This window comes from Thamnophis elegans, chromosome 1 (genome assembly GCF_009769535.1).
Source record: "Thamnophis elegans isolate rThaEle1 chromosome 1, rThaEle1.pri, whole genome shotgun sequence".
Taxonomy (NCBI): Eukaryota; Metazoa; Chordata; class Lepidosauria; order Squamata; family Colubridae; genus Thamnophis; species Thamnophis elegans.
In genome coordinates this window covers 67590390-67646424 of record NC_045541.1, presented here as the reverse complement: position 1 = coordinate 67646424, position 56035 = coordinate 67590390, and the positions used below count along the sequence as shown (strand labels likewise).

At 36.9% G+C, this 56035-nt stretch overlaps 7 protein-coding genes across 19 annotated transcripts; 4 read left to right on the top strand and 3 right to left on the bottom strand.

The window, feature by feature from the left end:
* Positions 1-3892: 3892 nt before the first annotated feature.
* LOC116504959 (olfactory receptor 1013-like) lies at positions 3893-4828 on the bottom strand. Its single transcript, XM_032212221.1, has one exon. It carries the CDS (start codon positions 4826-4828, stop codon positions 3893-3895), a length of 936 nt encoding a protein of 311 aa, XP_032068112.1.
* Positions 4829-10746: 5918 nt separating this feature from the next.
* Positions 10747-18088, bottom strand: LOC116509584 (olfactory receptor 1019). Of its 4 annotated transcripts, none has more exons than XM_032218805.1 (2): positions 18064-18088; positions 10747-11657 (listed from the first exon to the last, which is right to left on the bottom strand). In XM_032218805.1, exons 1-2 carry the CDS (start codon positions 18086-18088, stop codon positions 10747-10749), a joined length of 936 nt encoding a protein of 311 aa, XP_032074696.1. The 4 variants fall into 4 exon arrangements, with proteins under 4 accessions (XP_032074696.1, XP_032074687.1, XP_032074713.1 ...); XM_032218796.1 differs by lacking the exon at positions 18064-18088 and adding an exon at positions 14086-14106 and having other exon boundaries at positions 10747-11664; XM_032218822.1 differs by lacking the exon at positions 18064-18088 and adding an exon at positions 12073-12082 and having other exon boundaries at positions 10747-11678.
* A 7348-nt stretch (positions 18089-25436) lies between these two features.
* LOC116509605 (olfactory receptor 1020-like) lies at positions 25437-32834 on the top strand. 7 transcript variants are annotated; one of them, XM_032218867.1, is made up of 2 exons: positions 25437-25448; positions 31929-32834. In XM_032218867.1, exon 2 carries the CDS (start codon positions 32037-32039, stop codon positions 32832-32834), a length of 798 nt encoding a protein of 265 aa, XP_032074758.1. In that variant the 5' UTR covers positions 25437-25448; positions 31929-32036. The 7 variants fall into 7 exon arrangements, with proteins under 7 accessions (XP_032074758.1, XP_032074773.1, XP_032074749.1 ...); XM_032218882.1 differs by lacking the exon at positions 25437-25448 and adding an exon at positions 26986-26994; XM_032218858.1 differs by lacking the exon at positions 25437-25448 and adding an exon at positions 27096-27110.
* LOC116509558 (olfactory receptor 1038-like) lies at positions 26535-37064 on the bottom strand. Of its 4 annotated transcripts, XM_032218757.1 has the most exons (3): positions 37050-37064; positions 35697-35727; positions 26535-27472 (listed from the first exon to the last, which is right to left on the bottom strand). In XM_032218757.1, the coding sequence occupies exons 1-3, from the start codon at positions 37062-37064 to the stop codon at positions 26535-26537; spliced, it is 984 nt and encodes a 327-aa protein (XP_032074648.1). The 4 variants fall into 4 exon arrangements, with proteins under 4 accessions (XP_032074648.1, XP_032074667.1, XP_032074675.1 ...); XM_032218776.1 differs by lacking the exons at positions 35697-35727; positions 37050-37064 and adding an exon at positions 34924-34953 and having other exon boundaries at positions 26535-27443; XM_032218784.1 differs by lacking the exons at positions 35697-35727; positions 37050-37064 and adding an exon at positions 31958-31981 and having other exon boundaries at positions 26535-27443.
* A 1418-nt stretch (positions 37065-38482) lies between these two features.
* Positions 38483-40485, top strand: LOC116519144 (olfactory receptor 5AS1-like). The gene is made up of 2 exons (XM_032232907.1): positions 38483-38499; positions 39579-40485. The coding sequence occupies exon 2, from the start codon at positions 39730-39732 to the stop codon at positions 40483-40485; it is 756 nt and encodes a 251-aa protein (XP_032088798.1). The 5' UTR covers positions 38483-38499; positions 39579-39729.
* Positions 40486-44176: 3691 nt separating this feature from the next.
* Positions 44177-45343, top strand: LOC116504951 (olfactory receptor 1019-like). Its single transcript, XM_032212210.1, has 3 exons — positions 44177-44188; positions 44274-45170; positions 45308-45343. The coding sequence occupies exons 1-3, from the start codon at positions 44177-44179 to the stop codon at positions 45341-45343; spliced, it is 945 nt and encodes a 314-aa protein (XP_032068101.1).
* Positions 45344-49509: 4166 nt separating this feature from the next.
* Positions 49510-50485, top strand: LOC116504943 (olfactory receptor 1019-like). Its single transcript, XM_032212199.1, has one exon. It carries the CDS (start codon positions 49532-49534, stop codon positions 50483-50485), a length of 954 nt encoding a protein of 317 aa, XP_032068090.1. The 5' UTR covers positions 49510-49531.
* The last annotated feature ends 5550 nt before the right edge of the window (positions 50486-56035 follow it).

Here is a 56035-nt window from a genome sequence, read left to right as displayed (position 1 = left end):
TATATGAAATGAGTTAGGAAATTCTTTGCATCTGGGAAGAAATACAAATACAGCAGGCTCCTTGCCTGCTTAATTTGGTCACAGCATTTCATCGGTTGCCGTTTGGTTTAAGCAAGAGATCTTATTTTTATTGGGAAACATGTGCTATTTCCTAAGTAGTTCTGCTTTTGAACAAATGGTTTCTATCAACTCCCATTAAAAGAAATGGGAACTGCATTACAACTTTACAATGTTTAATTACCAAGTCTTCTTTAAAATGTTAACTTACTTTTGAGTGGTTGAAATACATTTGAAATAATAACTATGACTCCCAAGGGTGTGCAAATGATAAGTTGCGATTTTCTTTATATGACACAGCTATTTCATCCATTGTGTTATTTATTAGTGATTATATATTCAGTACTCATTTGTATTTCCCATGGGTCGTGTAGAGCGGTGGGTGGCAGGTGCCTAGCTTCTGCTCATGGCGGGGTTCATGAAAACCTGCCCACCAACCATCTGAGAAAGTCAAGAACCCCCGCAAGATGACGGAGTCCTCTGCACGAACCTGGAAGTGATCCCTCTCTGGTGAAGCCTGTCCTGAGTCTTTTTCCGTGGGCACCACTGCGGCTGATGGAAGATTTTGTGGTCTGAAAACAGCCTCTGTGGAGCTCCTATCGCTGGGATCTCCCCACCATCCCCACCACCATCAAATGCTTACCCTGTCCCCGATACTCCCCTGATGAGCGCCCGTACCCGAAGTAGGACTCCAGCAAAGGGCCTTCCTCCTCCTTGCATGTGCTTGCAGGGAGAATGGGTGACACAAGAATGGCTTTCTATCGGAACCGGGCCTGAAACAGCTTCATGTTCCAAGGCGACGGCCCGCCTTCTTTGGACGTGGAGGGGAGATCAGATAGTCTCCTCAAAAACTTAGTCTTTTGTGTGGTCTAGAAGAGAGGACTAGGATCCTTTAGGGCAATGGTCATCAACTGGTGGGTGATGGACCACTCTGGTGAAAAAGAAAATTTTGGTGGTCCGCAGAAAAATTATTTGCATTGTTTATATTGCACTAAATACTATTTATCTTAAAAAAAAACATTTTGGTGGTTCGTGGGATTTAAAATTATGGATTTAGTGGTCCCTGAGGTCCGAAAGGTACCACTGCTTTAGGGGGTGTTTCCAGCAGCCAAACCTGTCCACTGCATGGCTGGGAAGTCAACAGAGGGTGCCATGTTAGTTGATGGAGCGCCCATTTTACCAGGCTTATTGAGCCCAGTCTACTGGGCTGAGGAGTTGAAAGTGCTTGAGTTCTCCAGAGAGACCCAAGAAGGGGAGGCGGTAGAGGCTGGAGTTGATGCAGGCGTTGCATGTCGGCCGTGGACTGCTCTGAGAGCTTGGCTGCTCTGGCTTTGACCACGGCCTGCTGCAAGGTGATCTCGGGGTGAGACAGGAGGCGGCGGCGAAGATGAATGTCTTTGACCCCCGCAGATGAATTGTTCTACGAGGTTGTCTTCTAAGTCCCCGAAATCGCATTGAATCACCGTTACGTGTAGAGACTTCAGAAATTGGCTGATGGATTCCGCCGGTTTCTGGACGCATTGGTGAAATGCGTAACGGCGGGCGATGCGAGATGGTGTAGGCGCATAATGATTCTTCAGCTTCGCCATCAGCATCTCCCAGCTTAGCTGATAAATGGGCCGCGGAGAGGCCAAGGCTCTGGCAGATGCAAACATAGCTGGACCGCAGCAACTATGCAGCTGATTTTCCTCTCGTTCTGTCCTAGGTTCTGCTTATTGGAATTGCTGCAATCCCATCCTCGTCGCCAGTTTAGTGGATCGAGGAAAGAGAAGAGACGAGAGCCAGGACTGCAAAGAACTCAGATTTATTCAATACAACTAATGTACAGCGATTCAAAAGTATCCCCCGCTTGACATCTATTTAAACAGCAGGGGGACCAATGGGTGCACTCCCGGCATCTGGTAACTGATGACGCTGCACCCTAGCCAATCAGGGCGCCTCTAGCGGCTAGCAACAGGCGATGCTGCGCCCTAGCCAATCAGGGCGCAGCCTGGTCTGTTGCTAGCCTGCAGGTCGTAACTCGAGGACTTTTCGAGTCCTCAACAAATCTGTTGAGCTCCCTGAGGCCGGTCTCATCCACTGCACCCCTGACACCCCAAATAGAGTCCGGTCTAATAGGTTCAGTCTGCTGATTCATATTTACTGGGTATTAACAAGCACATAGGTGTATTGAGCTTATTTTCCCATCCTGTTGCAAAAGTGTATTGGCTGAAATAAAAGATAGCACTAGGTAGAATTCTGCAAGAATAATTAAATTCTGCTCTGGTAGCCAAAACGACCATAACAATGCAGCATATTAATGAATGTTATAAGAAAAATAATAATAAAATGGGTAAGAAGTTATTTGAAATAATTTGTGATTGTAATTGCCATTAACCATATGGCTAACCATATTAAATTTTTCTTATGTTTATGATATAAAAGACAGTTTTCCCCACAAACATAATGTATTTTTAAGATTAATTTCAAAGTCTGAATATTCAAAATCCAATGTTCCAATGTTTGTCATTAATTTAAAACTTTCAACAGCCTTGCCTTATTTTTGCTCTTTATTTTAATTACAAATATTATAAAGATAGATATTCATTTTCAAGCAGTTAATAGGAAATCTCTGAAAGTGGTAGCAAGGGAAGTGGAATATTGATGATGAATTCTCTTCACTTCCAATTCTTATCCCATCATGAGGAGCAACCCTTAAAGAGAACAGCTTGGGCAACCTCATGTCCTCTCTTTGTCCAGAGAGGATTGACAGAGCCTGCCTATTCATGGCTCCACATTTCACTCAGCTGACATAAATTCACCTGCTTTTTAACCAAATCTATTAAAAAATAATTTAATACCGCCTTCATTTTTAAACTCTTTTAATTTCAAGCAAAGAAACATGTTGTGTTTTTCTGGCCTCCAAATCTGAATCAAAAGATCAGTGAACTATACAACTGCAGAAAGAAAAAGGATTATAAACATGTTTGTGTGTGTGTGTGTCCTGAGATTGAAAATGGAGTGATGGACAGGAAATTAGATATTCTCTTCTAAGAGCTTCTGACTGCTTATTCCCGTCTCAGAAAATAATAAAAAGAGGCAAGCTGAGAATGGGGAAGTGAATTGGTGCAGAAAAAAAATATAAATCTAATGTTCCAAAGGTGCTTTTTCAAGAGGCAGCTGGACTTTCTGGACATCCAGGAAAAAAAAAACACCTTTGGGACAACCATGATCTGGATGACTGAGATTCTCCATAAAAATATAAATCCAATGTGCTCCTGCCCTATTAATCTACTGTTGAAGTATCATGTTGTTAACATTGGTGCTGAAAAATAGTTGGAGTTTTAGTGAGAAGGTGATGGAAACGATTATTTTGCCATACTTGGATCATGCAGTAAGACTTTAGATAACTTAGATCTCTCTGAATGTTAAGATTATCCAGGCTACCTAAAGCAAAGATGGGTTGCCAATTTTTTTACTACTGGTTTGGGTGCACTCCCGCATGGGCTCCTGCCACTTGTGCACATGTGCAGAAGCATTCAGGCAAGTGAATTGCCGTTACTACCAGTTTGTCCAATCTGGGCCGAACTGGGAGTAACCCAAGTCTGAACTAAAGGATAAGAAAGAAATATGTTCAATGTGAGAACAGATTATTTGAATTTTTTTGTTATTATTTTCTGAGAAGGGAATAAGAAAAAGAAAAGAAAAACTGAAAAAAGGAAAAGAAAAGGCAATTAATGTAAAAGGAACATTTTGCAAAAGATTTTCTGAGAATAAATCTATATGTAAATGCAGCCTAAACTATATTAATATTTTCAGGGTAATAAAATACAAGCACATTTTCATTCGTATTTACTTAGGGCATCTTCCACTTCATTGTTTTCTTTTTCAGAGCTTTCTTTACCTCCTCATTCCTGAGACTATAGATGAGAGGATTGATCATAGGGATCACAACTGTATAGAAGACAGATACAACTTTGTCTCTCTTCAAAGCATAGCTGGAACTTGGGCGTGAGTAGATGAAGAGGATGGAGCCATAATACAAAGTGACAGCAGTTAAGTGAGAGGCACAGGTTGAGAAGGCCTTCAGTCTCCCTTCAGTGGAACGTATCTTCAAGATGGCTGCCAGGATGAGGACATATGAAGCAAGAATAAGTGCCAGGGGTATAATTACATTAGAGACAAGAATGAAGAACAGCACTGATTGGTAGCTCTCAGGCACATTACAAGAAAGTTTGACTAATGGAGGTAGGTCACAGAAGAAGTCATCAATTACATTTCCATTACAGAAGCTCAACGTGAAGGTTTTGATGGTTATTATTGTAGCATTGATGAAACCACTGACATATGAGAGTGTCACCAGTCCTGTGCATAGCTTTCTGGACATGTGAGTGGCATACAGCAGTGGGTTTGAAATGGCCATGTATCGGTCATAGGCCATGGCTGCAAGGAGATAGCATTCACTGTAGGCAAGGCCAGCAGAGAAGAAGAACTGAGCAGCACAACCTCCAAAGGAAATGCTCTTGTCTTCACAGATGCTATTTACCAGGATCTTTGGGGAATAGACAGAGGAATACCAGAGATCCAGGAAAGATAAGTTTCCAATGAAAAAATACATAGGTGTATGGAGGTTAGGGCTGCCATAAATAAGTGTCATTAATGTGATGTTCCCTGTGAGGCTGGCTATATATATTAATAGAAATGTTACAAATAGAATCAGTTGTAGGTTTTGGTTGTCTGTGAATCCCAAAAGGATAAAATTCATCACCGTAGTATGATTTTCTTTCTCCATGAAATATTAGGATTAACTGTTAAAAAAAATACTGCAGTTATTTCATCAGATTAGCATAAATTCTCCAAGTCCTATACTTCAGAAACTTTAACATGCAAATTGCAAAAATTAAACATTTTCCTTAAAACCACACATAAAAATGTTGGGGGAAAATACACCTACGTATGTTTGATTATGTCCTAACAATGCAATTAATATTTGGATAAGGAAAAATAGAAAACTTCAGTTTCTTCTGTTTCTGCCTAGTGGAACTTACTTTCTTCTCAAGAACTATTACATTTTTTTTCTTTTTAGGATTCTTGATGTTTGACATTTTAGTGGTAGGAACTTTGGAGGTAAAGGAACATGTCATACTAGAATTCATCTTAATGCAAGCACAGACAACCAGTCAAATTAGTGTTTTAAACTTTATCAGAATTGACCTCCACAAAGAAAGAGAGAATAGAAAGGTTTCCACGGATGGAAATTCCAGGGGGGGGGGGGAACTGTTTAGGATGGTTGGGAAACTCTGAAAAATGACATAATAAAGACTCAAAACAAAAGCAATACATCAGAATGAGTGAGTGAGTGAATGAGGGAGGGAGGGATAGAGAAGAGAGGAGAGGAGAGAAGAGGGAGAGGGAGAGGGAGAGGGAGGAGAGGGAGAGGGAGAGGGAGAGGGGGAGGGGGAGGGGGAGGGGGAGGGGGAGGGAGAGGGAGAGGGAGAGGGAGAGGGAGAGAGAGAGGGAGAGAGAGAGAGAGAGAGAGAGAGAGAGAGAGACTCTGACAAACTGAGGAACAAAAAAAGTATAAAAATGGGAAGAGGGGTGTTAGCCTGAATGTGCCAGAAAGGAGTCAGAAAGGCTAAGACACAGAATGAACTAAGACTTGTAATAAATGTCAAAAAATAACAAGTTTTTTTTTCAATATGTAAAGAACAAGAAGAACGTCAAGGAAATTTTCAGTCCATTAAGAAAAGAAGATAGCAAGAAAGTGATGGGCAGTAGGGAGAAAGCAGAACTCTTTCTTTGCACCTATCTTCATGCAAAAGGAAAAATAGTCCAACCTATCAAAAGCAGCACTGTGGAACACCTATCTGTTTTAAATGAGTTCAAACTCCTGGACCAGATGGTTTACATCCCTGGATATTTAAGGAGCAGATGTGAGATACCACTGAACATAATCTTACACAGCTCCTGAAACACGGAACATAAAGAGCTGGAAAAGATAGTTCCTATCTTCAAAAAGGGATAAAAGTGGATCCAGAAAACCTCAGACTAATCAGTTTAACATCATTACTTGGGTGTGGGGGGAAGCAGCAGATTTGTCAAGAAATAAAGTGATTATTAGAAGCCACATTGGTTTGTTGAGAACAGATTATACTAGATAAACCTTATTGCCTTCTTTGATAAAGTGAATAAATGAATGGACCCAAAAATGCTGTGGATATAAGAAACTTCAGTAAGGCATTTGTCAAAATAGACCACAGCCTACTTTTTGGTAAGACAGAACATTGTGGGATAGACTAATCTGCCACCAGATAGATTTGCAGATGGCTGACAAACCAGACTCAACGTGTACTCCTCAATGGAACTACATCTACATGGAGGGAAGCATGCAGTGCAGGGGTGGGTTTCTTGCCCCATTCCAACCGGTTTGGTTGGAACGGGGCTGGCGGCATCCTCGTGCACGCGTGCAGTGCACGCATGCGTACTAGCGTCTGCGCAATGCTCCAGCTGCTCCTGGAGGATCGCGCAGGCGCTGCATGCGTCCTGTGCATGTGTGGAAGCACAGAACTCGTCAAAACCGGATAAGGAGTGCGGGCGGGCGGCTGGGCCCTTCGCCGTTCCCGGAAGTTACTTACTTCCGGGTTCGCCGACCAACCGGTTCGCGGGAACTGCCGCAAACCGGTTGAAACCCACCCCTGATGCAGTGGGGTACCTTGAGGTTTGGTCTTGGGTCCAGTGCTCTTCAACATCTTCACAAATGACCTAGACAGGGGAATTAAAGGGGTACTTACACTATTTGGGGATGACACAAAAGGTGGGGAATTGCTAATATTTCAGAAAATAGTCTAAAGATTCAGAAGGATCTTGACTGACTTGAACTTCGGGCCCTATTCAACAAGATGCAATTCGGTGGTGAGAAAAAGTAAGGTCCTGCAATTAGGAAAAACCACGTACACAGGTACAGGATAGACAGTTCTTGGCTAAACAGTAGCACCTATGAAAGGAGCTAGATGTCCTGGTGACTTAAGTGCTGCAGCTGGGAAAAAAGTCAATACTGTTCTAGGCTCCATCAACAGAAGGATGACACCAAGATCACGAGAAATGATAGTATTGCTCTACACCACATTGATGAGGCTGCCTTTGGAATACTACAAGAAATTCAGGCCGCCATGATACAAAAAAGATACTGAAGCCTTAGAAAGTGTATAAAGAAGAACAAATATAAGGGGACTGGAAGCTAAATCATATGATGAACAGCTAAGGGAACTAGATATCTTTAGCCTAATGAAAATGGATTTAGGGATGACAAGGCTGCAATCGTCCAATACATGAAGGGCTAACATAGGGAAGAGGTATAAATTTACTCTCCATAGCATTTGAGGACAGGACAAGAAGCAATGGGGAAGCTCATCAGAAGGAGATCCAACCTGGAAATGAGGAATTTTCTGATAATGAGAATTATTAATTAATGGAACAGCTTGCCTCCAGGAGTTGTGGATGCTCTATTGTTGGATGTTTTCAAGGAAAGATTGGACAATCACTTTTCCAGGGTGGTATAAACTAAAGGTTCCCGCCATGTTTCTAGCCTGGTCCCCAACCTCTATACCAAACTGGCTCTGTACTCTGTACTCTCTGCTTAGTGTTGAACAATTTGCTAAACAGTCCATTAATTCTCATGCATGCTTCTCTTCTCTGCCATCATAAATTGCTCTTATTGAGCAATCACTTTTCAACTCCATACTGACTCAAAATATTTCTTAATCAAGGTCTATTCACTGTATTTGACGGATTTTTAAAATCAGCTAAAACCTACATTACACATACCTTTTAAACATTAATATCCTTCTCATTTGCCCCCTTTTAAACATTCTTTCTCTTATATAAAACTGCACTGTTCTTCCCAAAATTGATCATGGTCCAAATTTGTTGATGGCCATCTTTTGCACCCATATAGTCAGAATCCTGAACAATGAACAGACTAATTTCCAAATATGTTTACTTTCATTTATGCAACTTTGTTCTTTGCATTGGGGAGAAATGATAGTGTTCCTCCAGTTATCAGGAACAGGTGAAGTCTTTACTTTACATACACAATAAAGTAGTCACTCAGCCACTCCATAAGTAACCCAAAATCCATCACAGGGTATTTTCTAGTTACACCATCCTTACAGCATTTATGACTTCTTTTTTCCATCTATAGCTCTCATGTTTATATAAAGTGTTTCAGTTCCACTCTATATCTTTCCTATACAAATGTCTAAAGTACTCCTTCCAGTCTTCACTTGCTTCTATTTCACCCAAAATCGTTGTATGACTTTGTATGAAAATTGTATGACTTTGTGAAAATAATTATATTTTATATTCTTTTGATTGATGATTAGAGGTGGAGTCTTCATTTAGTCTTCTTCTCTCCCCCACTTTAAATGTCATGAAATTAATTCTGCATTTTCTCTATCTTTTTGATCTTAGCCATTACTTGCTCACTTTAAATACTTTATTTGCAATTATCTTTTTTGGGGAATAAAAGACAATATTTTTTCTTTTGTGCCCATTTCTCGTGGCAAGTATTCTGATTTGTTCCTAGGTCTGAGATGGTCTACTTTTCCTTTGTTCTCTTCATTCAGTGCTGTATATCCATTCATGTCACCCAGCAGAATAATTTTTCCTTAGACTGCATTTATTAAGAAGATTGTACAACTTCCCCACATCTCAACTTTGGTTTTCCCATTACTACTGTTTATTAGAGCAAAATATTTAATTGGTGTCAACCTGTGGATTTCTATACTCTTAAAAGATAATGGTTCCCCTCGCACATATGTGCTAGTGGTTCCCAACTCTAGGGGGTGGTGCTCATCTCAGTTTCAAACCTGAAGAGCCAGCGCTGTCCAAAGAAGTCTCTGTGGTCATGTGGCTGGCATGACTAAATGCTGAAGGTGCATGGAACGCTGTTACTTCCCACCAAAGGTGCTTCCTATTTTTCTACTTGCATTTTGTTACATGCCTTTGAACTGCTAGGTTGGCAGAAGCTGGGACAAGTAACGGGAGCTCACTCCATTTTGTGGCACTAGGGATTCTAAGCACCGAACTGCCAACCTTCTGATCAACAAGCTCAGCATCTTAGCCAGCCACCGCATCTCCCTATATATCTATACTCTTACACACTCACAGAAACCAAGATGACACAAATTCATATATTCTGGCATAAATTATAATTCTTTCATTTATACTTAAATGCATAATTTCACTTCTATCCCTGTGAATTTCAACCTTATTCCACAATATAAGTCTACTCTCCCTCAGATACATCATAGACTTATAAAATACCTATCTTCTTTTTTTAAATTGTATTTGTTAACTCATAATATTTAATATTCACTCCCCTTACAAACCTGTAGTCATATATCTGTGAAGATAGGTTTATTTTCCTTCTTTTTCCCCTGTTTAGAATCAAGCTGGATCTATCTGGAGATCAGTCTCTTCAACAAAAACCAATGTTGATTTTTGATGGTACTTCTGATATGTTGCAGCAATTCTGCTTGTAGATTCTGGAATTATATACATTCAGAACATCAAATTGTGATGCTTCCTGAACCCAGAATTAATTTGCCAAATGAAGTTCAGGAAAAAAAATTCTACATGGACACAATTGCACTAGAAATGTGGTTTGGAAAATGCTGAGGGATATTTATTTAGAAGATCATATTGTCTCTCAAGGATACCAGCCAAGGGATCTCTTTAATTGGCGATAGCTTCATAGCTATTCTGTGATTAAATGTTAGCTATGATATGAACAGACAAACCAGTAAAAATAACCTTTTTTAATTGATGAGAAAATAGACTTGAGAACCTATACCATAAACTTATTCTCTGTTAGATATTTCTTCGTAGTTTCATATATTTTTCCATTTGTATTCTCTTTATAAATTGCATTAAATGTTCTTATTGGTTGCCATTCCTCCCCCCGCCCCATAAACACTTACTCATTTGATGTAAGACCTTTGAACTGTAACAGTGAAGACTGTTACAAATAAATAACCTCTTCATGGAATAAATGTACTGCAAAGAGGAAATGTCATAGTACAGTTTTCTATATTGTAATTGTAATTGACCATATATTAATTTCAGTGGGAGGTAAGCATGACTAACTTTTCCTTAATATTGTACTTGGGTGCCAAGTGATAATGTAAATCAGGGTGTCAAACTCACATTATCAGGGTTGTGTTACAGGACTTTTTCCCCCTTCACTAAACCAGGCATCGGTGTGGCCAGCACATGACACCTCCGGCTTGAGGGCTGAGAGTTTGGCAGCCCTGATATAAATCATTATTATCTAATAGCACTGAAACAATTGTTCAACAATTGTTCAAAATTAAACTGAAAGAGGAATAAATTTATTCTTTTTCAAAGGCAAAGCATTTGGAAAAGTTGCTATTTTTATTTGGAGGTTGTTGTTTTGACTGGAGTAAAATATACATATATTTAACAGCAAAAATAACAGGAGATAGGTTTATTGTTTTCAGTCTAAAGTTACTCTTAGAAACCACATTATGAAGCCATGTTTTCTTACATCAAATGCTTGATTATCATGGTGGGAAAAAAAACCCTTATCATTTGCTTTTCAACTATAAAACTGTAGATTCCTATATACATAGAACCTTACATACAAGCACTGTGACATTTTAAATTTAGCATCTTATAACTTAGAGATGGTTATTTATGGGATAAAACTTTCTTGCTGATTACTCTTCTAAATGCTTCCTTCACATCTCTGTTTCTTAGGCTATAAATCAAGGGGTTCAGCATAGGGATGATAACAGTGTAGAACACAGAGGCCCACTTATCCTGATCTAATGAGTAGCTGGATGGCGGCCGCAAATACATAAACATCACTGTCCCATAAAAGAGTGTGACCCCAGTGAGGTGAGAAGCACAGGTAGAGAAGGCTTTGAGCCTGCCTTCAGCAGAGCGGATTCTCAAGATGGCAGCAAAGATGAAGATGTAAGAAATTAGGATGATAAGGAGGGTGCTGAATTCGATGAATCCACAAAGGCTGAAGAGGAGGATCTCACTGACATAAGTGTCAGAGCAAGACAATGCCAGGAGTGGAGGAATCTCACAGAAGAAATGATTGATGACATTAGAACCACAGTAATCTAAGCTGAAAGTCAGACTAGTGTGGGATGCCAAGCTTATAAGGCCTACTACGTAGGAACCAACAACTAACACCAAACAGACTTGTTTTGACATGATTGTGCTGTAATGGAGAGGACGACAAATGGCCACATAGCGGTCATAAGCCATGGCTGCCAAGACATAACACTCAGCATCCACAAAGCCCACAAAAAAGGCAAACTGTGTGGCACAGCTGGAGAAGGAGATGACTTTACGCCGTCTCAAGAAGTCAGCCAGCATACGTGGGGCAATGGCTGTTGAATATCCAAGGTCCACCAAAGAAAGGTGGCAAAGGAAAAAATACATGGGGCTGTGGAGGTGTTCATCAAGCAGAATCAGGAGAATCATGCCCACGTTTCCTATCACGTTTGTCAAGTAAATGGTCAGGAACACCACAAACAGCACAATTTCTAGGTACGGATTATCTGTGAACCCCAAGAAAATGAACTCTATCACCTGTGTGTGGTTTTCTCCAGCCATCTTCACAGAGGTGATGAGATGAGATTTGGAGGTGAAATAAAAAATCCAGCCCAGGAAAAGAAAAAAAAATTTAGGCTCAAGAAAATAAAAATAGCCCAAGAAGCTTTTGCGATGCTGGGCAGAAATGCCAGTAGTCTTTCATCTGAGTCTCTCTTCAGTACCTTCGGTTGATGGTATCCTCAGAAGCATCACAATTTTACTCATTCTATGCTACTGTATCAAGAAAAGAAAGCAGTTCTTTATTTGATAAAAATGGCAGAAGTATTTAAAATTTTAAAAGAACAATTAAAAATTAAGCATTTGCAATAATTAGCTTCCCTGTTATGGAAGTGAAATGTCCTTCAGTGAAAGCAAATATAGAATATTATTTTGTACAGTCTAGACTAGATTTTTCCAGTCTGGGACCTTCTATACATACGAGAGTACAATTATCAGCATTCTCAGGCCTTGTGATCAGACAGAAAACCTACAGCCTATATAGCAATAGCAATAGCCCTTATATACCGCATCTTGCCCCCAACAATCTGGGTCCTCATTTTACCCACCCAGGAAGGATGGAAGGCTGAGTCAACCTTGAGCCAGTGAGAATCAAATTGCTTGAAGTTATGTCTACATTACATGTAAATGCATATATGCAATGTCTGACTGCAGAAAAAAGACAGAGTAAAGCTAAATATACCAATGAGTCCTGCCCATGGTTCTTACTGATATGGTCAGGAATTAAGTGTAGTTTTACTCTGCTGTTACCAATGAGAACCAGCAACCAGTTGCCTTACAAGCAGCTCATTACTCTGGACAGGTGGTCAGTAGGAAAGTGCACTGCCCACTCTTCCTGCTGGCCATCTATCAGTGTGATGAACTGATTGACTGAGAACTGGTCATTGGATCCCTCCTGTGAAATGACATTTGGAAAAAGGGATCTGAAATAAAATCATTGGGAGTATGAGGGAAAGGTGTCATTTTCTCTTCCCTCCTTGCAAAACTATTTCAAAGAACTCAGTTGCTGGGAAGAAGAGTTGCCACCTCTCTCTTTATGCAGCCGATGAACTTTTCCCCTTCTTTTTTTGAAACCAGATTGAGACCAGACCAGTCCTCTCCACCATTATGGGATGCTCCATCTCAGTGCATGCTCATGGTCCTCAAGATGTCCTAATGCACCTGAAGGGTATCTGCTGGATTGAAAATATGCTCATTCGTGTTATCAAGAGATAATGGTAGTTATTGTTTGTCTGAAGGTCACCCAGATGAAATATACTCTGGAGATTGTCCTTTTTAATTCTATTTCTTATTTGATTTCAAGACAACAGCCAACTTTTTCTGTATATTCTCTGCAGTATAGAAACAATTGGATACACAAATGGGGTCAGAATAAAGATTATTTCAAATCCTATATGGAGACATTTGTTGTTTGCTGCAAGGAGGTAAGTCAATAACTATAAATGCCTATATAATGTTCAAATTATTTGTGAGAAGAGAGATGAAATCTGAAATTGGTTGAGGTTATTTGAGGAACCTGATGGACTCCATCTTGAATATCTGACTAGCCAGCAAGCTACTCTGGAAAATTACAGCTTGGAGCACAATTAGAAAGTTACAATGATCTGATCAGAAATAGCCTGATCCCTCCCTTTGTAACAGGGAGTAACAGGACATGTTTTGCAGGAAGCCGGTAATGATATTATTGTTCAATTCTGGGAAAGCAGGGGCTTTTGGAGCTTTCTGAAAGGTCAAATGATGTTGACTGGAAATTACCTGGGTTTCTGGAAACATTTGGGGAAATTCCATTTTTTGTATGCCACCAAGCAGTGTTACGATACACGCGACTGTATTGTTACATTGTACTTTGTGCACGCAACTATATTTTTGTATCCAAGTTATGACGCATTTGATACGGCATTTTGTGAATTTAAGGCACACCCATGTACCTTGTAGTTATTCGCTTTTGTTTGGGAATCCACTTGCACAAGTGAAATAAAATAGATGCTTTTTGTTGATCATAATGTCCTTGGCCATTTTTTTTGATATGCAGAAAATATATCTGGGATATTTTTCTCGCATATTAGACTTATTTTTTAAAGACTGCTTTATTATTGTTATATACAACAAAATGAAGAATAAATAAATGTTTGATCTGAAGAGGCCCAGTGCTATTGTATCTTTTTTTAAATAGCAAAGAATAACTATACTTCCAGAAAGCCACATCAATTTTAACAGCATCTGTACAAGTATAGTCTGAAATGTAATACCACAAACAGTGTATATCGTCTGTACTGTTTGCTGTTTGCTGCAAGGAGGCAAATTGCTGGGAGGCAGAGGCAGATTTCCCTCCCCCTTGTTTTCCCCCCCAAAAACTAGGTGCATCTTATACTTCGGAGCATCTTATACGCCAAAAAATACTGTAATATGTTTTAGAGTCATGAAATAGATTACTTTGATGTCACATGACTTAGTGAAGATTGATGTCACATGACTTAGTGAAAATCGTTCACAAATGCAGCTGTTCTAAGTAGATTTTCCAATTAATCCTGAATTCTATTAGTATATGAATAGTTTGTGGCACTGCCCAGATGAACTAATCTCAGTTAAGATATGCCATGTTATCCCAGTGAGGCTTCTGCTCTGTGCACTTAATTCTTTTATTCTGTCTATTCCTCAAATAGGGCCATGCATGCAGGTCAGCAAAATAATAATAATATTCTGAATTAATTGAGAAATAGTCCTAACTATTTTTTGGAAAATAGAATTTTGAAAAAAACACATTTCATTAAACTATTATCCAGTCATATTCAGAATTTCCTACAATGCATAGAGATTCTATAAGCACAGAAATTCCTCTAATGTATATAGCTGCTAAATAATTAATTTGCCTTTAGCTTAACTTGACTTACCTTACGAATCTTTTCTGCAATGTCCTGGATTTTGTGCCTTTCTTTTGCCTTTGAAAAACATAAGCAGAATTTATCAGTAGGATTGTAAATTCTTTGGGGGACTGGAAGCTGGGGTAAGGATGGACTTACTTTTTAAAACTGAATGGAGGGCAGTGAGATTCTTGACTTTCTCTTCCTTTAGCAGCAAAATTGCCTTGGGGCTCACAGCATCAGAAGTCTCTCTCCTTTGCAGTACTTTCTAGGGGTGTCCAAGTAGCATTTTTGGGAGCATGCAAGGTATGTTTTCTGTTTAAAGAAAGCTAAAGCCAAAGAATCCTTGATCACTTGTATACTTATATATATTTAATAAATCCAAAGGTACTGCTTCAAACTATCAAGGATAACATTTGTTTTTCAAAGAAGGCAGTAAAATGTATTGGATTTCCACCCACTAGTTCTGAACTAGTTAAAGGAAAGAATGGGAGGAAATGCAATAGCAATTTCATCTAGTCCTCATCTAGTGACAGAATGTGATACCAAAAAGAACTTTTTATCTAGAGTATTATGGCCAGAGAATTTGAGATTGAGGAGGTAGATTCAAAAGCTTTCTACATTAGATACAATTGATTGGGAACATACAGGCTAGGTAGTCCCTTTTTCCCATAACATATGAGATGAATCATGGCAATGGACTTCTAACTAAATAACTGTGAGTGACGTTTTCGTCTTCTCCTTTCATTTCCTCAGCTAGAAGGATCCTGTGTTGTGAATCAGTGCTTGGGAAGGGACAGAGCAAGAGAGAACTCTCTTATCATCCTTCTTATACTGGTTGCCTTCCAGATGTGCTGGTGTCACAGTTCCCATCACAATCTGAGAGATGTAGGTCTGACTCCAACACCTCTGGAAGATATCAGACAGGAAAATCTGGCCCATATTGTCCAAATGGCATTAATTTCTTCCTGACATTGCTTCCTTTTCTGAGCTAACCTTATTTTGGAGAATCTTGTTATTTTCTTTGTGAGATCTACAAGAATGGAACAGAACATTGGATTTTTTTTCTGTATTGACCTGGATCATTATAATAATTCTGATATTCTAGGTACTATGTCCAGGCTGGCACTTCTGCTAAAGCAAATACTCTGTATTAAAGCAAAGCAAAACACTGGAGTAGTAGTTTTGCATGGAAAAAAGGAAGCAAGGACTGTGTGAATGCTGTATTGTCAAGCATATGAAACACCAAAGCATGTCTATCACACTACTTTTGGAAGAAAAGAGCACTGTGGCTTTTTAGAAATTGCTTATTTATCTGCTTCTTACCCTTCTTAGCAACAGTTTTTATTCAGGAGATGTCTGATTATCATTAAAGACTAGCTTGACATCTCAGCATCTCTATTTATCTCTTTTCTTGGCTTTCATCAAGGAGAATCTTCTTATTGCATCATTTCTATATTGCCTCGGAATTTAGATTTCCCAAATTCTGGTTTTGCAATACCCACTTTGAAAGCCTCACTTTCTCTAAAACTATATCCTACCTGCCTGGAAATTATGGTAGGAATCTTCTTGCTTTATTGTGGATTAGTCAGGTACCACTTAGGATGCTCAGAGAAGATGGTCAAATAGGATGCTCAGAAGATGATCGCCCCATCCTTTGTGCTTCAATTATTCAGACTGACAAATTGGAGCTATTTATTTGTCTACCTCAGAGTCCCAGACATCTAATCCAAGTATTGCATTGCTCACAGGAAGCCATTAAAAACAATCATTTCCCAAAGGACTTCTACTTTTACCAAGTTAATTAAAGAGATTCACTTTCTCTTGAAATTTTGCCCCAGGAAAAATATTGTTACATGGGCATAAAAAAGTCATTTGAAACTGACACTATCCCACCAAATTATCCAAATCAATACCCAATACAATGCACAATCTTTCTTAGAAGACACTGTCAGGATTATTTATCTGTCAACATATATAATATATGTATGTATGTATGTATGTATGTATGTATGTATGTATGTATGTATGTATGTATGTATGTTATGGAGACAATTAAATTTAGCCAAACTAGAATACATATTTTTATTAATACTGTTTATGTTTAGATTATTTTCTTGTTGTCTTGATCCAGGACTGATTTATTTGAAAAGTAGTGTATTGACTTTAATTTTAGAAAGAAATGGTTTTTTTAGAGATGATTGTTAGATTGTTTGATTATCAATCAAAGAAAAATGGTACTGATTGGTTTTAAACAAACAGAGAACTGACCAATTGTAAGAGCAAAGACACCACTGTAAGATAGAACTCTTCAAGGAAACTGGGAATTTCAAGCAAGGTCACTGGGAAAACTGAAAGCTTATATCTTTTCTCCCTGAACCTGCTGAAGAGCAGTATTTCTCCAGGGTGATTTCCATTTCTCCTTTGCTCCATTTCTCCTTTGTTCTCTACTCTCCACTGAAAAACTGATCAGTTAACACAAGGAAAAAAAGTGGGTGGGTTTTCTGTTGAGTTCCCGAGAATTCACCAGTTTAAATTGTGAAGCTTTTCTTTTGCCATCTATTGACTTTTGCCATCAATATTCTAGCCTAGGCTAAAATGTGAAGTGAAAATCTCACTTCAGAGGAAGAATTATCTTTATCTGGAGAAGATCAAGAATTTGGATTATTTAATTATGGTTCACTTGTTACAGCATGGAATATTGACATTCAGAAGGTTGTAGGAATCTTCCCTTTTTAAAATTCTCTGTTTCAAAGAGATTGAAAGAGACAGAAGCATATCCATGGTTTTCTAATCTTTCCTCCAGGGAAGATTTGAAGCCAAAGTACAAACATATTTCAGTTTACACAAAGGATTTACATGACTGATAATCCTAACTGTGTTTTAAAATATAATTCCAGAAAGGGCTTCATACATATATTTGTACTTTATTTATGCATATATGTGTATCTTTTACTTAACATGTAGTGTAGTACGACAGGCATACTGTTATATTTCTGGAATGAATAACTATAATTTTTACCAACTGACTGACTGGTGGTGATTTCATTAACTTCTTTATATACATAATAACAGATGGATAAATGTACAATACCAATAGTAGACGTTACAAGCAGAACACAAGCAGGAGAGAACAATTAGTTTTATTTCAAAGTTCAGAACAGACAGAGTCTTAAGTTTCTGTTTCAATTCTTTGCACAGACTCAGAAGAAGATTTCAGGCTAAACCACGCCCTGGCCCCTAGCTGTTTCAGCTCCCTATTAACCGACTTTGTTGCTATGCCTATTCTTTGGCTGACCTTGTTATCATGTCTCTCCCAGTCATGAATATTCTAACAATTTTGTGTTCCTTTTCAGAGAAGATGAGCTCATGGAAGGGGTTTGTAAACAAGCAGGCTATACCTGGCCTAAGGTATTGATGCTAATGTGTGGTCTAAGGTCACCTATACTCATGCAAATAGTCACTATTAATACAATACTTAGTCTGGCTTTGCGTTTTTGCCAAAATGGCATATGACCCCTGAGACTATTTCCTACTTCCATTATTTGGTATTTCATTCTAGGCCTAAATTTGACAGTCATCAAGTCAGTTATAAATTCCTCTCAGATAAGCTAATTCATTTTGTGCTTCATCACAATCCATCAGCCACTTACCGGCAAAACTTTATAAACAGCCACATTGGGAGGGGGGATTATAAATAGTAGTGCATTGGTTTTTTTAAATCAAGTGTCTATTCCCTTTTTAAAGGAAAATGGTTAGGATTAATTAAAATATTCAAATAACTAGTATCAACACTACTGAAAGAGGCTTATTGGTAGCAGTTAGGAATGAGAAAAGGCCTTTCATGCTGGGGGCCTTCCTACTGACAGCTGGTAGCCACCCATTAAGCAAAATCCTGGATTATGGCTTGATAAAGCAGGGCTCTTCTACTATTCTTAAAATAATTCAGAGCATGATCAATATCAGTCTCTTTATTCACTCCCAACGACATGGATTGCTGTTGCTATTGTATTGGTTTGCTTGCTTCTCAAAGTGGCGCATATATTTAGAGATATTTCCTTTCTCTAAATTGGTTTGATGCAATATTCTCTACTATTCAAAAAATCCCTTGAGGAGAAAATGGTAGGATATTCTTTATGCCAACTTTCTTCTATAAGCGTTCACCCACCCCATTATTCCTGTACTTCATTTCTGCACCATTAGTTCCAACTGTCAGGAACTGTCAGGCAAATACATTATGTGAAGAGGTTGATTTAGATGTTCCTTGGAAGAAGAGAAAACGGTATCCTCTCTAACATCCGGTTCCACTCAGCAACTCAGCAACTGGGTACATATAGCCATAATGCACTTATAACCCCTGCAGTATCCCCATGGTCACATGATTTACATTCAGATGCTTGACAATTGGTTCATATTTATGACAATTGCAACGTCCTGGGTCATGTGGTCATCTTTTGTGATCTTCTGATAAGCAAAATCTGGGGAAGCCAATTCATTTAACAACCATGTTACTAATTTAACAACTGCAGTGATTCACTTAATAGATGTGGCAAGAAAAGTCATAAAATGGGCAGAACCCACATAACAAATTTCTTACTTAACAACATAAATTCTGGGTTCATTTGTGGTAAGTCGAGGACTTACCTATACTGTAATAAATTGTAAATTTTGCTTCTTAAAATACTCATCTATTTCCACTAATCCCATCCAGTCCCTTCTCTGCTCCTATCTAGTTTTCCATGAATCCTTATAAGAAGTTAAGATAGATTTGTCAACAAAAGATTTGTTTCCTGATCTTATTGAACTCCCCCAAAGATGTACAGCAATGGTTGTGTTTCAATTTTTGTATGTTGGAGATCAATAGATGTGAAGGGACTATGATTCATATGTTGTGGTCTCTTTTGTGTTGGCTTAATAAGGTAGCAAATTGGATAGAAAAATGACATAAAAATCAAACCTGTGAATGTCTTATTAAATTAGATTTTGAAAAATTGGAATTAGTGAAAAAATGAAGAACTTTGGACATATAGGCATAAGCAGCAACTAAGAAAATTGTTTTATTCCAGTAGAAAGTTCACACTGTACCTGACCTAAAATCCTGGATAGAAATATGTCTACAAAATTTACATATTTTATAACAACATTAATACTCAATTTGGTATTATAGCTATTACCAAATTGTTATTATTAAAGAATTTTATAATATATAATAATTTAATAATTATTTCAAAATAATTCCCTTTATTGTTTCTTTGCTATTTTCAAGTTTATTTTGTTTTGCCTTTTACCTTAACATTCATTACTAAATTTGATTATTGCTTTTTTCTCATTATATACTAACAAGCAATTTTATAAAAGAGTCCAAAAGAAACTAATGACATTTAATTATATAATTTAAAAAGGAACTGTGGATGTCTGTTGGGCAAATCAATGTATCTGGATGATAATGATTTACTTTTGTATAAAGATATACATTTAGACTAATGAATGCAGTTGTCATTAGTGCAAAGTTTACAGCATTCATCCAAGCTCTTTAAACACATTTTATATAATTTCTTTTCTAAGTGTGGAGAATACACTTAGGACTATTTTGACACAGGAAAAAGATAAAGTTCACAGGGAATAATTAAGAAGTATGCCACAGAGTTTTCTATGTTGCAATTAAAAATAATAAGACTGCATAAACAAAAAATAATAATCAAACCTTATTTTCTATCAGTGATATCATCTGTAGAAAATTATATGTTCATCTGTTTGCCTTCTCTGGAGTAAACATGTGTTTTTAAGCTGTCATCTTAATGAAGTCCTAAAGGGCTGCCGCAAACAATTGAACAAGTTGCTAGTTAGAAACAGCAACTTGCCTGAACATCATCCTTTCTTATTAGCAAAGAAAGACCATAACTATAACTATCCTGGCTACAGAAAAATATTCCACATTCCTTCATAACATTCTTAACTAGCACCATCTAATTTGCCAGCTCTGTAATCTTATTTAGAGACGAAATCTCCACAGATGATTAATACTCTGGTCAAAGATATATGTAATAATCACTGATTCAGTTTCCTTTTTTTGAAAAGTTTTATTGTTTTAATTAAACAAAAACACAAAAAAGAATCATCCTTCATTACATCTTATAGAAAGTGTGTCGATTGGTTACAAATACATTTCATGCGTTTCTTCCACAATCATTACATATACTTCATTCAAATTGAATAGTACATTTTAAATCAAATTTTTTAATGTATTTTACTATCACTGTACCACAATTCTCATTTAATTACCATTATTTAAACGTGTTTTTATCTGAAATCATTGGTATTTAAAAACACAACCACCTATTGGCATTCATTTGCAATTTCAATAAACCTCTAATAATATTACACCTTTTTAACTTATTCTGAAACAAAATCCTTCCCCCCAACTCACAATTTAAAGCTTATATCCAATTTGCTTTTACTCATACAACACACACACACACACGCGCACACACACAAACACACACAAAAACATATAATTAAACATCCATCCATCAACATTTCCTTGTTATTATTGTAATTAACTGAACATTATTTACTATTTATATAACCTCTCCTCTCGTCAGGCCCAAAAGAAATGATACCTTTATAGCAATCTATAAGATTGCTATAGATAGACAAGAATTTATTAATAAAATTTATAGGTCTTTTCCCTATGTCCCAATTTACAATTTATATCCAAGTTATTTTTACTAATTAAGGTTATCATTTCATTATTATTATCGTAGTTAATTATATGTTAATGAATGAACCTTTAATAACACTCTAAAACAATCTACAAAATACTAACATTCCTACTTCTTAATCACCAAAAATATCCATTAACATTTTCTTGTTATTATTGTGGTTAACACAAAATTATTTCTATTTATATCACATCTCCTCTCTTCAGACCCAAAGGCATTATACCTTTATAACAAGATCTAAACAAAGATTTATTAATAAAATTTATAGGTCTTTTCGCCAAGTCCCAATTTACAATTTATAACCAAGTTACTTATACTAATTGGGGTTGTCATTTCATTATTGTTGCATAGTTAATGAATAAACATTCAATGATAATCTAAAACAATCTACAAAATACTAAAATTCCTACTTATTAATCACCAAAAATTAACTTTTTATCATCAACTTTCATTATCAACCTGTATCTTTCCAATGGCAAAACAGTCTTGTCTCTCGTGCCAGTTGTTGTGTCAATTCTCTTTTCAGCTCCTTTATAAAGTTTTTATGAACTTATCTCCGCACTTTATTGCTTAAAAGATATCTCAAATAGTCTTGTTGCCCTTGAATTGTTATTAGCATTAGCTTGTCTTTGGTTGTCAAACTTATTTCTGAAAAGGTTTCTCTTCTTAACTCTATCATTATCATCCTTTTTTTTCCTCCTGTATCTTGAAATCTGGGATAAAGCTCCAAATTGTCAAATTCACTTTTCCATCTTCCCTTCTTTCCACTTTCACCCATATTTGCTCCATAAAAAGGTTCATCTATTGTCTTGTCCTTATCTTCTGTATTTTCATTCTCTTCTTTAATTTTTGGGGCTCCAACCCCATCATCTTTTGCTGTGAGAAACAATAGTCTATCCAACTTCTTCTCAAATCTCCCAAATCATTCCAAAATATTTTGAATTCCAGCCAGGATGTTTCAAAATTTTAAGGTTTCCTCATCTGGATATTGATCCATTTTTCAAAACAAATGGAGGAGAAAAAAAGAAAAAAGGAATCTGATAGCCACTGCCACTCTAGCCTTCCAAGCCTCGTGTGTGTGTGTGTGTGTGTGTGTGTGTGTGTGTGTATAAAGTTAACTTAAGCACAAGTTCTTTTATACTCTTCAAAGAAGAAGGGTTCTATCTTTTTCTTTCCTTTCCTTCTCTTGCCAAAATATTTTCCAAGAGCACTTGCAAAAAACAATTCATGCCCTTGACTCTTTATCAGATTTTGTAAACAAGTTGCAAACTCTTCAGTTACAAAGTCAGTAAGATCAAATAGGAATGAACAAAGGATGCATTGTTTCAAAGAGAGAACTCCAGACTTTGGCTTCCGAATGGCAGATTCAACTTTTTCATACTTTTCTCAATCTTATAGAAAACAAAAATCTTTTGTTGTCTTTGGTGGAATTTAATAACAAATAGTACGAAGAATTTGTTAAAATAAAAAAGAGAGTTTTAATTTAAGCCAAAAAATAAGGTGATAAAAAATAGAGGGGAAAAAAATCAATCCATTCACTTCAAGTGGAGAAACAAGAAACGTTACAGTCACTTCAATCCACAAAATATCATTACAAGAAAAAACAAAAACTTTTCAAGGCAGTCCAATAAGAATTAAATTCATCACTTTATTCTTTTACTTAAAGGACTAATTTATCTTTAAAAAAATATTTGGGGGCAATCTTTCTCAGAATAAAAAAAACCCTCATCCGATGGACTCACTTTCACTTCTTTCCTTCTGGAGCCATCTCTGACTTCGTCAGCCTGGGGGCTGCCTGTTTGCCACCATCTTGAAGCACTTCCCTTGAGTCAATCAGGGACTTTGCAATGTCCCTGAGACCAGCAAGACTTTGTCTTCCTGTTCACCATCTCTATGGGACGGTTTAGGTCCTGCTGGACCGTCCAGTGGCAAAAGTGTCAACGGCGGTCTCAGACTGTTGAAACTGCACGATGTGTTGTCACGACATTGGCTTCTCCCTCTGGTTCAGTTTCCTTTTCAATTCATTAATTTACAAACATTTAACTGCAAATTTACAATTTCCACAAAATTTGTTCTTATCTAAGTCCTATAATGAACTGTATATATCAGTTGTCCCAAAGTTACTTAGAGCAAATCAGTGCAGAAGAATGAATATCTAACTCCAATTAATTATTTTTATGCTTGAAAACAGGAAAGGAAATCAGGTTTTGCATGGTTCAAAAGCGCAGTTTTCATAACTTGCTTTTAAAACTGCTAATGCTGATAGAATTATAAAATGACATTGTGAATAGCAATAGCACTTAGACTTACCCTATATACCGATTCATAGTGCTTTTACAGCCCTCTCTAAGCGGTTTACAGAGTCAGCATATTGCCCCCAACAATCTGAGCCCCCCTACAGAAGAGTTTAAAACTACTTTTGTATTCATGAATAGCAAAATGATTTGAGCATTCGCTACCTCAAATCTCAGGAAACATGCTAGCTAAAAATATGCAATACAGTTAAATGACAAAATAAGTACAATAGATCCAAACTTGACGGAGGGGGGATCACAATTTTCAGAATTCTTCAACTATCAAAAGTTGATTTTTTTTCCTTAAGGGTCCCACCTACAACAAAGCATAATATCTGCTGTTTTAGAACTACTATTAAAATGCTGTCTCCTGATATATAATTGAATTAATTTAGCCCATTTTTAACATGCTGATTCCAGTAACTTCTTTTCTAATAAAATTAATCTGGATAGCACCCAGCTTACTGGTGTAAAACAAAAAGTTTGCAGAGTAACTTTTTAAACACTAAAACTAGACATGCAAATCATTATAATTGCAATCCTGCATACATGGAAAAAGCCCAACTGAAAGAAACCCTTACTTCCAGATAAGGGAGTTTGCATGTATAGCTGAATACTTGGTGGTTGAAGATAATCATGAAGTTTGAAGCAAAGGAATGAAACAAAACACCATGTTTACACTTTGTAGAAACAATCTTTTTATATTGTTGAAATATGGGAGGGATAAGTACATGGAAAGTGCTTTGCCATCAATGTGAAACTGCAGGAGTGAAATAATCAGCCTTGGTTTATTATTATTATTATTTCTTCCCAATTCACCATGTTGAGGGATCTCTGGGTTTTTTTTCTCATTTCCGTTTTGAATCTTTTCCATTATTGACATTCTATGTTGTAATTTTATCCTTTGTTGTTGCTTACAAAGGTTTAGCTTAGAGGAAAAGAATGCAGGAATCCAGAAATTGAATCTCTCAATTTCTCAACTCACATATTCCCAGAGTTCCTAGATCATTTTTAAAGTGAAAAAATGACAAAAAATGACTCTTGGTAAAATTGTGTTGATGCAACAAATTCCCTTTTTGCACTCTCCAATGAATTGTTTTTTTTTCTCCAGAAGCCTGGTATTCACTTACATTTCCTGCTCTTTTCTCATCACTCCCAACATGCTATGTAACTTCCATACAGAGTGACGAGCAGTTTAAGAAAAGTTACAATAAGAATAAGGCTATATCCCCACACATCAAGGCCCTCAAGTGGCTGGAGAAAATTATTCTGTATTTCTTATTATATTTTTAAATGAAACTCCCCTCCCTCCCTCCCTCCCTCCCTCCCTCCCTCCCTCCCTCCCTCTCTCTCTCTCTCTCTGTGTGTGTGTGTGTGTGTGTGTGTACATACATACACACACACATATACATACATATATACTTTATTGAAAATAAAATAAAATGGGCAGTGAATACCCAAGAAAATATAGTATAACAACAGTACTAATTTCTGTTTATTTCTTGTATTTTAGGGTGGGTTTGAATGACTTTTAACTAAATTTTCTAGTGTTTCAGAACCTAGCTCTGATTGAATGGTATGCAGGAACTGGTGCAAATGAGAGTCTGCTGAGATCCTGTCTTTTATATTTAACTTACACCTATGATAATAAGTTTACAATGTGAGGATAGAGTCCAAAAGGTACTTTCTTTCAAGAGGAAACTAGACTTTCTGGTTTTTCTTTGAAGTTATTTCATTTCTCATCAAGAAGCTTCTTCAGCTCTGATAGGATGAAGGGGAATGGAAGGATTTATGCTTCTTGCAGACAGCTGGCCATTTGCATTCTTTTAGAGAGTCATTGAAACCACGTGGAGGTTTATCTTTGTCGCCAGGGTGACCTGAGTGGTGCAAATAGGTGTGGAGCCTTCTTGGAACTGTTGAAAGGACTATGTTGTGGTCTGGAGAGAGATGATGCTGTATCCTTCCCCTTCTGTTGAGAGAGGACTGTTCAGTTTTAACATAGATGGCCTCCTTGACCTCCTTTCAAACCACTGGTCCTCTCTGTCCAAAATGTGGAGTTTGCTGTCTTCAAAAGAGTGGCATTTGGTTTTTAAATGCAGATGGATTGCTGAATCTTGTCCTGATGAGTTTGCTCTCCTGTGTTGTGCTATACATTTATGAAATGGTTGTTTTGTATAAACATTTATAATTGAATTTTTGCCTTTGCAAAGTTATTATTTTTCATCAGTTTTCATCAACCCTCTACAAGAAAACCACATCACCACCTTATTATATTAAATTATGCTAATTTAAAGGTCACATTGTGTGCTGTTGTTAGTGACCTGAAAACTAACTGTGTTATTTGTTATTATGGTAATGAAGAATACAGATAAATATATGTGCTTGGGTTGAGGCCTGGAATGACCTGGCTGGAACTAACTAACTTAATATCCTAACTGAGGACCAACATAGCTAATTGTACAGACATCCAGGGCATCCTGGAAACATTAATCCAAAGCAGTGTGATTATGGACAGATGGCTGTAATGAGAGAATGGAGGCAAAATATGGAGTGAAGAGGTCTTAAAGCAATAGGTAGTATGAGAAACATATCAAATAGTTACAGCAGCTTTTGCCTTTGTAACAAAGTCATATACTGGCAAGTATTATTTTGAAAGTTAAAAACCCAGTTGGAAGCTATTCATCATCATACATCTTATAGTTAGATATGGGTGTTTGCATAATCCCAGTTGAACGACAGGTATTGACGGAATAGCATTCAAAGAAAAAGGAAGAGGGGATGAAAAGGGTGGATCAACATGAACACATCAGCTAGCATGTGATTCCCTGGTATGTTCTCTTTGAAATCACCTGTCTTCCTAGAATCAGAGTCTGGGCAGTGAGCTAATCCAAATCAACAACTAAAGTTTATTCCATACTTAGAATGAAATAAATAGTAATAAATTTCATTTGGCATGGAGAGGTAACCATTCTTTAATGACGAACCAGAAGTCTCTCTCTTCTTCTCTTCAGGGCCTCTTTAACCTCCTTGTTTCTCAAGCTGTAGATCATGGGATTCAACATGGGGATTACAAGTGTGTAGAAAACTGAAGCTATTTTATCAGTACCTAGGGAGTGATTCGTGCTTGGCTGCAAATACATGAAGATCAAAGTTCCATAGAAGATGGTGACAGTTGTCAAGTGAGAAGCACAGGTAGAGAAAGCTTTGTGTCGTCCTTGAGCAGAGCTGATTCTTAGGATGGCAGACAGAATAAACACATAAGAGATAAGAACAATAAGAAGGGAGACTATCATATCAAAGCCAGCAAAAGCATAGATCAGTATTTGCTTGGTCCTGGTATCAGAACAGGAGAGGGCCAAGAGCGGGAGATCATCACAATAGAAATGGTTAATCACATTTGAAGAACAGAATGATAGTCGGAATGTAACGATGGTGTGGAACAGGGCAACAGAAAAGCTATATATATAAGGTGCAGCTACTAACCGGATGCAGACTCTCTGGGACATGATGGATAGATAGAGCAGTGGGTTGCAGATGGCAATATAGCGGTCATAGGCCATCACTGCCAGCAGGAAGCACTCTGTGATCATGAAAGTCAAGAAAGAGCCCAGCTGAGCTGCACAAGCATGGAATGAAATGGTTTTCTTAACTGCTAAGAGGTTTGCCAGCATTTTGGGGGCAATAACCGAGGAATAGCAGAGATCAACAAATGCCAAGTGGGTGAGGAAGAAATACATAGGGCTATGCAACTGTCTGTCAGTCTGAATCAAAAGGATTATGCCCAGATTTCCCATTAGAGTGATGCTGTAATTCAAGAGGAAGATAGCAAAGAGGGGCACCTGCAGCTCAGGGCGGTTGGTGATTCCAAATAAAACAAATTCCTTCACTGTATTCACAGTCAAATTGATATCTGCCATTTATTCCATCACCTCAATTAAGTTCTGCTAAGGAAATGGGTGAACAGGAATATACTTTTTTCTTTAATGTTCAGTCATGCTCTCTCATACTCAAGAGATGATAAATTCTTTCAGGTCTACTTTTATTTAAAATTGAACCATTTCCTTGTTTATTCTACTGATACATACATCCTGATTTAGCTGAACCATCTGAAATGATTTTAGAGCAATGCCATGAAAATTTGTTCCCATTATAAAAGTGCATCATATTTCATAACACACTTGAATGCCACAGCAACACTAAGAAGATAGCTTATGTGCAGTAAAACATCTCAGCCCTGTTAGAATACTGGAAAAAAGTTAGGCTCCATCTATCAATCCACAATGCACATTGACATTTTATCTTTAGAAAGCAAGTGAACATCAACACATATACACACACCGTAAGATGGACCAGGAAAGCTGAACCACACTTATATCACATGTACTGAAAAGTCCAGAATTGGTCAAGACTCAACAAGCTGCCTGATAAAGTTTCACATATACATTGTAGAATCTTGATTGCTTCGCTTGGGTTGCTTGTTTCTGTACAGAAAAAAAGGCACATTTTTAGAAAAATTATAAGCTGCATGCAAGAGTTCTCATAGTACTGGTTTTTATTTCATCCTATGGCTTTTCAGAAGCTCTTCCAAGAAAGCTAAGACCACACAAATAATTGACACCTATGAGATTTTCACCTTTGATTTGCACCTCATCCACTTAACAATCTTGTAGAAAATTGCTTTGTCAGCAGAATTTGATATAGAATTTAGCCATATGTAGTTGAGGCTGCTCAAGGTATTTCTTCTTGATATTATGAACTGTACTGGCTTACATTTTGAAAATGAGATAATACATTGGAATATAATTACTTTTGGATGTTGATTCTGTGTCATACTTTACTGAAATTTTGATGGAGCAAAAGAGACTTAGGAAAATGTATTTCATGAGAAAGAACATTGAGGAATGTATATTTTGAGAAAAAAATAAATGTTCAGAAATGCATATTAAAAAAATCAGTACTATTCCTTTTTAAAAAAAAATAATACATAGTGAACATTTTCTTGATTTGTTTTAAAACCCTGAAAATTTTTTGTTTTCCAGAGTGCAAGACTTGGAGAATTTGTGAGCTGTTCCAGTTTGAGAGTGATGTCTAAAAACAAACAAACCAATGAAGTACTAGGTTATTCCCAGACAAATGCACATGATTTACTCTGAGATTCTCCCTATCTAAATGTGGTTGGCAAAGGGCTAAGAGGCACTTTTTAACTTGGTATTCTTCCCAGCTTACCTCTGTCTGCACTTTCTCTTCTGTCTGTTATTTGCAGATGCTTGCCCTCATCAGGTATCTGCCTCAGTCTGAGTCCCTTTGGCCCTCTAATAATGTGCTTTCAGAGGTTTCTGGAGATCTTCTGCTCCTCAGAGATTTTCCTTGTGAGACTTGACTCCTCTGGGAGAGGTGCTGAGTTTATAAATAACAGATCTGTAATGATGGTGAGATGAAGAAAATATAAATCCATAATGAACATTCTAGATTCTCAAGTGTCAGTGAATTTTTGTAAGTCATTTCTCAACCATTCAAGTGATTATTTACCATATTCTTCTGGGTTGGTGGTACAAGTATTGGAACCTTCATGTCCCATGCAAAATGGAGACTAAGACAAACAGAAAGCAAGGCGATTGAGGTTCATGAGCTATAACTGTTCTGTTATACTACAAACCTTTCAACAAATGCCAAGGAAGAGAGAGTGGTGGGCTATGAAATAGGAAACAACAAAGTCTTGAAACAATAAAAGAGAATTTTTGCCATGCAAATTATTCCAGTGGTACAAGGCTGCTTACTCAGAGAGTGTTTCTCAACCTCAGTTACTTTAAGATCTGTGGACTTCAAGTCTTAGAATTCCCCAAGCTGACAGGTCTAAAATATTGAAAAGTAATTGCTATTTTACTATTGAAATGATGAATGTTTTCTTCCTCTATTAATAAAAAGGCCATAGTTCTGTCAGCAGGTTTTCAGCCAAAACTCCCAGTGGCAACCAAGACCAGGCAAGATCTTTTAGAAGCAGTACCTGGCCAACTCCCCATCAGAGATTTTACAATGGACAAAGAGGTGGCATCCTGGGTGGGAGATTGTGGCACAGTGCAAATGCACATTGGGGCTGTACAACACAGAAGCATCAAATGATGCCATTGGTTGGGGAGAAGTTGTCCTGGAGTACTAGGCAGTACTATGTGACTTCTTCAATAGTGAACTTAAATGTCATATCTTGATAAGATGACATCTTTTATTTTTAAAATGAAGTTGATAACCAAAACTACATTACTTCATGCCCTTTAGATGCTTCAAAAGAGTTCAGTAGGGATTGGTTGCAATTGCCTTGCTGGGGGAAATGTAATTTCAGACTTGAAATTAACTCATGCCCAGATTTGTCTTATTATGGTCCATTTTGGACTAAACTCACAGAATTGTTGATATAACTCTAGACTGCACATAAAAAAAATCCATAGGTTCTTCTTGTTTAAATCTTGTTTATGTCAAACAAGGCATCAAGAACTGCAGAGTTTTTGAGAATGTAGACAAACTAAAATTTAGCATACAACACCAGAAAAAAACCCCACTGTTGGATTCGTAACATTAGTTTGTTGATTTCTGTTGTCATTTGACAATACATTTCTTTATTTTTGACAAAGGACACAAAAGATGATTTTTAAGCAGTATGAACAATATTTAAAAGTTGTCCTACTTTATAACATATAGATCATTGGGACAAAAATGTTCCTAATTTTGTTCAACTGACAGGATGGTGGCATAAATTTCTCACCGATCCTCTACTTAAATGATTTTCATAATTCTGCTCTGCATCAACAAACAGTAAAAAAACCAAATGTCACAGGAGAATCGGAATCTTCAGGGATTTTTAAAACTAGTTTAAATAAATGGAGCCCTCAGCCACTCAGCAATCTCTGCAATGCTATCAGTATTTCATTCCTAGGTAAACTGCATATTTTGAGAATAGTGTTCACAGAAAGAGGTCTTGGAAATTTTGGCTAGAAGCTGTAGCTTACAAAAGTCCCACGACATTACTTATGTGGCTCCCTTAAAACAAAGAAAAGGATGCATCAGTACTGAAATTATAGTTATTTATTCTCCCATTAGAAGCAGTAGAAGAAATTCAGGTGGGGGGGATCTATTCAGTACAAGTATGGGAATAACTAATTTTGTATTCTTTCTCGTAGGGTTTAGGAAGCCTTGTTCCTGTTAAATTGTCAATACATTTGGAAAATGCATCATACACAAAGTTCTGGTGGTCTTTTAAAAATAGAAGGTAAGTACATATTTCCTCTTTCTATTTATTTACAGAGAATAGACCCTGCTCTATCATTGGCCAGGCCCAGAATAAATGAAGATAAAAGGATTTTCCAACTATCAGCTGGTTATTAACCATGCTGTCCATCTCCTGATAAACAGCACGTCTAAATTAATTTGCCAGAGAACCAAGATAATGTTATCAACCAGTAGTAATTGTGTACTTAAATTGATCCCCTGCAAGTCACCTTCCAGATGGCAACAGAATTCCTCATGTGATAGTATGCTTTCAGAGATAAATGCAATGTGAGGAGACAGAAAACTGATCATCTGCTTGGGGCATAGCTGGGTGTTGCACAACAAAAAATATGACAATCTGTATTTATAGTAAGCAGAAAAATGTAGAGAATGGGACTAAATCATAAGTAGAATAGTGAGGAAGACTATATTTTAGCATGTAGTATGTTATCCTGATAATATATAGGAGATCTCAAGCTGGATATGATGTTCTAAGTTAGTGTTATTAGAAGGAGCAGTAAGTCTCCTTAATTTGAAAGGAGGGCATTACTAGGGATTGAGTTAAACTCTTCTCTTATACATTATTCTAGAAGTGAAATTCATTTTTTTTTTACTACCGGTTCTGTGGGCAGGGGAAGGATAGTGCAAAATCTCCATTCCCACCCCACTCTGGAGCCAGCCAGAGATGGTATTTGCCCGTTCTCCAAACTACTCAAAATTTCTGCTACTGGCTCTCCAGAACCTGTCAGAACCTACTGAATTTCATCCATGCATTTTTCTCCATCTTAACATATCTTTACACCACCACAAGTTGAAGGAATGGCATGGAACCCATGGCTGGAGTATATATAAACTAGGGGGAAAATAGTTGCATTAAGTTACATTGAAATTTGAAAGAAAATAAATAATATATTTATAGATTTCAAAATAATATAGTCTCATCTATATAACATATACACTCTATGTGATAGGAAGAAATTGTATGGGTTTCATGTTCTAGTTACTTTACAAAATAAGTAGTAAATTCCAATCTTTGTCTAATTGCATTTTTTCCCTCCCAACAATTAATATACAAAGAAGAAATTTCTATGTGGAATCACACACAGGTCTCCAAGTTCATTCTCCTGGGCATCACAGATAAAAAAGAACTGCAACTGCCTCTCTTTGTGTTGTTCCTATTGGTGTACATTATCACCCTGGTAGGCAATTTAGGAATGATTGTGCTAATCAAGACAGATTCTTCACTCCACATTCCCATGTATTTTTTTCTCAGTAATTTGGCATTTGTAGACATCAATTATTCTTCCAGCATTACGCCCAATATGTTGGTGTCTCTTTTAACAAAAAGGAAAAGCATTGGATTTGCTGCATGCGCCATTCAAATGTTTGTGTTTGTTATATGTGGAAGCACTGAATGTCTTCTTCTGGCTGTGATGGCCTTTGATCGATATGTGGCTATTTGTCATCCTCTGCGTTATTCAGCAATCATGACAGGAAAAATCTGTGTCTGGTTGGCAGGTATTTCATATTTCCTTGGCATTTTTTATGCAGTTTTACACACCACACTCAGTTTTTCTTTAACCTTTTGTGGATCAAACATGATCAATCATTACTATTGTGATATCCTCCCACTCATAAAGCTTTCTTGCTCTGATACTCACATCAATGAAACAGTACTATTTGCACAAGTGAGTATAAACGGTGTAAGCACCACAGTAACCATCTTGTTCTCATATGCCTCTATCTTAATCACCATTTTAAATATCCGTTCTACACAGAGCAGACGCAAGGCCTTTTCTACCTGTTCTTCTCACCTGATTGTTGTTAGCTTATTCTATGGGACAATCTTCTTTATGTATTTACGGCCCAGCTCCTCATATTCCTTGGAAAAAGACAAAGTGGCATCTTTGTTCTACACAGTGATAATTCCCATGTTGAATCCTCTCATCTACAGCCTGAGGAACAAAGAAGTGAAGGAGGCATTTTGGAGAATGTTTAGGAAGACAGTGTAATGGTGGAGAACCATTGTCCCTGTATACATATACTTATACTTATACTTATACTTATACTTATACTTATACTTATACATATACATATAAATATACATATACATATACATATACGTGTGTGTGTGTGTGCGTGCATGTATGTATGTACCTTATGTCTGTATGTATGTATTCATATATAGTACCTCCATGGATTCATATTTAGTACCACCAAAAACCATTTTTTTTGCTCAAGAATATTATGGTTGTATTTGTTTATGATTGTTTCAGGGGACTGGGGGAGTTATGACATTCTATTTCAGAAATGTAATACAGGCTATTTTGTGCACCTGAAAGGCATGTGTGATAACAAAAAATTTGTGAACCATATTTTTCACCATTAAATGTTGTCTACAAAATCTTATTTATTTCTAAAGGTGAGACGTTTATACATCACGTTTCCAGCAAAGCCAGCCTACATTTGTTTTGTTCTAAATTCAACAAATGTATTAAATATCTTAAATATTAAATAACTATTATTAGGTCCTTCTTAAAGATGAGTGCCTGGATAAAGTTCTGCAGCTGTCTTGGCAATATTTTCAGAAAGTGGCTTGTCATTGTCTTATTCTTAGGGCCTCAAAATAATTAAATGGCTTCATTCCTAAAACAGGACTAGAATTCATGGTCTCAGTTTCTAGTCTTGTGCCTTTAACCATTATACCAAACTGTCTATCCATAAAATAGCAGATAATTACAAAATGCTTTTGGGTGTGATTGAAGATAATATCTGTTACTTACAAAGCCCTACATGACATAAGACCTGATCACTTGAGGAACTGCCTATTTCCCATCAATCTTGTAGAATAGGTATGCTCTGGGTACCTTCAATAAAAAAAGATCTGCAACTCAGGATGCCGTGTGTGTGTGTGTGTGTGTGTACAGCACCTGCCCACTTGAATAAGTGCTCCAGGTGGGTAGCCTCCTATTGGTGTTTTGGAGGACCTGGCTTTGCACAGGCCTTGGGCTGGACAGATGAAGCCTCTCTGGGGTAGTGTGGACATGTTTCTTGTGATTGTCCAGCTTTTGCCATCTTTGGTTTCTGTCTTATTGTTGTATTGCTTTGTAGTACTTTGTGAACTGCCCAGAGTTGGTAAAAGTCAAGTAAATAAAATAAATAAAAATGGATCAAATAAAACAGCAAGTAGAAGTATAAAGAACAGCACAGAAACATGGGATTAACACAGAAAATAGCAGACAGCAGAATAAATGGAGGCTCTACGGAACAAGGGTGACTGCATAACTGTACATTTGATTTTTTTTTCTTGAAGAAGAAAAAAAAGAAGATGCAGTCTCTGCTATTAGAAGAGGAAATTACAGACGTGCCCCAGAAAAGGTCCTGATTTTAGGACATTCCAGGTGAATGTGTTTCTGCATTGGCATGGAAAGAAAGCTGGTAAGGTAGTAAGACCAGCTGAGTCTTGAAGTTAGCTTCCAAATGCTTCCTGTTCCTTTTGGTGACAGCTGATGCTGCCATGTATTGATTGAAGTACAACACAATTGTCCTCCTTTCTTAGACAATTTGAGGAGCAATTGTAATTGCAATAGTCAAGATGGATTATAATCAAGATCTGGATAATCATGTCAAGTCCAAGAAACCCACTAGTTCATCTTGTACAAATGTATGCCCCTCCAGATCAAACCCTGTAAATCTCGTGACCAAAGAACATTCTCATCCTGTGAATCTGTTCTTTCTGGGGGAAATAGTTCCATCTAAATCAGGCTTAGTCATATCTACATCTCCTAATTCAATGTTCTCCTAACTATACCTCTCTCCTTTCTGGATTTAGTTTTCATTTGCTCTTTCCCAACCACTCCAGTATTGACTTCTGTGTTATCACTTCCCTGGAGTTAATTGATACAGTAATGTAGACATCCCATTCCTACATTCTAAATTTTGCTCCCTAGAAATCTCACATAGATTGGTGTTTCTGTATTCAGGAGCCTTTCCCAATTTTAAAAATTATGGAGGGCACCAATGAACTTTTATTTCTTTGAGTTATATTTGTTGATATTCATGCATTTGTAGAATATTTATTTAATGAATCACATAATAAACCCTGACCCTAAATCCATTAGATATTAACATACATAAAGTATGTTTCTTGAAAAACCCTATTTTTAAACAATTAAAGCAATGAGAAGAACAAGTCTTCTAAAATTTATTTTGAATCCCACTTTTATTATTGTTTCAAAAAAACTCAAAACAATGAACATATCCAACACACCCTCTTCCATCTGTTTTCCCAACAACAACCACCCTATGACGTGGATGGAATTGAGAAAGACTGGCCCAATGTCACTCAGCCACTTTCATGCCTAGGCAGGATTTGAACTTACCGTCTCTTGCTTTCTAGTCTGGTGCCTCAACCAATAGATCAAACTGGCTTTTAAACTGTTGCAAATACCATTAATATCTGGCAAATAATTTTGATTCTAGGGATTCCTGAGAGGGTCTTCGGGGAGGAGGCTACAGACCCTTAGACTACCATACCTTAAGAAACACAGATGTTAATAGAGATGTTAATCAGTATAGGACAGTGATGGGTAATCTTTTCGTTGAGGTATGCTGAAAGTGGGGGCAGTGGGGGGGGGGTCGTGCATGCACGTGCCCACATCCATAATGCAAGCCCGCCCCACACACATGTGCACAGACCTCACTGAAGCCACTGGACTTCTGGGAGGCACATTGGACCGTTTTTTTGCCCTCCACAAGCTACAGGAAAGCCTCCTGAAGCCTCCGGAGGGAGAAAAACAGCCCAATGGACAACTCAGAATTTCCTTCCCGAACTTCCAGTTTATCCGTTGGGCGGTTTTTTGCCCTCTGAAAGCTTAAAGGAAGCCTCTGTAGGGTGAAAAATGGCTGAAAATCAAGCCCAAAAATCAGCACGCCAGCACACGCATGTGCACTGGAGCTGACAGGGCAATGCCTCATGTGCCTTCAGAAATGGCACACGTGGCACACGTTCCATAGGTTCATCATCACAGGTATAGGAGATGATAAATCAATACCCATGGAGTAAAAGCATACCTCCAGTGCCATCTTCTGAACATAATTCAACACGGAGGGCTGAACCATGGCAACACAGTACTCCAAGGCCCCAATCCCACTAGAATGTGAATGGTATTGGAAACCACTCAGAGTTAAAGAAGAATGAATCCAAATTCACTCCCCACCTCCCATATCTGGTTCCCAGCATAGGTCATTTATCAAGGGAGCCAAAGTAGTCTCAGTACTATAACTTGGATGAAATCCTGACTGGAATACATTCAGAAAATAATGAAAGGAAGAAAATGTAGCTTATAAATTGCTCAATTTTTCCTTGGGAACAGGATTTTCCCAGGCATATTACTGTGGTCCAAAAGTACTGTAAATCTGAACTGAAAGCTGTCAGCCTCACTTTCCTTAGAGATTCTCTGTGAATCTAGCCTGAGGTTGTTGTTTTTTGCAATGACTTGAAGGACGTGTAACTCTAAACCACAGCTCCAATTTTCACTGAAAATAGTATTTCCCTATATATTTTACTGTGGTCCAAAACCAAGTCCAAACAGAAAGCTGTCATCTTTACTTTTCTCACAGAGCCCAGGCAAATTGAAAATTGAGGTCAGGTGTTGGCCCTGACTTCAAAGAGGCCTAACCCTAGCTCTAATTTTCACTGAGAATTTCCCAATGCATTTTACTGTGGTCCAAAACCAAGTCTGAACTGAAAGCTATCACCCCATGCAGCTTAGAGAAGCTTTGCAAAACTAACATTGAGGTCGCTCATTGGTCATGATTTGAAGGGAATCTAACTCTAACCTGTGATGTTGGATCTCGAACCAAAATTTGAAAAAGCCTTACATTGCATTTTTCCTCCAATGGGGTTTTCCCGTGCATATTCCCTTGCAAGTAAACTGAGCCAAAATGGGAAAGTAAAAGTTCCACTACTCTCTGAATCTCATTGGGATGTTGGGTTTGCTCCAGGATTGATATAAATCTCATCCAAATCCCAGGTGGGATTTTCTCTCCAGTGGGTTTTCCCATGCATTTTCTCTTGGAGGTAAGCTAAACAAAAAGCCTCAATGAACCTGACTAAGTTGCTAAATTGACTCCTTGAAGTCAAGGAATTTACTTCAGGTTTTGGAAAACTGGCCCACAGCAAACATTCATTTCCTTAATGACCATAGTGTTTGCTTAACAAGCACTGCATAAATGGTCATAAAATTGAGTCAGTCATGTTGGTGACCTGCTTTACTACTGTCACTACTGATGACCCTAATGGCCAGACTCCATTCCAGTCATAAGTTGAGGCTAGCTGTAAAAGAGCTTTCTGCTTTCTTTCGGTTCTCTCTCTCTCCCCCTCCCTCCCTCTCTCTCTTTCTTTCTTTTGTTCTTCATGATAATTTAAATATCCGTGGTAGTATATGTTTCTCTTTAGTGTTTGTATGTGTGCATATATTTGGTTTTTTTGTTTGTTTATATCCTGCTTTTATAATTATTTTACAAATAACTCAAAGTGGTAAACCTATGCAACACACCCTTTTCCTCTTGTTTTCCCAACAATAATAACCCTGGCTGAAAGAAAGTGATTGGCCCAAAGACACCCATCTGGCTTTCATGGTTAAAGTGGGATTCCTACACACTGTCTTCTGCTTTCTAGCTTAGTGCCTTAACCATTAAACCAAATTAGTCATCATTGTAATCACTCTAGGATAGGAACAAGAGAGTAGAATAGGTTTTGGGCTAATGTAATGATCCAACAATAATTTAGACTAAATGTTTACTAAGTTTTGATTTATCATAGGGAATCATTAAATATTACTATTTAATAGCAATATTTAATAGATCTATAATTGTACAATTGCAATCTTCCAATTAAGTCAAACCCAATTGGAGCAATATTAATTAATTATGATAACATGGTGTGTGTTCACTGCTGAGTTTGTCTTGAACGAACAGCATAACATTGAATTAAATTTTTAGCATTCAGAAGATCTTACTTCTGAAAGAAAGAACAGAATCAAAAAGTAAAGATAATATATTATGAAGGAAACTTTCCATGCCATGATTATACTGTAAGCAAGCTTTGGGTAAGCAAATGTTAAGAGTCATGCTGTCTTTCTTAATCTTAAAGCAATTTTTTTCTCCCATTGCTAAATGTAGAGATTAATCAGAAGATCAGAATAAAGGCATATTCCACGGAATTTTCCTAACAAAAGTTTAGCCAGAAACTTGGACTGTTCACTTTTTACAAAGCAACATAATCTATATGATATGATTTTTGGCATGTTGACTCCAAAGATACAGTATAATTTGACAAGCAGAAGTATTTGATGTATAGTTTGTGAAGAAACAGAAGATCTCATTCACCTGACATGTTATGTCTGTATTACACCATATATGTTAACCAAACATGTTGTCAGGCCTGCAATTCGATTCCTTTTAGAATTTTGGCCTGCCACACTTTCTCTTATTTCATTATGCTGTTTCATTAGTATAGTCAATGGGAGGGGGGAATAGACAGGAGTGAGATTGTGGAATGTATTGTTTTCATTCCTTACTAGAAGCCAAGGTCATCCTTTGTCTCCGCACCAGTACACCTGACCGGAAGAAGCTGGGTGTGGATGCCAGCGTGGAAGAAGAAGATTGGACCATGTGATGGATTGTGGGTGTGGGGACAAGATCATGAACTTTTAACTGGGTGGAATTCTGATGTCATTTCAAGTATTGGGATTCCATAGCACGATGCCAACATGTCTGACTTATTAAAGGATAGCTCTGCCTTGGACTCTGATTTAATTCTGAATGATATTTGGAACACTGACACATATTTTGCTCTGGTGGTTCTGTTCTTTGTGATTAGTCTTCTGAGAAATGCTTGTCAAACATTTCCCAAAACAATGGGAGCAAAAATTAAAAGGGGACAATTCCATATCGCACCCCAAAACTCCTACATTCTTTATCTACACCCATAAATGAATCCTTCTGAACCACAATATATCTCATTTATTCCCAGAGTAAGAAATTTCCAGTGTAGCAATTAAACTTGCAAAGAATCCCCCCTCTACTTTAGATGGATCTTCTGGGATGCTTTCTTTAAAGGTAATTGCCATGCAGGGGACAATCACATGGGGATCGCAGATAGTAGATAGGGCACACATTTCCCTCTGCAGCTTCACCACTTGCACCACTCCTAAAGAACCCCTTGCTTTCATTTTGCAATTAGATTCGCTAAACAAACAAACTTCTGATGCCAAAAGAATCTGATTGCTATTCGAGGGTTAGGATAAAATGCTGCATATCAGGAAGACTCAGTGGCCACATTGAACCTTAGGCTGGAGGTTTCCTGTTCTGATCTAAAAGTATGCTTATGAGATGTGTCAAGATTTCCTTCCTGGTTTTAATTTCCCCAACATATAACATCTAAGAACATTAAAGGTCTCAAAAGAGGTCCCAAAAGAGGTAAAATTATAAACAAATAAATAAATTAAAGGATGTTTAGTGCACACACAAAGTACCAGTATCCTATTAATGGCTTAACTTTTTATTTTACTTATGTAATAGTCTGGATTGAGTGAATATAGAATAAAGAATAAGTGTATATATATTTCTGGGGCTCAAATCAGTATACCAGCTGATAATTTATTAATGCCCAGATATTAATAAATATGTTTTTTTAAAATTCTCAACAGGCAGTTCAGATAGATGGAGAAGACTCGGTTCAATCACTCAAGAGTCACCCAATTTATTTTTCTGGGTATTACAAGTAAGCCTGAACTCAAACTCCCTTTATTCATTTTGTTTTTTATTGTGTATATCATTACTGTGGTAGCGAATTTGGGGATTATTTTTATAATCCGATTTGATGCCCAGCTTCACACTCCTATGTATTTCTTCCTTAGTAATCTGGCTTTTGCTGATACCAGTTATTCATCAGCTATTACTCCTAAAATGTTGGTGGATTTTTTAATGGAGAAGAAAATTATTGGAATATTTGGCTGTGCAATTCAAATGTTCTTTTGTGTCTTCTGCGGGAGTAGTGAATGTCTTCTACTGGCTGTGATGGCCTTTGATCGGTATGTGGCCATCTGTAACCCACTGAATTATTCAATCATCATGTCAGAGAAATGGTGTATCTGGCTAGTAGCTGTTTCATATGCTCTAAGCATTTGTTATTCAGTTTTATATATTGTGTGTGTCTTTAGTTTAACCTTTTGTGGACCAAATGTGATCAATCATTTTTATTGTGATATTCCTCCACTGCTAAAACTTTCATGCTCTGATACTCACATTAATCAGATGGTGATATTTGTACAAGTAAGTATAAATAGTATAAGTACTACACTGATCATTCTGATTTCATATGCCTGTATTCTGTCTACTATTCTGAAGATCCGCTCCACTATGAGCAAATCCAAAGCCTTTTCCACCTGTTTTTCTCATGTGATTGTTGTTAGCTTATTCTACGGGACAATCTTTTTTATGTATTTACGGCCCAGTTCTACATATGCACTAGAAGAAGACAAAGTGGCATCTTTGTTTTATACAGTGGTGATTCCCATGTTGAACCCTCTCATCTACAGTCTGAGGAACAAAGATATGAAGGCGGCATTTCAGAAAACTTTGGAAAAATTGCTGTAATTTGAAAGTACATTATTGGGTCAGTAAAAGTGTAAATACTTATTCATTGTATATGCAACTTTAATAGTTTTAAATAGTTTTAATAGTTCTGTATGGGCTGAGTACATAGCCAGGAGACTGAATGAATTTCAACCCAGGTAATAAGATAACTATTTACAGTAAACCTGCAAGGATAATTTTTCTTTCAAATTCTAGTTTTCTATGGATATATATTTATTTTCACAGACGAGAATAGAATAAAAGAATAAAAACACAAGTAAGAAGAAAGAGAAAGAAAAGAAAGAATGTAATAAAGAAAAAGAAATAGGTAAAGAAGTGACTTCCAACCTTCATTACAAGTAAAGACAAATTTAGTGACTCTCCACCCATTAAGATTATACATAATGCCACAAAATGACATAATGTGATCTGGCCAATAATACATATCAAAGCTAAATGTTTGAATGGCTATTTAGGTTTTCTTCTCTAAACATTTAAGTATCTGAGTGAGCAATTGGAGAATAACATCTTTTATTGCCTTCAAAGTCTTATGCATACATTTTTAACTAATATAATTTCAGGATATAACATTAGGGGAGAAACTATTTTTTACTCTGTACAAATATTATGCAAGTAAACAAATTTGTTTAATTTGTTGAAGCAGAATATCAATTTGCTTTCTGGTGGATGCAGGTTTTAATCCCCAAGGAATAGGTGTAAGCCATCTTGCCCATAATTTCCTTTACATTTTGTAGTCATTGGAATTGTTACTAAGGTCTGGTATGCATACTCAGTGTTCCCATTATCCATCATACACTTAAAATGAATATATAGACCATGGCATTTGAATGAACTAGGAGCCATAAATGGATTTCTTATCAATGGGTTCTGCAACATTCTTAAAAAAATTAAGCCATCATTTTTAACTCAATACTGCTACCATCTCCTGCCTGTTAAAATTTAGAATTCTCTTTAAGCATTTAATGTTCTCTAATTCACATTTTGCCTTCCTCGATAATAGGGAGTAAGAGTGGAAATCCAAAATACCACTTTTATATTACCTGACCCTTTTTTGGGGGGGGGGGATTGTCAATAAAAACCATACTTAATGTGACCCAACCATATTCAAACTTAATATACATTTCTGAACATACATAACTTTTTGAATAGAATGTCCCTAAATTTAAATTCGAAAGTTTTCTGCATATCTTTCCACTGCTTTGGGGTGGGTTTGTTTTTTTTACATGTCCACTGTCTGTGCCATAGCATTTCCAACATTTATTGATTTGCTTATCTTAGATATCATGGGTGGAATTGTATACCATTTATAGAACATTTTGTAGCAAGTTATATCTTGGTGTAAACTTTAAAGATTTAGTCCATAGTTCTTTCCAATGCAACATTGAAACTGATTCTTTAAAATTCTGAATTCATTTTATTATAGTTTTTTTTAAATTTGTTCTGCCTCTGTATCATATCTTTTTTCTATCATTTTTATTGAAGAGTTTGAAAAAGAAAGTTAAAAATTTATGCAAACTAATAAAAATTAGCAAAAAGAAAAAGAAGAAATCAAAGAGCAAGGTAAAAGTGCAAGAAAAAAAAGAAATAGAAAAATAAAACAAAACCAAAAAGGGGCTTGTGATTTTCTTTACAATAGCTATAAGTACAGATATAAATTCTTCTTATTCTGTGGTTACAACTTAATTCTCTTCTTTCTATAATCTATCCTGTTTAATCATTAAAGTCATAAATCATTTTTCTCTCTTTTATGCTAAAAGTCCTTAAGTTTCTAATCATCAATAAACATATTGTCTTTTGTTTGATCAAAGAAATCAATTTAGCCATCTCAGCAAGTTCTGTCATCTTCACCAACCATTCCTCCATTGTGGATATTGATAAATCTTTCCATTGTTGTGTATCCAATAATCTCACTGCAGTTATCATTTATAAAAACAACATTCCATTACTTTTCTTCCAACTGTATATCCATCAATCCTAAAAAGAAAAGCTTCTGGCCTTAGTTGTACATTAATCTTTAAAATCCTCTGAATCAGGGTAAATGAATATCGGACATGATAAAATGTCATTTCCTGTTGTTCACATGTCCACAAAATTTTGAAGTTTCTTTATGTATTCTGGAGATGTCATGTCTCTGTATCATTTATAATAAAAAGATATACACCTCCTTAGTTTTGTGGAAGTCTTTCAAGTTCTGTCTTTTTTCTTAATATACGTCCTTTATTCTTGAGAACTGATTTTATCCTTCCGGTATTTGTAATTTTATATCCATAGTATTCTCCAAAACTATGCATGGTTTTCAATTTTTTTATTTTGTTACCCTGTTACAGCAGCTGATCTGTCACTGATATCTCTTTGTTTTATTCATTGTTTTACTCATTGTTTCAAACAGCTTCCTTACACTCTCTTCTCTTAGCTTTGTTTTCCATTTATTTTATTAGAAAAAAAACTACCTGGGAATATTTTTTCATTCAGGACCTGTGCTCCTTCTCTCTACCAATATTTTACATTCAGTCTAATTTCCTGTGTCCACAGGTAGGCCCATAGATATTGATTGACTTCACATCATGTATTTCGTCATCTGAAGCTGGCCTTAGACATTAGTTCAAAGCTTAACACATTTTAATGTGGTAAATCCAATAACAACACTGTGTACCAAAAATATCTCCACGTATTGGTATAAATAGAATATTTATAAAACTATAATGATAGTCAGCTTTATTCGTGGAACTCAGTGGATATGTGGAAAAAATCATCTTCTCTAATTTAAAGCAGCTACTGTATATTTAAAGCAAAGCTTCTTAATACGGTTGATAAATATACCCTTAATGCATTATGTAAGAAATCAGCAAAGCTTTGCAGTTTGGGTTGTTTAAGCAAACAAAGGAGGGCTTTGGAAGATAGCAAGGCAATAGATCCTGAGTGTCTGACTGACACAGAAGAAATGCTCTATGGTTGTTAAAAAGGAAGTCCCAGAGGCCCCAGAACATGAATAAATACTCTGTGGGTATCTCCTCAGATAATCACAGAGACACAATGCTTCATGTTACAAGTAAGTGACTTAGTAATGAATTCGAGGTCTGGCATTTCAGAGGCTAGGCTCAGGAAGACAAACATGATAATAAACATGTTTGCCTTAAGACCAACCATGTGCCTACTTTACGGAAGGAGTGTTGAGGTGGTGGGAAAATGGTTTTCCATGTTATAAATAAGATAGGAATGCTGAGCAATGGCCAGAACTGAGAACACGGAGCAGGAATGAAAGCTAAAATATTAAGAATGTTTCTGAGAAGAAGGGTCTAGGAAGCTATTCAAAGGGGACAAAAGGATTTTTTAGCTGGGGAGAAAAGGGTCACAGTACTGCAAGGTTAATAAAATATGAGTGAGTAGAAAAATATGGCATCTAGTAATATATGATTAAAAAAAAATACCCAGGAAGAGAGAGAAGAGAATATTGCTTGCATGGCTATTTGTTTGTTTGTTTGTTTGTTTGTTTTACAAAGGACACAACTAAAAGGAAAAACCATCAGGAGAATTGCTGTCAGTAAAGTTGTAGGTAGTTTAGAACCGTTAGGGGTTTTTAGTTATCATATTTTGTTTCATTTTCGTCTTTTACATATAATTTTAAGATTTTATTTTTAAAAACTAAAAAGTAACAAAACCTTGTTTTAACTGAGAAAAATGGGATGGTGATATGATCTTGTCTGTTTGGTCTAGGAGGTAAACATTTCATTTCACTGTATTGTTTCATATTTCAAACAGGAACTCTTGCTGGGGAAATATCCTGGCAGAATCTTACTAGCATAAAAGAATTCATTTTTCTTGGCTTGACAAACCAAACAGAGCTACAATTGCCTCTCTTTGTTCTCTTCCTAAATGTGTACGCTGTCACCTTGGTGGAGAATCTGGGAATGATTTTACTAATCAGATCTGATGCCCAGCTTCAAATCCCCATGTACTTTTTTCTTAGTCATTTAGCTTTCGTGGATATCTGTTATTCTTCAACCATCACTCCCAAAATGTTGGTGGATCTTTTAGCAGAGAGAAAAACCATTAAATTTTCAGCCTGTGCAGCTCAGATGTTTTTATTTGTCGTCTTTGGAATTACAGAATGCCTTCTGCTGGCTGTAATGGCCTATGACCGTTATGTGGCTATTTGTAAGCCTTTTCATTACTCAGTCATTATGTCCAGGAAAACGTGTGCTTGGCTTGTAGCTGGTTCTTATGCAGTTGGCTTATTTCATTCATTTACACACACCATATTCACATTTACTTTATCTTTTTGTAGCTCAAATAAAGTCAACAATTATTTCTGTGATATTCCTCCACTGCTTAAGCTTTCTTGTTCGAACACCCATTTTTATGAGATGGTTATATTTGCTCTGGTTAGTATCAACTGTGTAACCACCACAATGACCATTTTCATCTCTTACTCCTGCATCCTGATTGCTGTCTTAAGGATAAGCTCCACAGAGAGTAGACGTAAAGCTTTTTCCACTTGTAGTTCCCACATGACTGTGGTGGTCATCTTCTATGGGACAATTTTCTTCATGTATCTACGACCAACCTCTACTTATACTCTGGATCAAGACAAGGTGGCCTCTTTGTTCTACACAGTGATGATCCCTATACTGAATCCCATGATCTATGCCTTGAGGAATCAAGAGGTGAAATATGCCCTTCAGAGAATGGCGAGGAAGTCCGTTTTTGCAAAATGGAAGAAAAGAACAATAGAGACACTTTAACTCTGCCCACACCTGGATTACAATCATATTAGAGCTATTTGCAATTGATCAATATTTCAGATTGTGATTCTTGGTGTGACATTTTTGACCAGTTAGTGATCTTCAGATGTTATTGAAAATACTCACATTGATGTGCAAATCATGTCGGATAACTTATTTGATATTCTACAATCTTGAATAGGATCAGTCCCTGGTAGAATATTAAGGTTCCGATTCCACAGAGGCTGAAGCTGTGGTCTCCAGAGCATGTAAAGTTCATATTAGTGACATTTGGGAAAGTAGAACTAGTCCCTCTAGTCCTTCTCAAAAGTATGTTTAAGTACAGCAACAACAGTTAATGTTTGTAGCAATCTCTTTTTGTATATATAAAGGACAATCACAAAGTCTGATGCATTTTTTAAAAAAAGATTTACATTGTGCCAGAATAGCATTTTATAGAACACCTCTTTTATATCATTGATAGAGAAACAACTATAGATGATTATGAAGTGCAGATTATAGCATGCCTCTGATATTCCTTTGTCTTCAGGTTTTCATAGTTTAACATTACCAGAGAAGGTGGTATATGTTTTCCCCAAACTCTGTCCTAAATTTATATGCTGCCTTTCCTCCACGGCTCAAGTAGCATACACAGCATATCCCCTTCCATTTTTTCTATATAATAACAATGTTATAAGTACATTGGAGAGAGAGAGAGAGGGAGGGAGGGAGGGAGGGAGGGAGGGAGGGAGGGAGGGAGGGAGAGGGAGAGGGAGAGGGAGAGAGAGAATATGATTCATCCAAAGTTATTCAGTAGTCTTCCATGGATGAGGGTAGACTTGAATCTCGACCTCCACAGATCTATTATACCACACTGGTTTATATAACCTATAGAAATGAAATATTCAGTCTTACCTGTTTCTATACTACAATGGCATTGCTCAGAATGAAACACAGTAACATGCTAGTTCCATGTCAAAATGCGGGACATTGTGCTGGTATTGTAGTCTAGAGTGTTTCATAATATTAAAAGAGATAATGCAGTGCTGATAATTTGCATGTCAGATTATAAGGATTTATTTGAAACAAAGAAATTGGTACTTTTATGATAGGTCAATAAAACATTTATTTATTTGTTTGTTTCCTTGTTTTATTCACTTAAATGCTTTTGTACCAGTTCAGTGAAATGATTGTAAATGCTTTACAAAACATATACAATAAAATTATACAACACATAAACAAACTCTCAATTAAAGCACAATCCAATAATTGCTTTTATATTTTGACAATAATCAAGCACTTTTCAGTTACTTCATAAAATGTTTGAAATCTTGGCCTGCAAGAAAGTAGCTTCCCTAAGGTCACAAGAGAGTCTAGGAAACACACAATAAGCAGAGTTAATAATAGAGTTCCCTATATATCTAGAGAAGGATCAAAACCAATGAACTCTCATATCGACACATTTATGTCAAGGGATTTTATTAAATCTGCCCTCCAAAACTACATAACGGGTAATTTTAAATACACTATTATGAATCTGCAAACTGAGCAGTCTTGGAAATATAAAACATTTTGAACTGATTTCTAATTATTGTACTGGATGGAAAGTCATTCCTAAAACAATTTGCTTGAGAACTAAGTTTGCCCATTTATATTCGGAAGAAATGATGATGCAGTAGAAATTATGTATGGAATTTGTCTTTCACCCATGGTCTTCTTCCAACTGGGTTGAAATTTGTCAGCTAAGAAAAGGAGAACCAGGCCCTTTCGGCAAATATAAATTTCAATGAAAAATTAGGGAAAACAATCACATCCATGTCAGACTATGGCCATTAATTACAGAAATTCTACCCAATAGTGATAGGTGCAATTTGTCCCATCTTTGTAAGTCCTGTTTAATATTCCTTCAAAGAGAGTAAAAGTCCTTATACTTTTCTAGACTTTTTCCATTATAAAATCTAATTTACTTCAATGTTTCCAGTAAGCAGGTGGGATCCCAAATTAATATTGAAATAAGATTAATAAGAGGGATTTCTCATATATGTATAAACCAATATCATTAATATATAAAAACCTTATGTTTGGGGCCCTGTTATAATTATTATTCTAAAATATCCAATTATGCAGGGAAGTCAAATAAAAAAGAAAAACTATTTTCTAAAATGAAATTAAAAGGAAACAGATAAAAAAAGGTAACGCAGGTGCATTTTGACATACATTTATGAAGCAGGCAGAACATGCACCTCTGATTTAGGAGGTGCATAAATCCCAGTAGTCCAAAATTTATGACTTTATGAAAATTATGCTGCCTCTTGGAGGTAAGGTAAGAAAGAAATCATGTAAATAAATAAGTGTCCCATTTTCATTCTGCTGAGATACAAACTTTGTAGGGGACCTCAGAATGGTTTAAATATTCAGTAGGGAATAAATTAAATTCCTTTTAACTTCTCCAAGAACAGCCAAGCTAAGTTGCTTCAGAGACTTATGCAAGGACATATCATACAAATTCAGATCAGCAGGCATTTTCTATTTATGCTAAGTACTGCAAAAAAGCAGGGATTGAAAATTAGAAACCAGCTGTGAAGTTAGAATAGTTGGACAGAAGTGTTAGGGACCACATGTGGTCAGGCAGGTTAATGAAGAAAATAAAGCAGTCCTTGATATTAAATAATATAATTAATCATGGGATTGATTATTAAAAATGCATGTATTGCTTGCATTAGATTCTGCAAATAAAATAGACAAACTTATGATTTTACTACTTAATCAACAAAGCATTATACAGCTGGAAAAAAGGCTGCTGCCTAGAAAACCATGAATACAATTTAGTTTTTAAAGCATAAGAGAATTGAGCGTCTCTTCCTTCTTACTCCAACTGTGAATTATATTAAATTTCTACAAAGACTGTTTCCAAGGTAAGTAAATATTTGCTTTATACCACATTAGTTTTGGTCATTTTAGTTTTTAGATAAAAGAAATGACTTAAAGGGATATCTATATGGAGATTCTCAGTCATCCAGGTCATAGTTATCCCAAAGATGCTTTTTTAAGAGGCAACTGGACTTCATTGTTTTTCAAAAGAAGAAAGTCCAGTTGCTTCTTGAAAAAGCACCTTTGGAGCTTAAAGGGATAAAACAACTTTAAATAACTATTATACAGAGAGTCTAAAAACGGCAACCTGTTTTACCAGCGTATGATATTGGGGCTTAAGATGACTATGGGTTAGTTAGACTATCTACATTGATTTTTCCCAGAACTACTTGGTTTAAGATATCCATTTTCTCCCCATTCCAATTGCCAGACAGCTATTCTTCCATTTTGCCCTTGTTTTTAATTCCGTTTTCAATCCAACATATGTTTGAGTAGCTGTCAAGCATGGAGATGGAACAAGAAAAGTTCTGAATTTTATACAAAATCTTGTTTTTCTTTTTCTTCTTATTCAGTTCTAAAAACAAAAGCTGGATCCAGGTCACCTGCAGCGCAATAGGGCAACTAATTTAAAACAACAACAAAAAAGGTATTTGAAAATGGTAGGGGGGAAAATGCAGAAACCTTGCATGTAGCTGGATTTCTGGTCCCAGAAAATGTGCATTAGGCAAACAAAAGGTATGATCCGATTGCAGTTTACCTGCAACAGATTTTATTTTGTGCAAAATCTGCCATTATTTTAAACTGAGAAAATTGTAATTGTTCAATGAGAGCATGTTTTTATTTAATGGTAATTTTTGCTTACATTTTAGAAATTTAAAGAAATTCTAGTAAATTGAAAACATTGTGTGTGTGTGTGTGTGTTTGTAATTCTATTAATTTGATGACCAATTTGTTAACCTAAAATTGTCTTCATTTTATTTCTCTTTCCAGAACTACAGATAGTGTTGTGTTAATGTTAGGGTTGGTTTTGTATTAAATTTCAGGATGAATACAGTATCATACACTTAAGGAATAGCATCATGCCACGTCCAGGATACTTGTTCAGTGTTAACCAATAATCAATGTATATTTATTCAATCATATAATATAAATTTGCTTCAGTGGCATTCAATTCTAAGTTACATCAGGTTGTAGATTAAATACAATTGTTAAATTCTTAAGCCAGTTATTTCAAAGTTATTTATTGGTTTTGCTGCCTGCAGTCCATAAACTTACATAATTATTTATTTGCAACCCAGATTTATTGCCAAAAGATTTCTACTACCTTATTTAATTATCTTTACTCACTAATAGCAATAAACTCTGTACATTCATTTTGTGTTGTACAAAAACAAAAAAAAATGTTTTTTCTTATATATACTTTTTTTTGCAGATATGGGAGAAAAAATCTGGACATGATGTTGGAAGAAAACACTACCACAGCTGTCAAGGACTTCATATTTGTAGGATTAACAAGCAGTCCTAAAATGCAGATCATCCTCTTTTTAATATTCTTTCTCATTTATGTAATCACTTTGATTGAAAATGTAGGAATGGTTGCTTTAATAAGGACCAGTGCCTGTCTCCATACCCCTATGTATTTTTTTCTCAGCAGCTTATCCATTCTGGATGCTCCAAAGATGTTAGCAAACTTTTTGGCAGATAAAAACTCAATTTCCTATATTGGATGTGCAATACAGATGTACTTTTTTATAGGTTTAGGGAGTGCAGAGTGTTTTCTCCTTGCTGCAATGGCTTATGACCGGTATGTAGCTATCTGCAAACCCTTGTTGTATCCTCTCCTCATGTCTCCCAAGGCCTGTATTCTTCTGGTGGCAGGTTCCTATGTTCTTGGTCTTTTACATTCTCTAATACATACTGTTTTTACTTTCCAACTCTCATTTTGTGGTTCAGTTATCAATCATTTTTTCTGTGACATCACTGCACTTTTATCACTTTCCTGTTCTGATACTTACATCAATGAACTTCTGATTTTTTATGTGGCTGGGCTTGTGGAAATAATCACCATTCTGAGTGTAGCAATTTCTTATATATACATTCTCACCAACATTGTAATAGGAATTCACTCTGCAGCAGGCAGGCTGAAAGCTTTCTCCACCTGCACTTCACACCTCACTGTGGTCACCATCTTCCACGGGGCAATCCTTATTTTACACTTCCAACCAAAATCTAGCAATAGATCATCCCATCAAGATATGAGTGACAAAATTCTTGCTATTTTCTACACAATTGTTATCCCCTTACTGAACCCCTTGATTTATAGCCTGAGAAACAAAGAGGTTAAGGATGTCTTAAGAAGTTCTTGGAGAAGAGCCTGGGCCAAAATAATTAAATATGTTTTGTTTTAAAAAAAGCAAGAGTTTTCCTAATTTAGAGGGGGCATGGTATTTTAATTAATCTGTAAATAATTTTTCTGAAATATAAAAGTGGAATGTTCTTTGTTATAAATGATCTATTATGTTTCACTGTATTCTCAACTACTCTTCTTTTCATGTACTTGATGACAAAGAGTTACGGTCTTCCATGATAACTTCTTTTCTGTCTAGGCACAAGGCCAAGAAACCATGGGATCACAAATGTGAGCACACACGCCTGTGTGCGCATGTGTAGTGCTTGCACATTACATCAGGGTGGGTGGGTGAAGCCTCCAGCAGCAGCCGCTACCGGTTCACCCGAACCAGAGAGAACTGGCTGAATGCCACCCTGCATGGGATCATGTTTAGCAACAGCAACACCACTTAGACTTATATACCACTACATAGTGCTTTACAGCACTCTCTGAAGGGTTTATAAATGTCAGCATATTTCCCCCAATAATTTGGGTCCTCATTTTACCAACCTTAGAAGGATAGAAGGCTGAGTCAATCTTGAGCCAGTCAGGATCAAACTGTTGGCTGTGGGCAAAGTCAACCTGCAATATTGCATTCTAATCACTGTGCGAGTGTTTTAGAGTTAATTGTCTGATTGATAATACACAATAAAAATGATTTTTATGGATTCGTTGTTTTGATATTTTTAGTCCTATGTAAGTTGTCCAAGTAAGTCATTTGATGAGGAGGAAGTCTTAAAAAAATCAAATGAATAAATTAGTCTATGCACATCTTCATCCTGAGCTTTGAAATCAGTTGTTGGATCCTCTAGCATTCTCCATGCATTTCCATTCCAACGTGATGCATGTGCTACTTGTAGATTTCTTACGAATACATTTTAGAAAGGGGGAAATTAAAATATATTTTCCTCCTGGGTTTTAAAGCCACCTAATTCCAAATGGGGTGATAGAGATATCCTTGTTGGTGTTCTGTGGTGTCAGAACTTGGTTGTTTTGTCATGATAAACCATGGCTGGATAAACCATGAAGCATGTAAATGGAAGAGAAATGTGGGCTTGTTTCTCATTTACCATCCAATGAATAAGCAGAAAATCTGATCTAGTTTCCTGATTACTGCCCAAATTGTAACTCTTTGGGTTTGCATAACCATAATACTAAGTTCAGTCATCAAGCCACAATTTTTGAATGAAGAGATATGCCAGGATGTCCTCTACTGAGTTGGATTTGCAGTATAGCCTCTGTACTTGAGGAACTGAACACAACCTCTTCTTGCTTCCTTACACTCTGGATGTACCGTCTTCCTAGGTCCACAAAGCAGTCTTGCTGAGTTAACTTTCAGAAACTAGCCCACTTTTCCTTATCACATGGATCCAGAATCATAGGACAACCCTATTTACTTGCTTGGGTGCTTGATGGAGAATCTCTCTAACACTGACTTAGAGGAGTAGAACTGTGTACTCAAGCAGTTCCCTGCTGTCAGGAAAATATTTTTCTCAATCCTTTTCTGTAAGGTAGGTTAGACTGAAAAATCCAGACTGCCCTTCTCACAGTTGTTAAGTGACTCACTGCAGTTGTTAAATTAGTAATACAGTTGGTAAGTGAATCTGGCTTTCTTATTAACTTTGCTTGTCAGAAGGCTGTAAAAGCTTATTACATGACCCTGGTACACCGCAACCATCATAAATGTGATTTGGTTGTGAAAGTCTGAATTTTGATCATGTGACTATGGAGGTGCTGCACTGATTATAAGTGTGAAAAATGGTCATGTCATAAATGACTTATAATGAATTATTGCAGGTCGAGGACTACCTGTATTGTGTGTGTATATGAAACACACACATGGATAAATGTTTAATATATGTGTATATACAATACAATACAATAGCAGAGTTGGATGGGACCTTGGAGGTCTTCTAGTCCAACCCCCTGCCTAGGCAGGAAACCCTATAGTTTGACTCCCTCTTCTTTGTGGAAACCCCTGAGATATTGGAACACTGCTATCATGTCTCCCCTAGTCCTTCTTTCTATTAAACTAGACATACCCAGTTCCTGCAACCGTTCTTCATATGTTTTAGTCTCCAGTCCCCTAATCATCTTTGTTGCTCTTCTCTGCACTCTTTCTAGAGTCTCCACATCTTTTCTACATCGTGGTGACCAAAACTGAATGCAGTATTCCAAGTGTGGCCTTACCAAGGCATTATAAAGTGGTGTTAACACTTCACGTGATCTTGATTCTATTCCTCTGTTTATGCAGCCTAGAACTGTGTTGGCTTTTTTGGCAGCTGCTGCACACTGCTGGCTCATATTTAAATGGTTGTCCACTAGGACTCCAAGATCCCTTTCACAGTTACTACTGTTGAGCAAGGTACCACCTATACTGTACCTGTGCATTTCATTTTTGTTGCCTAAATATAGAACCTTACTCTTTTCACCATTGAATTTTATTTTGTTAGATAGCGCCCAACGTTCAAGTTTGTCAAGATCCTTCTGTATCTTTAGTCTATCTCCTGGAGTGTTAGATATTCATGCCTGCTTGGTGTCATCTGCAAATTTGATGAGTTCCCCATTTATTCCCTCATCCAAATCATTGATGAAGATGTTGAAGAGTACTGGGCCCAAAACAGAGCCTTGGGGTACTCCACTGCATACTTCCCTCCATGAAGATGCAGTTACATTGAGGACTACACATTGAGTGTGGTTGGTCAGTCAGTTACGAATCCATCTGGTGATGATGCTGTCTAACCCACATTCTTCTACTTTATCTGGTAGTAGGTTATGGTCTGCCTTATCAAATGCCTTACTGAAGTCCAAGTAAACTATATCGACGGAATTCCTCTGGTCCACTAATTTTGTCACATTATCAAAGAATGCAATAAGATTAGTCTGGCATGATCTGTTTTTGACAAACCCATGTTGGCTTTTGGCTATTACTTTGTTTGCTTCTAGGTGTTCACTAATTTGTTGCTTGATTATCTTTTCCAGAATCTTTCCTGGTTTTGAGGTTAAGCTGATAGGTTTGTAGTTTCCTGGATCTGTTTTTTTTCCCCTTTTTTGAAGATGGGAACCACATCAGCTCTTTTCCAGTCCTCTGGTAATTCCCCGGTGCTCCAGGATCTCTGAAAGATATAGTTCAGTGATTCTGAGATCTCGTCTGCCAGTTCCTCCAGATCCCTGGGGTGTAATCCATCCGGTCCTGGTGATTTGAACTTGTCTAGGGTAGACAGGTGCTCACTTATCATTTTCTTCCCTATTTCAACTTGTGTTCCTAATCTGATTTTTATGGTGCTGTTTTTGATAGGTTGGACTGTTTTATCCCTTTGTGTAAAGACAGATGCAAAACATGAGTTAAATAGTTCTGCTTTCTCCCTGTTGCTTGTCACCTTCTTGCCACTTTCTCCCAGCAATGGACCAATTGTTTCCTTAACCTTTTTCTTGTATTTAACATGTTGGAAGAAGCTTTTTTGTTATTTTTTTTACTTTTGTGGCAAGCTTTTCTTCATTGTGAGTCTTAGCTTTCCTCACTTCATCTTTACATGCTCAGGTTATTTGCTGATATTTTGCCTTAGTTATCTCCCCCCCCTTTCCACTTTTTATATTTATATTTTTTTGTCTTTCAATTTGTCAGAGAGTTCTTTATGCAGCCATGATGGTTTCTTTTGGAGCTGTTATTTTTCTTCTTCATTGGTATTGTGTTAGACTGGGCTTTTGTAATCTCATTTTTCAAAATTTCCCAAGCTTCTTGAGTTTTTTCCCCCTTGAGGATTCTCATCCATGGAATTTTCATGTGTGTGTGTGTGTGTGTGTGTGTGTACATAATATATATTAAACTTTCTTCTTAATATAACAGTCAGAAGCAAATGTTTTTTGTTTCTTTTTATTTATTTTTCTCCTTTCTCCCAGTTTATTCCCTCTATTCCAGTGCTGGCTAACCTTTTTGTTGTTGGGTGCCAAAAATGTGAGCACACATGTGCAATAGCACACACGGGTGCCAGCACCCATAATGCAAAGTGCACACACACACACACACACACACACACACACACACACACACCACGCTCCTCCCCATGCACCCGCCGCACTGCTTGCCACCAAGCTGAACTTGGTATTTCCTCTGGGGAGGCCAGGAGAGACCATTTTTGCCCATCCTGGGTTTCAGAGGCTTTCCTGGAGCCTGGGGAGGGCAAAAATGGCCACCCCCACTCCCACAGAGGCTCTCTGGAACCCGGAAATGGATAGTTTCCAAACTTCCGGTAGGCAAAAATGGCCTCCCCTGGCCCTCTGGAATTAGCTGGCCGGCACACACATGCGTGCTAGGGCTGATGGCTCACGTGCTGGCAGATATGGCTCCGTGTGCAACCTGTGGCATGCATGCCATAGGTTCACCATCATGGTTCTATTCTCTTTCTTTTTCCATTGTCTGTTTTCACCCTTACCTGTCTTGCTGTCTCCCCTATGTTCCCATGGTCTGTTTGGCATTCTGCCAGATATATATATAGAATTCTCCATAGATTTTACCACAATTGGCCCAGAAGGATGAACAAGTTGTGATAGAATCGTCTACACTGACCTTCTTACCAGGTCTGAGCTGCATGGACATCAGGATGAAGCAGTTAAAAGTAAAACCAAACAAACCTCATTTAAAAATTCCTTTGTTTCAAGAATTTATAAGGGTACTCTTCTCATTCTATGAACTCTGAGTGTTAGACAACAAAAACAAAAAATTCAGAAAAAATATAAATCATTAAAAGATAACACAGGTTCCTGTGGGAAAATAAGTGGAGGAAAGATTATTTTATATGTTTTCTATCTTATTTATTTTAGTTATTTATTTTACACACAGAGAGAGAGAGAGAGAGAGAGAGAGAGAGAGAGAGAGAGACTGTATGTATATATTCTCTATTTTTTATTTCCTCATATGGAATTGATCACTTAACCAAACCAGGAATAGCTGTAGTCTAAGACCCATTGGAGGCTGAAGAGTATCACAGCCTCTCCAGAGGCTGTGAAGGATGTGAAGATGGTCTCCAAGCACTCAGAGCCTGGAGAGATGCGGTTTGCACTGTGGGGAAATATAACTCTGCTTGGATATGCATATAAACCCGACATTTTATGACACAAGTTGATATATTTGATAGGGCTCTTCAGGGTAAGAATGTTTGTGCTTTGGGAAATGATGTAATGAGGTGATGGTTGTCTCCCTCATTGGCCTTTGCTGTTCTTTGGACCTACCTTGAATTCTGGAACTATTTTGACCCTTTGAGGTTCTTGACAGTCCACTCATCCCTGTGTCCATTGGTTTTATACATGTTTTGTATACAGATTCTGCCTCCCTATTGCCTGAGGCTTAGGGTATTTTTTATCTAATAAAAGCCTTTGTTCTAAAGCTGAGAAAGAGCTTTGAAAATAGATGATGCTTCCCAGCGGCTCAGTCATCCAACAAGCAGGGTTTTCTATAGTGAATTCAGAATGGCAGAATAGGAATTCTGCCTTTAAAAAAGATCCTGCCGGAGCTGGAGGAAAACTAAACTTGGATTTCATATGAACTGTGCAGGGGTTCCTTTTTGTTTAC

Bases quoted from the DNA above. Each gene is read 5' to 3' on its own strand.
- LOC116504959 (XM_032212221.1), bottom strand. From the start codon at position 4,828: ATGGAGAAAGAAAATCATACTACGGTGATGAATTTTATCCTTTTGGGA.
- LOC116509584 (XM_032218813.1), bottom strand. From the start codon at position 11,688: ATGGCTGGAGAAAACCACACACAGGTGATAGAGTTCATTTTCTTGGGG.
- LOC116509605 (XM_032218834.1), top strand. From the start codon at position 29,596: ATGGACAAAGAGGTGGCATCCTGG. The intron at 29,620-31,928 runs GTGGGAGATTGT...AATCACACACAG, and splicing joins ACAAAGAGGTGGCATCCTGG to GTCTCCAAGTTCATTCTCCT.
- LOC116509558 (XM_032218757.1), bottom strand. The intron at 27,473-35,696 runs GCTTTCAGAGGG...AATAAATGGCAG, and splicing joins CCTACAGAGGCTTCCTTTAA to ATATCAATTTGACTGTGAAT.
- LOC116519144 (XM_032232907.1), top strand. From the start codon at position 39,730: ATGTATTTCTTCCTTAGTAATCTGGCTTTTGCTGATACCAGTTATTCA.
- LOC116504951 (XM_032212210.1), top strand. The intron at 45,171-45,307 runs ATGGCGAGGAAG...TCTTGGTGTGAC, and splicing joins TGAAATATGCCCTTCAGAGA to ATTTTTGACCAGTTAGTGAT.
- LOC116504943 (XM_032212199.1), top strand. From the start codon at position 49,532: ATGATGTTGGAAGAAAACACTACCACAGCTGTCAAGGACTTCATATTT.